This window comes from Neltuma alba, unplaced genomic scaffold, assembly GCF_004799145.2.
Source record: "Neltuma alba isolate B1F8T4 unplaced genomic scaffold, ASM479914v2 tig00013571_pilon, whole genome shotgun sequence".
NCBI lineage: Eukaryota > Viridiplantae > Streptophyta > Magnoliopsida > Fabales > Fabaceae > Neltuma > Neltuma alba.
The window spans coordinates 162,844-234,932 of record NW_021637771.1 but is presented as its reverse complement, the minus strand read 5'-3'; the positions used below and the strand labels follow the sequence as shown (position 1 = coordinate 234,932).

Below are 72,089 nucleotides of genomic sequence, written 5' to 3'. Positions count from 1 at the left end.
TGATAACAAGAAGTCCAGGAATATAGAATGGGAAAAACATGCATAGAAACAAGCACTCATAAAATGATAACCAACTGAGGAGATGGTTATTCCACCTAAAAATCATCCAACCAAACTATAACTTTTTGGGTTCTTCACACAGAAAATCTACATATTTATTCTCATTGGATCTTAAGAACTGAACTAAAATATTTTACCTGCAATATCTGCAATTTTCAACTTCTCATGCAAAAAGAGCCTAGCCATAATTGATGCCATAATAGGAGTTGTTAAATTTAATACACTAGCCTGAGAGAAAGGCAACCTCTGAACACTGAAAAGAACAGAATTCTTGTTATTACAGTAGTTTGCGACTAATTAAATTCTAAAGGAGCATTAAGACAGAATTACATCCTAGACTCTGACCTTTACCATTTCATACTTGTGAGTTACAAGATACATACAAATGCAATGCAACATTCACAAATATTTTTACTGGATAACACGTTGGGTGGCTAGTAATGCAATTACAGTATTTGTATAAACCAAAGAGCTTTTTATGGTATGCCATCCCCTGTCCGTGGAACACTCAAAATATTCAATAAAAGAATCCATGATCCTAAATCCTAAAACTATGATAACTTCTGCTAAGGAAAAAAGTAGGGAAAAGATCTTCAATGAAGAAATGAGGCAAAAGTATCGAGAATAATCTATGAAATGCTCACAAAAATACTTTAAAAAATCATAAAACAAGAAAACTCACCAATATACAAAACTTGACAAAGACAAACAGCCTACAAGGGCTCTTGAAATCAAAATATTCCTAACATGGGATGTTGCAAAAAGCGGCTGTTCACCCCTTCTCAACCATATATATGATAGCACCAACATAACTGTACATCTTGTGAAAGCAGCCTCAAATAAAGGAATTGCCTGGACTGCCAAATCAAAAATTTATTTCAAAAAATAAAATAATGAACAAACAAGAAAAGTGATTATATCAAGATAATGGTGAATCTTGAAGTTTGAAAATAATGTCCCAAAAAAAAAAAAATGATCTGCTACAAAGCATGAAAAGTTCTCCTGGAATGTAAATCTAGCATGAATAGATCACACCGACTTTCCTTAAGGCTTGCTAAAACTACATGCACCTACCCTCTTGGTTTAAAATTTGCACCCGTCCCTATTAAAATTTTATACTGGACAATTTAGAAACATGACCTTGTGTAAATTTAATGCAGACACATATACTCCCTACTACTTCCTTCCTTACATGTGCCAAACTAAGCAAATGTCTGTAATTTACTCGGTCAACAAAGCAATTTGATGAGTTCTCTTCAACGATAACTAAATTTCTGATGACAACGATAAGATATTCCTTCTGTTCTCTTCACAAACACATCTAAAGGAGGTACTCCCTCCGGTCCATAATATAAAACAATGTTAACTACTTTGCAGTTCTAAAAAATTGTTAGTTAAAAACTTAGTCTTCTCACAAATTTTATATCTTTCCAATTTTACTCTCGTGTGAAATAAATCTTTACATTTAAGTAGTTGACTCCTTTAAAACAGCTCTCCTTGATTACATGAAGTAATAATAAATGAAAGTTATAATTGGGAAAACTTATAAACACTACGCATTGCCCCATATTTCATGGCAAGTAAAGCTTCTAGAAATTGCCCTATATTTAAGGATTGATGCGGTATGATTGAGAAATATGGCAAAACAATATTCAGAAATTTCAAATATATGTGTACTTAAGATTGATTGAATAACTTCAGGCCAAAAAGAAGACTAACTGAATAACTATAGTGCTAAGCAACAGCAAATGTAATTATCATAAAAGGTCTGTGTATCCCTTTTTTCTTTAAAAGAAATGCATTAATGTTTCATTAGCAAAGTTATGATAGTGCAACCAAAATAGCTACATTCATCTGCACTTTTTTTGTTAATTATACAGATGCTAATATCTGGCAAAATAAAATACAGAGCAGAACTGAAGAGCTTACCGGAAAAAGTATTGGAAAGAACTTCCATAAGAAAGTAGGTGGTAGATGAAAGGACCATACAAAGTAAACCAGAGTATCTAGATCCATTCCATACCCACAATATGAAATGGGTCAAAGAAGAAGGCTCTGACTCAAGTAATCTTGTTACTTCATCCTGCAACCATATTGATTCCAGAAATCCACTTCATTTTCTTCTCTCAAATTTGTTTGACAATATTAAAAACAAATCTTTTCTTCCAATTGTAGGACAAAACTAATTCATCTAAAGCAAATACAACATTTCAAATGAAAAATTCCCGTTTAATATTTGTTGTTTTATTTCGTAGCTTATAAGTTGTAACTGTATTTGAAGAGGTAAATCGCCATGAGGCCAAGAAAAGGAAAAAAGGATGGAAAAAAAGACGTCATTTACTAAGCAAGTTTAGTTTTTATCCTTATCCTACGCAATTGATAGGATAGACCCACGCAAGGTAGAAAGAAACTAGTTTTTGTAATCCTTTTGTCACTTGCCAGACGTTAATTACTCATCCGACTCATTTGTGAAAACCCATATTGTGAAAGCCCCTTTCCCCTCAATCTTCTCAATGTCAGTCATCCTATAAAGAATTCTTCCTGCTGTTGAAGACAGAGCCATACTTCACAAATAAAGGATGCACTGTCATTTTTTCCCTTTCCTGTTAAATTTCAATTTAACGCCCTTGAATTTTCAGCTGTGCGCTGATAAAGTCCCCTCTCCTTAGAAACTTCAAAATGAACCTCTCTAAAATTTAAAATTCGTGCAGATAACTCTCCACTAGCAAATAAACATATTTTTCTATCATTCTATCAATAGAGCGTGAGAAGAGATCGTCCACGCCAGACTCTTGAGCTAAAGGAGATCATCTACGCACAAAATTATCTGCACAAAAACTGATGTATCATGCTTCATAATACACTAACAAACTAATTAACCACAACGAATTATTTGGGGAGAATGAAAACTCAATAAATTCCCTTCCTTCCCCCCCCCCCCAAGTTGACAGTCACATTCTCAAAGTCCCGTATAATTCAACTTTCTAAACTAAAATCTGGAAGGAAGACTTGATGCCAAACAGAAAAAGATACAAAAAAAACTAAAAATTACTCTGGATTTTCTTCGGGGATAAGGGAGGGTGAAGATGTTGATGCTGGGTCTTTCAGGCTGCGCAAGCAAAGGGGCAAAGTCCTCCGAAACCGCAACAGCATCAGCATCGCCGGCCGAATCAGGGGCATCACGCACAACTAGCTCTACAATACGATCTTCATCGTTGGGCTCTGGAGAAGCCATACTCGTTAACTTGGCACACTCGCACCTGAGGCTTCTCTTCCTCGTACAGTTGACTCCTCGTTTCCGGGCCACAGTGGCCCCCCCATGCAATGGGGACCCGAGTAATTTGTACGGGAAAACGGATACCAAATTCTGCAGGCGGTTTTTTTTTTTTTTGGGGGGGGTTCATTAAAAGAAATTAGGGTTGGAAAAATATTAGGAAAAATGCCAAAAAAATAATATTTGAATTTCAAAACCAAAAAAAAGAAATGAATTTCTAAAATTTCAAAATTTTAAATGTTAATAAATTTATAATATTTTTCTTATTTTGAAAAAAAAAATTTGACAATTCTAGTAGCTGGTCATGTAATGTGACTAATGACGTGAAGTTGCAAATATTACCATAAATTGTCACATACATTATGAATATTAAAAAAAATTAATTTAAAAATATGAAAAATACAAGATAAATAATATAAATGAAGTTGTAAATATTGTTAAAAGAGTTTTAATCACATTAGGAATGTTTAAAAAGGTGACAAATAATATGATAAATGAATTTAATAGAGTTGTGAAGAATCGTTATAAAAATTATAATTAACATTAATAAAGTAGGGTCCCATTGGGGACGATCGGTAAAATTGGAATGAAACATTAATAAAGTAGGAAGTAATTTTTATTTTGTAATATTATAGACCATTGAACTACGAAAGCCATTTTGTAACATTATAGACCATTGTAATATTATTAATGCATAAGACCGGCAGGATTTTTTTTTTTTTTAAAAACCCGGTTTTACAAACTTGCAAACAACATCTTCATGTATACACAAAATAAAATCAATCATCCACTCATTCACCCGGGGAAAAAAAAATTAATCATCCTCGTATAATTACTCCCTTGGTTCTTTTTTTTATAAGTAACAATCATTATCTTCCCTTATCTCTAAATATAAGTAATATTTATAAGTTGTCGTAAATTTTTATAACAAATTTTCTATTTTGCCACTATTAAAGACTTATTTTAATAGTTAATGTATTTATTTTTTTCTAAAATATCATTTCCTAAATAATAAATATTTTGAAAATTATGTTTTATTATAATCTCTCTCCACCGTAGATTCTCTCTCATAGCTCTTTTTATTATAATAATTTTTTATTATCTTTCTTATATTTTTCTCATAAATAAGGGTATTTTAAAAAAATAATTCCAATTTTTTTAATATTTATTAACTTTAATTAATTTTAACTAACTCTTTGATTTGCATAATTTAGTCTAAAATTGCTCTAAAATTGCTTACGAAAAGGGCCAGGGTGTACCATGTTAAGGTCTTTTTTCTCTCCAAAAGATACAAGAATTTGACTCTGCCAAAAAAACAAAGAAGAGAAATTGACATTTTTCTTTTGCTTTCTCTTTCGAGAAAATTAAAATTAAATCTACAATACCCTCTTGGTTTAAACAGGATTCAGGAAACAATGTATGAACAACACAAAAATTGAGGCAAAGGATAACAACCCTGTTTCAGAAATGCGTGTGTGTGTATGAAATGGGCCAAGTTTTTAATACAGTATTTTGATACTTATGTTTTAGTATTTTTTCATGATAATAACTTTGATTGCAATTTCTATGTACTATTTTGTTATAATGGGTATGATGCAAGTTTAAGATGTAACGACTTTGTAATTTTACGTGAGTATAAATGTGTTTTTTCAGAGAAATTGCCAATTAATTTAAGAAATTATTGTGCTCGATCTTGCAGTTTCTTTAAGAAAAAACAGATTAAAAACAAGTAAACTTTGAGCTACTAAAACTTAAAAGTATGAAAATAAGGTTTAATCATATATCTCCCGAAACGAACATGTCATGTAGTTTGCTCGGCAAATTTTTGGGCACGACTTTAGAAACTTACGACTAATTTTACACAGCTAAAAAAATATCAATTATGACTTATGGAAAACTTGAGAATTCACAACTTTTATATTATTTAACAAGCTTGTCAAATTCACAAGAGCAAATTCATGATAGAAATATAAATTTGGATTATAAATTTGAATTTTAAACTTGTAAGAGTTTTAATAAATTGGTATTAAAAATATATAATTAAATAATCAAAATATAAAAAAATAACAATGATTTTATTTAAATATATTTTGAATTCAAATAATTAAAATTGAATATATTAACGTTCATTATTTACTATATTCAACAAAGAAATTTCTATAAACTTTATATATGAAGTCACTAAATATAATTAAATTAAAAGATTTAATATAAGTTTAAAAGCGAATAGATACGATTTTATAAGCTAAAAGTGTAAAAATGATAAACTCGTTGAGTAAACTCATAAATTCAATCGCATTTATGACATGATTTAATAAATTGAAAATTTAAAAAAAAAAACTTAGAGAGTCAACTCAAGCTTATAACATATTCCACTCCATAAAAATTTCTTTTATAAGGGATACACTTCTTTTCAACCCCCAAACATATATTTATTTTATGCAATAAACATGAGAACCCCCAACAAAAGAGTCAATAAGGGATTATTTGTTGTTTTGAGACACTGGTGGGCTCTGAATCATGCGTTGTTCAAGTTGAGGGGAAGCTCCACAAACACACTTTTTATTGATGCAAGGACAGCCTGGGCAATCAAAGCCATCTCTGCATCGTATATTGAGCTTGCTTTCTGCATCTTCGGTTTCATAGTCCAAAGCTGCAAATATGATATTTTTGTTAATCAATTTTATATATTTGTATAAAACATAAAACAAGGGATAATGAAACTTACATTATAAATAATGCATAAAAAAATAGCTCCTGTTTAGCTTTGAATATTACCTTTTAATTTCATACCGCTGGTTAAATTTATATATATTTTATTTTGATTATACTATTTGTACAAATAGAAAATTATCATATTGGTATATTTTATCATTCACAAATAATTAATTATTCTAATTTGAATAAATGAACACACGTCTACAATCATAATCTAACATTAAAAGTCATGAATAATCAGTTAAAAATTAAATCCATTAAGTTCTAGTATACTAAATATTCACATGAGTGTGTGCATGCGATATCATCGTGTAATAAAGCTTTTCTCTTGTCCCTTTTCTTAATAAAACGAGAAAATCAACATGGGTATCCTCACAATCACTGCATATTCATTCTATGTTATTTTAGTGGAAAGAAACATGTGGGCCACAAATAAATAACAAAAAGAATAGTTAAACAAACTACTAAATAGTTTATTGTATTTGAAGGTAAAAAAATAATTTATCGTATAAAATACTGATATTGATTAAAAAAATCCTAATCAATGTAAAAATTATACAAACCACAACAAAAGTGAAAGGTTCTCTCACCTGAAGCTGAAAACATCAAAAGAACAAGAAAAGCTCCCACAATCAAAGACTTGGCCATGTTTTATCTTCTTGTGATGCGTCTGCACAATGAGTTTGCATTTATAGTTGAAGAAGGTAGTGCAATTTTTGGAGTATTAATTAATTTTCAATAAAGCATTTGTGTTATTTATTTTTTTGTGATTTTGTATTTCACATTGGAATAATTCTCAAGGATTTACTTCCAATAATATGCGTACAGAATTTACTTCTTACTTTTTATAATTTGGCTTAAATTAGTATAATATCACATGGAATAGATTCCGCAAAAATTTACCAATTATAATGATATTATTTTATAAATATTTTATATGATGATGAGTAGCTCTCAGCGGGTCTCTCAAGCGAACACAGACAATTATGATTTTTTTGACCTGCACGCAGACAATTATGTTGCAGGACCGGGCCGATACATCATATGATAACAAATATTATTTACAAAATTAATTTATAGTTAAGAATTAATATAATTTTTTGTTTCTGAAATTTTGGTTCATTTTGATTTTAGTTTCTCAAATTTCAAATCCCATAAAATTAGGTCCATCTTAAAACGTTACTTTCTAACGGTATTAAAATATGCTAAAATATAATAAATGACATTAAAAATAGTAATGTGAGCTCACCAAATAACACTTAATTGAATTTTGTGTAAATAACAAAAAACAATTAAATCCTCAAAATGTAACATAAAAAACAATTATATAAGAGAAAACGAGTTCTCAAAAATGCAGCGTAATGAACATTTAACATATCCTGAAACTCTACTACTGAGTAGCAAAAATATTTAATTAAATAATAAAGGTTAATGTGAGTATCAATTTTTTTTAATTATAAAATGGGGGGAAAAGAGAGTATCCAATAGTGAGCTTAGAATACAAGTATATTTGGGGGTGTCCGAGTCTGTCCGTGTCCCTGTCTAAATATATTCATATATGCGGACATGTTTATCTTTAAAATTGAGGTAATTGGGAATGGGTTTAAATTAATTAAAAATATGGGCTTGATAGAGCAAATCCCTCCCACTAACCCAGTCCATGAATTTTAGGGGGTATTTGGGTAAGATTAAAACCATAATTTCAGAAGTGTTTTTACAGTATACAAAATAAATATGTGAAGGAGTTTGCTTTGATTTAAGGAAAAATACTTTTGAAAAGTGATTATTGGGCTATCCAAACACCTTTTTAATAACCTAAACTCAATTCACCCTCTCATTTTTTCTGGCGGTGGAGGAGTCGAACCAGGGGGAAAAAAGAACTTCACGGTAGTTACATGGTTTTCACTCTGATATTGCTCTTGCATGGTGAGGCAAACAAGATTATAAATAGTGGGAAAAGGAGGAATAGCAAAGCAACATTAAGGCTCACAAGTGACTTTTGAAGCTGGGAAAAGGACCAACTCTAGAAGAGCAAGAAAAGGAAACCAAGAGAAGAAAAAAGAAAAAATATATATATATATGTATAAACAGATGTTGGGAGTCTTTGTATGTTTTAATATCTTGAAGGATTGTAAATATTTGTTAAAAAAAAAAAAAGAGCTAATGACCTTAATATTATAAATAGTGGGGAATAAAAGGTGATGCGCGTAAGAACTTGTAGTTTTTATTCTTTATTCTATAAAATAATAATATTTTATAAACAATAAATTATTATAATAATAATCTTATGTTAATATTATTTTAAATTTTTAGTTAAGTAAATATATTATTACAGATGTTGGGAGTCTTTGTATGTTTTAATATCTTGAAGGATTGTAAATATTTGTAAAAAAAAAAAAAAAGAGTTAATGACCTTAATATTATAAATAGTGGGGAATAAAAGGTGATGCATGTAAGAACTTGTAGTTTTTATTCTTTATATTCCATAAAATAATAATATTTTATAAACAATAAATTATTATGATAATCTTATGTTAATATTCTTTTAAATTTTTAGTTAAACAAATATATTATTTATTTTTCAATTTTAATTTTTATAATTATAAAATTGAAATTATAACAATAAAATTTTCTAAAATTAGAATATAATTATAAAAAATTTATAGTTAAGTATAATTGATTATTTTGATTAACTATTAATTACTAAATGATTATATCAATTACTTTATCCAATTATATCATTATTAATTTAAAAATAAAATTAATTTTAAAGAATAAAGTTAATAAATAATTTTTGAAAACTACAAAGTATCTAATTAAAAAATAAGTGAAACTATAAGGATCTGATAAAAAAAAAGTGGAGAGCCTAATTAAAAACACATGAAAATAAAAGAATCTGATAAAAAAATTTTGTAAGGACCTGATTAAAAATCAAATAAAACTATAAGGACCTAAAGATTAATTATCTCTTAAATTTTGACATGCACTTAATTTAACCAAGACACAAGTTAGAGTATTATCTCATTTTTATAAGAAACAACCGTCATTTTTATCTTTTTCTTTATTTATAAGAAACTTTTATAAGATGTTTCAAATTTTTTTGGTTATTTTTCTATTTTTCCCCCATTATTTATTTTAACACCTAATATAATTATTATCTCATTTTTTCAAGCATCATTCTTTTTATTTTAATAATTTTCTGATTTTCTCATATTCTCTCCCCTCATAAAAAAGAGTATTTTTGAGGAAAAAAACTTATAATCTTTACATATTTATTATCTTTAACCATTTTTATCATCTGTGCATGGATAACGCTTCTCACAAGCTTACGGCATCAACTTGGAGAAGAACCGGAGGACTCTGACTGTGTCTCCTGATCCTGTCACGGAAGGTGGCATTGTTATAGAAGTGGATGGTGCTTTCTCCCACCTGAGCAACGCAGCAGCGTGTGGGGGAGTCCTGATGGATAATAATAGAAACTTTATTGAAGGCTTCGTCTCTCGCTTGCAAGCAGGTGATGCCCCCTCAGCGGAACTATGGGGCTGCCTTTTTGGAATGAAACGGGCATGGGATTGTGGTTTCAGAGATGCAATACTAAAGACATATTCGTAGGATGTTTTCAACTGCTGAAGAATGCTACCCCGGAGATGCACGACAACTGGTCTCTTATTGAGGAGATAAAAGGGATGATCTCACGGAAGTGGAAGTTCGACTGCCAGCTTATTGCTAGAGATGATAACCTCGTGGCAGATGAACTAGCAAAGAGAGCCCTGAATGATAACCCGGGTTTCCTTATCCTGGGCCCTGCTAGTGTACATAAATTTCTAGATCTCGAAGGAATAGGATAGCTGTTTTGCTGTTTTCTTAATGCTCTCTTGCTTTCCCTTGTATTTAAAAAAAAAAAAAAAAGAGGGTGCGAATGATGTAGCAAATAGCTGTTAAGTTGAGCATGCTTTTCTTTGGCTAGCTTCACCATTCCTTATTACTTATTTGGTTAACTTGATCACTCCTTATTAATTATTCTCTTCGATTTGTGTATAAGATTTTAATAAAATTTTTATATAAATTACTAAATTTAATTAGTTAGTTATTTTTGTACCCTCAATAAAAGTTAGTAGTTAGAGGAGCTCAACTAAGTAGTTAGGAAGTTTATAATTAGTTAGAGATAATATGTACATAAAAAAATTAATATTTAAAACATTTTGTAATATACTAGTGGTTCTCTTAATAAAAATAAAAAAGTATCACTTCGCCTCATGTATGATATGTAGCATTTCCAACCATTTATGATCCGCTAATAATAATAGTTTGAACATTGGTAGCTGAAAAATATTGAAATCTCTATACTAATTTCTCATGGCTAAAGGCAGGGCTAGAAATTATGTTAAAGCTATTTTTCCCCCAAAAAAAGAGTTATTATAAAAAATTAGTGAAAATAATGAGATCGTTGAATTCCCATATGTCATTATTAAGAGTTATCAAAGGTGCATGTCTAATTATAACCATACTATAGAAAACTAATTAATTTATAAGATATTGCATTCCATAAATATTTGCATTAAATAAAAGGATAACACTTTGCTTTCTTATTCCATTTGTTGTTTCAAATCCAAAACATATTTATTTCATGTAATTATAATCCCAACAAGAAGAGTCAAGGGATCATTTCCTGTTTTGGGACATTGTTTGGTTTTGATGAAACATGTTCGTGATGAGATTGAGGAGGATTGCCACACTGGCATTCATGATTAAGGCACCAACAATCAGGGCAATCCTCAGGACCTCTGCATCGTAAATGGAACTTGCTTTCTCCATCTTCAGTTCCGTTCCCCGAAGCTGCAAATATGAGATTTCCTTTTATCAACTTTATATATTTGTATAAAACATAAATTAAAGACGGTAATGAGACTTGCATAGAATTGTTACAATTTAATCTCGAGAGAGCAACCTAACTGAGTTAGATATTGGGGGGGGGGGGAATTAGCTCATAAGAATAGAAGACCAGATGGGATTAGACTATTGGGCTAGACTAGATTCCAAGCAGACCCTTCAAGCCCTAAATTTGAAAATTAATGGTTGGTTAGAATATTCAGTCATTTTAAAAATCATCACTCCTCTCTGATTCTATTTATAAACATCTTCTAACACGTTTCATCAAAATTTTTTTAAAAAAAACTTTAAATCTTATTAACTATATGTTAAAAGTTAACAATTTTACAACTTTATCCATATTATATATATATACACACACACTTTAATAAGAAGTCCAAGAAAATAATAATCTACCCAACTTGGGCATTTAACACCATAAGAATTTCTTGGGTGCAAAGATACATATAAATTTAAAATGTTGCATAAATGCCATGACCATTAAGTTAAATAATGTTAACCATTTAGTAAACATGTAGGTCAAGAAAATGGTGTAAAAATATACATAGTTCCTCCATGTGTATTTTTGGATCAGTTTGAAAATTTTATGTGGATTTTTACATTATTTTTTTGGTTAACATGTTTGTCAAACACTCAACATCAGTACTTAATGGTTGTGACATTTTTGCACCGTTTTGAAAATGTGTACTTTTGTACCTATAAAAGGAGATTTTATGATGTCTAGTGCTCTAATCTGGTGGAATACTTCATGGGTAAGTTTGCCCCTTACTAAATTTAATGATGTAATTTATATTAAGGACCAAAAAGTACTCTCTCTATATTATAAATAGAGGGGGAAAAATATAACAGTAGACTAGCAATTTTATATGGAAGCTGAAAGAATAATAGTAAAATGAAGTGATATGTAGATTATTCATATCTAATACTTACCTACTATCCTTAATATAAGATTTAGTACACTATAACCTGAATCTTATATTAAGAATCAAATTTAGCACATTGATATTGGAAGAAAAATTCTAACGAATGTAATTTTACACAAACATAACAAACAAGAGAAATTGAATGGTTCTCTTACTGCGTACCTGAAGCAGAAAACAAGAGGACGAGAAGAAAAACTCCCTTAACCAAAGTTTGGTCCATGTTTTTCATCAACTTCTGATGCGTTTAGCTCACTGAGTTTTCTATTTATAGGCGACTACATGGTTCAATCAAAATTCTATGATACTTTAAAAGATCTTTCTAAGGATATCTTATTTAATGAGTTTTCCACATTCTTTAATATACGATGTTTTAAAAAAAAAATACCACTATTTAATTAGAGACATTTGGAAAGAAACGATTTTTTTAAATAAAGATAAGCTCCTTGAAAGTCAAATTTTCTCAGCATTTATTTTCACTTTACTTTGTTGATTGTGTATTTCACATCGATATAGTTCTAAACGTTTTTCAATATTGATTTTCTAGAATCAAATCCCATGGATCCATATCGAATTTTATGAGATTCTTTGCATTATGCAGAGCATTTATTGTTTTTTATTTTTCATGATTTTGTATTTAAGATTTACCTTCAAGTTCCCACATGATTTTCTAGAACCGGTAGTTTCTTTATAATATATTATATATATAGTATATTTGAAGAAAATATTGTGGATCGATCAGTATATTGGATTTCACAAGATTGTTTCCGATATTTAGAGCTTTTATTGTTTCCAAGTTTAACCATCGCCCTGATATTATTTGGTGTGTTCGTGGTGCACACAACATGCTGATCTTATGTTATTTTTTTGGTTGACCAGCAACATGCTGATCTTATTAATGATTTCGGGTGCTAAAAGTATTATAAATAAAATTAAAGTATTGAATGTTACTTTAATCAATACTTTATGGTGACAGGTATAGAAAAATTACTTTATGTGAAACATAAAATTTTTTAATAATCACAAATTAAACAAGAAGAAAGAGGAGAGGGAGGGTGCTCACATGAAAGAAAAACCAAAAGGATGACAACAAAAGCCCCCGTAACCAAGGTCTTGGTCTTACCCATGTCTGCCAGCATTTGCGATGCGTTTGAGCAATGAGTTAGCACTTATATAATGTGAAGCAAGTATACTTTTAGAAGTTTCATTAATTTTCGGACCTTTTATTGTTATTTATTTATTTTTGTGATTTGTGTATTTCCGTCTGAAATTATGATATACGAAGATTTACTTCCAAGATATTGCATGTATAAAAATATACAAGTTTTGATGATAATATCTTTGAAATATTCTCTGATAAGTCTGCCAACTATGAATAAGGAATGCAATTAGAATTTACATCTTATCATCTTATAATTCTTATTGATAAAATGGACATCGATCCTTATCCAAAAACTCTTCCTCATGGAATTAATATAAGATCACTTATCTAAAAAAATAAACTGATTAAGTAATACTCCTTCCTGTCTTATTTATAAACTTCAAATTTGAGAAGGAGTATAGTCTATTTTATAAACTTCAATTTAGGTTTGTCTTAATATTTAATGCTTTCTTTTGTTTTTTTTTTAAATTTTGTCCTTAATTATTTATTCTTTTTTTTTTTTACCATAGTCTCTTCTATTCCATTTTTCCATACATTATCTTTTATTCTTTTTCTCATGTGACTTGTAGGGAGTGCCCCTCTGGCCTTTATTATTTGTCAAGACATTACTTATCAAGACAAAATTTACAAATAAATACTAATGATGACTCTTCAACTGACTTATGTTAAGGATTAAAAATCATTTTAAAAGGTGTCTTACAATAAGGACAAGAAGGAGTGCCCCTCTGGCCTTTATTATTTGTCACTTGTAGGGAGGAATTTTGGTCGTATTTTGTTTGTCTCTTATATCCTTTTTAATGCTTCATTTTCAATTCTGCCCTTATTGATTATAGTAAAATTGAAGAGAGAGGGAATGTGTGAGAGAAAATATATTACTATTTGATGCTCTTCTGACTAAGGGCAAAAGTAAAAGGTTTTTTTTGGTGAACAAAAGTAAAAGGTTTTATTTATTTAATTCTCTCCTTGATTGTGAGAAACTCCTAAAAGTAACAAATAATAAAAACCAGAGTGGTAGTTGCATGAAACATAAAAGATCGATACTGAGCTACGCACAATATTCATAATCACAAGTTTTATTAGCAAATAGTACATATATATAACTATCAATAATATTTTTTTTGCTTTATTATTCTTTCTTCAAATATCTCATTAGGCTCTGAAATTTTGTTTTTATTCATTAGGAATTCTTCACAAAAAAATATTATAAAATTATTATTCTTATTGATGAACCACCCTGTTTTTAGCATCAATTTGTCGGCATCCATATATGAACCTTGGACACAGTGGCCCAGTTACCATGTCTGACCATGGCGACCAACTTCTCCAATTATAAACCACGCTATATTTGTAATTCACTTTGAACTTTGTGCAAAGTATAAGAAACATACTTAATTTTAATGAAATTAAATATTAAAAATAAGTGCACTTTTTGAAGAAATTTTAAATTTTGATATCATGCATAGCATAAAAAAAATTACCTAGCTATGATGCATACAGTCTTTACTATATGTACTTCTCTCATCTTATTTATGGGGCACTTTTAACATATTTTATAAGAATCAATAAAAATATTAAAATTTAATAAATTTTTAATTTTATCTCTATTTAATAAATATACTTTCTACAAAAATAACATTCCACAAAATAATAAATTAGGAATAAAATTATACATTCATATAATAAACTCAATAAGGTAATAACTTATATTAAAGATAAATAATACTACTCTTTCTCTTTTGTAAATAAAATTAAATAAGAGGAGTATAATTGAAAAATAAAATGGCATAGATAAAGGAAAATAAGAGCTGATGATAAAGTGATAATAACAAAGAACACAAGATAAAAGAGTTTCTGCGAAATTGATCCCTTTTTTGGAAAATACTACTTCCGATCCTAATTATAAGACCTTATTTATAGTCTATAAATGAGGCTTTATAATTAATATCGGAGGTAATATGATACAACCAATATGCATGCATACACAAACATGTCAACACCAGTTTCAACTCAGGACTTCATCCAAACATAGTAGGTAGTGTTGGCACTCGGACAATGAGCTGTTGACAGTGCTTTTCATATTAAACTAGCTGTTTTGAGGTGAGAAATTAAACACAAGTAATTGAAAATGAACCATGCCTGTCTCTCTCTACCTTGAAATTAGCTGCTAATTAGACTTCAAACTTGGCATCAAGAAACTCATTCTATACACACACACACACACACACTATTAAAAAAAAAAAACAAATGGGATAACCAATAATGGGGAAGAAGAAAAGCGAACCTGATGATGATGAAGTGATGATCATGAAAATCATGAAAATCACAAGATAACGTGTTTTTGAAGAACCCATTAATAACTGTTTAAGCCCTTCTTTAGAATTTTTACATGGGCTTGGTAATTGGTGAGCTATTTATATTTGTTTGTAACACGTAAAAAAAGTTGTAACGACACTTTCTGGGAAAGAGATACAATTTATTGCAGTCAAAGAGTTATGAACCCTTTTTCTTTTTTGAATGGGGATGCATATATATTAACAGTGAGCTATGAACCTTATTAGAGTCGAAGTTGCAGTTAATGGTCAAGCATCATTTTCCGACACTACACAACAATTTAAGTTATTACTTTTTCTCGATCCAATCCAAAACCATGGTTATTATTTTAAACATTTTTGTTTTAGTAGTACTCCTCCGGTCCAGATTATGGTTAAGGGGATATTCATGGGGATAATTTAAAGAAAATTGATAAATATGAGAAATAGGTCTTATATTTATGATCAAAACTAACTCAACAATTGGATCCTATATTAAGAATCGGAGTATTTGACAACCTATGTTCGTTCTAGAAATCCAAAGCCTAATATTTTCTTCGATACCCTTATTCAATGATTATGTGAATCTTATATTCAAAGTTACAATTTACCAAAATTTTAGGCATTCCTAAGGTAAAAATATTTCAATCTTAAGGGAAATTTGGAAAATTTGCAAGACGCAGTTTAGTTTCGTTGAACACAAGGAACCCAGATGTGAAAAGTTGTTCAGGCCTTTGCACAAGGTCAGGTCAGCGACAAAAATATAAATATGGGAAGTCTAGAGTTAAGGACTAAAGTGAATAGTAAAAGTTCTTTAGAGACTAAAGTGAAAAACTTTATAGGCCACACTAGTATGAATAATATTAATATCACTTTATCCACTATAAAAAAATCGACTTTCAGTGGCGACTTATAAAAGTTGCCACTAAAAAGTTGTTACTGTAACAACCATGGATGAAAACTTTCAGCAGCAAGTTTTATAAGTGTCAGCAGCGACATTTGTCATCACTAAAATATACTTTTGGTAGCGACCTTTTTGTTGTCGCTAACAGTACTTTCAGCGGCAAAAGATGTCACCGTCAAAAGTGACTTTCAGCGACTACTTTTTTGTCGCCCTTGAAAGTGATGTCAAAGAAAAATTGGCTTTATTGGCACCACGTTATTGATGTCAGCCGTCACGTTATTGCCACATCACTACTCTCATGCCATGTCACTCCTCGCCGTTACATCATAGCCCAGATATTTTCACCTTAAATGTGTCTTCTTCAAGGTTCGAACTCGTGACCACTTCTTTTCATGTTCAATCTTCTTACCATTAAACTGGATTGAATTTTTTTATTACTTTTGTAAAATAAAATATATAGTATCATATTGTACTTTTAGCGGCAACATTAGAAAGTCGCTGCCAAAATTCTAAGGTTGAATGGAGGATCGAAAGGAAAATGGAGAACCAAAAGTCAGCGGTGACTTTCTGGGTAACAAAAAATGTCATCACTGAAGGTCTTACATTTAGTAGTGACTTTTTGTGTTACCACTAAAAGATGCTTTTAATGACGACTTTCAGCGGCAACAAAAAACTCACCCTAGAAAGTTGACTTTTAGCGACAACATTTTTGTCGTCGCTGAAAATCATACTTTGAGCAGTGATTTTCTAGTGTCGCCATTAAAAGTGGACTTTCAATGGCGATTTTTTTGTTGTCACTGAAAGTCATCGTTTAAAATCTTTTTTGTTCAATCAACAAACATAATAAAGCAATATTATATGATATTTTCGAAGAAATTGGAATGAAAAGTAGAATAGAATTAGCTGTTAAACTTATGTATGGTATGCAGACGAAATTGTGATGTAATTTTATTTAATACGAATTTTGAAAAGACCAAAATATCCTTTTTATAAAATTTCTGTATCTCCATCCAACAATTTGGAAAGAAACTGGGGGAAAAAAAATCTCAATACCCAGTCTCCTTCCTCCACCTATTCATCATTATCGTCTCCACCGCCACCAGCTCTTGTTATACCAATCCATGGCCCTATTTACTATTACGATTGAAATCACTTATAAACACGTTTTACATAAACTAAAATAAAACTTTTGTTCCACCACTCTATTTCAAGCATCGCCCTCCTTTTTCATTTCTTTCTCTAGATTGAAGTGAAAAATGACAAATTGAGATGTTGACGCCCTTAACCACATTCAATGAGAAGCATCTTCGTCCGAACATCTCCATTGGAAGCTTGTCATTAATGCTGCTGTATATGACTGCATCTTATTTCATTATCATCAATCATTGTAATTTTTAGTAATCATAAAATTATAATTTTTTGTTAAATGTTATATAGTTAGAATAACAATAATCTCCATTTGGTTTCTTTCGATTTTTAGATTTTGTTCAGTATTGTTTCCTCTTACTTTCAAATTAGTACAAAACTGACAAATCACCCAGGGGATATTTTTGTAATTGTTTATTGTATATAACCAAATTTAAAGTATGAGCATTAGTTTAATTAGCCTCACATTTAGAAATTGTGAAACCCATATAAGCAAAATGATGTATCTTGCACTCACATAAATACAAGTCCACTCACCAAATTAAGCACAATAATGACAACAAAACACCATAGTCAAATTTGTTATCTGAGTCTATGAGTTATATGATTCGAATTTTGAAATTAAAAAATATAAAAAACGTTATTTGGATTTTTTTTGGGGTCTAACCTAACAAACCTGTTAAAATGGGCCAACTCGATTTTACCAAAACTCTTAACTGTACATGCATAATATTTTTTTTGAGTGAACCTACATGCATAATACTTGCAATGTTTGGTATCCACTTGATCTAAACAGAAGATGCTAGTCTCTTATAATACGATAAATTAATATTCAAATTCTTATTAAGAAAAATGTTCACATTTAGTACTTAATAATATCTCAAATAAATTTGTCTTTAATGAGAGAATACCTATATGTAACCAAAAAAACAAAAAAAAAAAATGCTTCGCATCCTATAACCCATGGAAGGCAAACATTTTTCAGGAGAATATATATATATATATATATATTTATATATATTCTAATTTGACAAAAACGAAATACGCATTAGCCAAGAATTAAGTAATATTTCCTTTACATAAAGAAAATGAATATTATCCATAAAATTAGTTGAATGCTGCCGATTTGGACCTAGGGAAGTTGGACATGGTGAAATTGAGTAAATTTTCTTCTTTTTTTCCCCTCGTTTTTCTGAACAAAAGTAGGTTTTTGTTTTGTTCTTTTTTCCTCTTTGAAAATATAGTAAAATTCACTCATGATTACGATCCTCAATTTAGCGGATCCCAAATCCAAAACAACAAATGACAGCAACTAATTAGGAGTAAATCCCAGCAAATAACCGATTTAAATATATCATCCCAACTCTTTATCTGGTCCCAAATACAAAGTCCAACATACAGAAGCAATCACCAGTGAGAACCCAATAATCTATTTGTCCTCCACGGTTACTGAAATAACTTTTCTTCATCCATTTAAGCTTTAGAATTCTTCCTGCTGTTGAAGACAGAGCCATACATCACAAATAAAGGATGCACTGTCATTTTTTCCCTTTCCTGTTAAATTTCAATTTAACGCCCTTGAATTTTCAGCTGTGCGCTGATAAAGTCCCCTCTCCTTAGAAACTTCAAAATGAACCTCTCTAAAATTTAAAATTCGCGCAGATAACTCTCCACTAGCAAATAAACATATTTTTCTATCATTCTATCAATAGAGCGTGAGAAGAGATCGTCCACGCCAGACTCTTGAGCTAAAGGAGATCATCTACGCACAAAATTATCCGCACAAAAACTGATGTATCATGCTTCATAATACACTAACAAACTAATTAACCACAACGAATTATTTGGGGAGAATGAAAACTCAATAAATTCCCTTCCTTCCCCCCCCCCCAAGTTGACAGCCACATTCTCAAAGTCCGGTATAATTCAACTTTCTAAACTAAAATCTGGAAGGAAGACTTGATGCCAAACAGAAAAAGATACAAAAAAAAACTAAAAATTACTCTGGATTTTCTTCGGGGATAAGGGAGGGTGAAGATGTTGATGCTGGGTCTTTCAGGCTGCGCGAGCAAAGGGGCAAAGTCCTCCGAAACCGCAACAGCATCAGCATCGCCGGCCGAATCAGGGGCATCACGCACGACTAGCTCTACAATACGATCTTCATCGTTGGGCTCTGGAGAAGCCATACTCGTTAACTTAGCACACTCGCACCTGAGCCTTCTCTTCCTCGTACAGTTGACTCCTCGTTTTCGGGCCACAGTGGCCCCCTCATGCAATGGGGACCTGAGTAACTTGTACGGAAAACGGATACCAAATTCTCCAGGCGGTTTTTTTTTTTTTGGGGGGGTTCATTAAAAGAAATAAGGGTTGGAAAAATATTAGGAAAAATGCCAAAAAAAATAATATTTGAATTTCATGTAATGTGACTGATGACGGGAAGTTGCAAATATTACCATAAATTGTCAAATACATTATGAATATTAAAAAAATTAATTTAAAAATATGAAAAATACAAGATAAATAATATAAATAAAGTTGTAAATATTTTTAAAAGAGTTTTAATCACATTAGGAATGTTTAAAAAGGTGTCAAATAATATGATAAATGAATTTAATAGAGTTGTGAAGAATCGTTATAAAAATTATAATTAATATTAATAAAGTAGGGTCCCATTGGGGACGATCGGTAAAATTGGAATGAAACATTAATAAAGTAGGAAGTAATTTTTATTTTGTAATATTATAGACCATTGAACTACGAAAGCCATTTTGTAATATTATAAACCACTGTAATATTATTTATGCATAAGACCGGCAGGATTTTTTTTATATAAAAAAGAAAATACCCGGCTTCAGAAACTTGCAAACAACATCTTCATGTATACACAAAATAAAATCAATCATCCATTCATTCACCCCGGGGGAAAAAAAAATCATCCTCGCATAATTACTCCCTTGGTTCTATTTTTTATAAGTAACAATCATTATCTTCCCTTATCTCTAAATATAAATAATATTTATAAGTTGTCGTAAATTTTTATAACAAATTTTCTATTTTGCCACTATTAAAGACTTATTTTAATAGTTAATGTATTTATTTTTTTTTAAAATATCATTTCCTCAATAATAAATATTTTGAAAATTATGTTTACTATAATCTCTCTCCACCGTAGATTCTCTCTCATAGCTCTTTTTATTATAATAATTTTTTATTATCTTTCTTATATTTTTCTCATAAATAAGGGTATTTTAAAAAAATAATTCCAATTTTTTTAATATTTATTAACTTTAATTAATTTTAACTAACTCTTTGATTTGCATAGTTTAGTCTAAAATTGCTTACGAAAAGGGCCAGGGTGTACCATGTTAAGGTCTTTTTCTCTCCAAAAGATACAAGAATTTGACTCTGCCAAAAAAAAAAGAAGAAGAGAAATTGACATTTTTCTTTTGCTTTCTCTTTCGAGAAAATTAAAATTAAATCTACAATACCCTCTTGGTTTAAACAGGATTCAGGAAACAATGTATGAACAACACAAAAATTGAGGCAAAGGATAACAACCCTGTTTCAGAAATGTGTGTGTATTTTGATACTTATGTTTTAGTATTTTGTCATGATAATAACTTTGATTGCAATTTCTATGTACTATTTTGTTATAATGCGTATGATGCAAGTTTAAGATGTAACGACTTTGTAATTTTACGTGAGTATAAATGTGTTTTTTCAGAGAAATTGCCAATTAATTTAAGAAATTATTGTGCTCGATCTTGCAGTTTCTTTAAGAAAAAACAGATTAAAAACAAGTAAACTTTGAGCTAATAAAACTTAAAAGTATGAAAATAAGGTTTAATCATATATCTCCCGAAACGAACATGCCATGTAGTTTGCTCGGCAAATTTTTGGGCACGACTTTAGAAACTTACTACTAATTTTACACAGCTCAAAAAACATAAATTATGACTTATTGAAAACTTGAGAATTCACAACTTTTATATTATTTAACAAGCTTGTCAAATTCACAAGTTTGAGCAAATTCATGATAGAAATATAAATTTGGATTATAAATTTGAATTTTAAACTTGTAAGAGTTTTAATAAATTGATATTAAAAATATATAATTAAATAATCAAAATATAAAAAATAACAATGATTTTATTTAAATATATTTTGAATTCAAATAATTAAAATTGAATATATTAACGTTCATTATTTACTATACTCAACAAAGAAATTTCTATAAAATTTATATATGAAGTCACTAAACATAATTAAATTAAAAGACTTAATATAAGTTTAAGAGCGAATAGATACGATTTTATAAACTAAAAGTATAAAAATGGTAAACTCGTTAAGTAAACTCATAAATTCAATCGCATTTATGACACGATTTAATAAATTGAAAATTAAAAAAAAAACTTAGAGAATCAACTCAAGCTTATAACATATTCCACTCCATAAATATTTCCTTTATAAGGGATACACTTCTTTTCAACCCCCAAACATATATTTATTTTATGCAATAAACATGAGAACCCCCAACAAAAGAGCCAATAAGGGATTATTTGTTGTTTTGAGACACTGGTGGGCTCTGAATCATGCGTTGTTCAAGTTGAGGGGAAGCTCCACAAACACACTTTTTATTGATGCAAGGACAGCCTGGGCAATCAAAGCCATCTCTGCATCGTATATTGAGCTTGCTTTCTGCATCTTCGGTTTCATAGTCCAAAGCTGCAAATATGATATTCTTGTTAATCAATTTTATATATTTGTATAAAACATAAAACAAGGGATAATGAAACTTACATTATAAATAATGCATAAAAAAATAGCTCCTGTTTAGCTTTGAATATTACCTTTTAATTTCATACCGCTGGTTAAATTTATATATATATTATTTTGATTATACTATTTGTACAAATAGAAAATTATCATATTGGTATATTTTATCATTCACAAATAATTAATTATTCTAATTTGAATAAATGAACACACGTCTACAATCATAATCTAACATTAAAAGTCATGAATAATCAGTTAAAAATTAAATCCATTAAGTTCTAGTATACTAAATATTCACATGAGTGTGTGCATGCGATATCATCGTGTAATAAAGCTTTTCTCTGTCCCTTTTCTTAATAAAACGAGAAAATCAACATGGGTATCCTCACAATCACTGCATATTCATTCTATGTTATTTTAGTGGAAAGAAACATGTGGGCCACAAATAAATAACAAAAAGAATAGTTAAACAAACTGCTAAATAGTTTATTGTATTTGAAGGTAAAAAAATAATTTATCGTATAAAATACTGATATTGATTAAAAAAATCCTAATCAATGTAAAAATTATACAAACCACAACAAAAGTGAAAGGTTCTCTCACCTGAAGCTGAAAACATCAAAAGAACAAGAAAAGCTCCCAAAATCAAATACTTGGCCATGTTTTATCTTCTTGTGATGCGTCTGCACAATGAGTTTGCATTTATAGTTGAAGAAGGTAGTGCAATTTTTGGAGTATTAATTAATTTTCAATAAAGCATTTGTGTTATTTATTTTTTTGTGATTTTGTATTTCACATTGGAATAATTCTCAAGGATTTACTTCCAATAATATGCGTACAGAATTTACTTCTTACTTTTTATAATTTGGCTTAAATTAGTATAATATCACATGGAATAGATTCCGCAAAAATTTACCAATTATAATGATATTATTTTATAAATATTTTATATGATGATGAGTAGCTCTCAGCGGGTCTCCCAGGCGAACACAGACAATTATGATTTTTTGACCTGCACGCAGACAATTATATGTTGCAGGACCGGGCCGATACATCATATGATAACAAATATTATTTATAAAATTAATTTATAGTTAAGAATTAATATAATTTTTTGTTTCTGAAATTTTGGTTCATTTTTATTTTAGTTTCTCAAATCTCAAATCCCATAAAATTAGATCCATCTTAAAATGTTACTTTCTAACGGTATCAAAATATGCTAAAATATCATAAATAACATTAAAAATAGTAATGTGAGCTCACCATATAACACTTAATTGAATTTTACGTAAATAACAAAAAACGATTAAATCCTCAAAATGCAACATAAAAAACAATTATATATGGGAAAATGAGTTCTCAAAAATGCGGCGTAATGAACATTTAACATATCCTGAGACTCTACTACTGAGTAACAAAAATATTTAATTAAATAATCAAGGTTAATGTGAGTATCAATTTTTGTTAATCATAAAAGGGGGGAAAAAGAGAGTATCCAATAGTGAGCTGAGAATACAAGTATATTTGGGGGTGTACGTGTCCCTCTCTAAATATAATCATGTATGTGGACATGTTTATCTTTAAAATTGAGGTAATTGGGAACGGGTTTAAATTCATTAAAAATATTGGGCCTGATGGAGTAATTCCCTCCCACTAACCCAGTCCATGAATCTTAATAACCTAAACTCAATTCACCCTCTCATTTTTTTTCCGGCGGTGGAGGAGTCGAACCAGAGGGAAAAAAGAACTTCACGGTAGTTACATGGTTTTCACTCTGATATTGCTCTTGCATGGTGAGGCAAACAAGATTAATTGCTTAGGAAACAAGAAGGAATAGCAAAGCAACATTAAGGCTCACAATGACTTTTGAAACTGGGAAAAGGACCAACTCTAGAAGAGCAAGAAGAGGAAACCAAGAAAAGAAAAAAGAAATATATATAAATATATATATTTATATATATAGACGTATAAACAGATGTTGGGAGTCTTTGTATGTTTTAATATCTTGAAGGATTGTAATATTTGTTTTAAAAAAAAAGAGTTAATGACCTTAATATTATAAATGGTGGGGAATATAAAGTGATGTGTACGTGTAAGAACTTGTAGTTTTTATTCTTTATTCTATAAATAATGATATTTTATAAATAATAAATTATTATAATAATCTTATGTTAATATTCTTTTAAATTTTTAGTTAAACAAATAGATTATTTATTTTTCAATTTTAATTTTTATAATTATAAAATTCAAATTATAACAATAAAATTTTCTTAAATTAAAATATAATTATAAACAATTTATAATTAAGTATAATTGATTATTTTGATTAATTATTAATTACTAAATGATTATATTAATTACTTTATCCAATTTTATAATTATTTATTTAAAAATAAAATTAATTTTAAAAAATAAAGTTAATAAATAATTTTTGAAAACTACAAAGGACCTAATTAAAAAATAAGTGAAATTATAAGAATCTAATAAAAAGGAAAAAAAGTAGAAGGCCTAATTAAAAACACGTGAAAGTAAAAGGATCTGATAAAAAATTTTTTATAAAGACCTGATTAATAATCGGATAAAACTATAAGGACCCAAAGATTAATTATCTCTTAAATTTTGACATACACTTAATTTAACCAAGACACAAGTTGGAGCAGGGCAAGGTATGCTAATAACTACTCCCACCGTCCCGTTTAGAAGAAACAACCGTCATTTACCTTTTCTTCATTTATAAGAAACTTTTATAAGATGTTTCAAATTTTTTAGGTTATTTTTCTATTTTGCCCCCTTTATTTATTTTAATACCTAGTATAATTATTATCTCATTTTCTCAAGCATCATTCTTTTTATTTTAATAATTTTCTTATTTTCTCATATTCTCTCCTGTAGGAAAGTGGGCCAGTCCACCCTTGGTGGATTGGACCCAAGCCCAATTACAATTTGGGGTTCTGAAGTAAATAACAAAACATTTGGGTCGAAGATTGCAATTTGCTCCTTTTTAGTTCAAAACGGTTAAATAACCGTGGAGGCAAAATTCAAAAAGGGAGACAGTTTTTTCTCTTCGGTTTCAACCGTCCGAGTACCCTTTTTTTAGATTGAGTCATGGGTCTGGCATTCGGTTGGCTTTTTCGTTTTGGTCTCCACACTTTGCTCTCCATTCTTCCCTTCCCTCTACTCCAGTGTATTTGCTGTGTCTCCCAAATCCGACTCCGTCACCGTGATCGGACCTCCGCGTGGCAACCTGACTTTATTGCAGACTCCAGGTATGCCCGAAATACTTCATTGGTATCAGAGCATATGATATTTCCTGTAGATTCTGTGGCCTGCGTTTTCATATCAGTATTTTTTTTCTGATTGTTCCGTCTGAGTAACTTGTGATTTGCTTCAATAAATTAGCAAATCCTCCATTTTACCTTCAGTATGATAGTTTTTGTGTCTTATATTTATATTTAGACATATTGGGTTGCTTCTCTGCCTCTGTGAAAATCGTTTTATACAGTATCTATTTTCGGCCGTACGTTTTCGTTTTTGGGTGTCTCGAAATGAAGTTTTTTGGATTCAAAATTTATCCCATTGCGTAGAGCTCGAAAAAATGAAGAAAATGATATAAAGTACACTAAAAACGGACACCGGACGGCGAAGATACGGAGGAGAGAAGAAACCGGGTCCGACGGGTCCGTCGGACCCGACCCGGTTGCAGAAGCCGGGTCAAGACGACCCGGCTGGAGGTTGAAGGAGACCCTCCAGGGGCCAAAACGGCGTCGTTTTGGCCCCTCCTGTAAAAAAAAAAAAAAGGGTATTTACTGGGCTGGACGTAGGATCCAGCCCAGACAAAAAAAAAAAAAAGGAAAGGGTGTACTGGGCTGGAGGCAGGATCCGGCCCAGACCAAAAAAAAAAAAAAAAAATTTTTTTTGAAGAGAACGGTTGGGCCGAAATGGACCCAAACCCAACCGGCCCAAAATACTTTTAATTAAAAAAAAACCAAGAATTAAAAAAAAAAATTTTTTGACCAAGCAGCGCCACGTGGCGCGTTCTGCCACGTGGCACCCCACCTTGGCACGTGGGGACCACCACCTGACAGGTGGTGGCGCGTGGAAGCCGCGGTACGGCGCGTGTCGCCGGCGGCAGGCTGCATGGTGGCGCGTGAAGTACACGCGCCGACAGGGCGAGTGGGAAAATTTTTTTCCATTTTTCGCTAATTTTCCTTCTAGGGGCGCGTGTAGGCGCGTGAAAGGTCCGTTTGAGGTGCGGTTTGTCTCTAAAAATCCCTAAAATCAAGATCTTCATTTTGATATATAATTTGATAATTTTGGAGACAATTAAGGATCTATTTGTGAGTATTTTCAGTGTATTTTCTGGTATTTTCATGCGGAAATAAATTCCAGAATATTCAAATAATTTAAATTATTTTGTTCTAGGTGAAAATGAAGCAAGAGGCTTCTAGTAGCACTGAAAATATCCAAGATGGTTCATTGGAATACTCATACATGGATAATGCAGTTCCAGAATATGAACCAGAGGATGAGGATCCTGAAGAGGACCCTGAAGAGGTTCCTCAAGAAATCCCGGAGGAGTTAATGGATTCTGGACCTGAGTCAGAATCTTTATTTCCCACTGAACCCCTCCGTACCGAACCTCATTTGGTCTGTAATGATTCGCTAGATCTTCCCAATAAAACCGAAGTAGAGGAAGGCGAAGAGGTGGATCAACCCTGTACCCCTGCTTTAGCTATGAGAATAGCTGAAAGTGATGCAGCTAAATTGACAAACATAAAAGGCATCAATGGTGTGCTCGCTAGCTACGTCCATTACATGACCGATAAGAAGAATACAGAATTCTACCTTAGAGTCATAATGGAGTACATAAGAGCAATAAGAGTTAGAGGCGGACCTAAAGGCAAACCCATAAGAAAGTCTTACTGGATTTGGGCCATAGAGCTAGTGTCCTCCTTTATGAACAAAACGCGCAAACTTAGAAGCCTAAGAAAAGCAATGCTTGATTACCTTTATGTTCATATCAAATGATGTAATATTTGTATTCGCCATGAATTTGTGGTTTCATGCATTGTAAACAGACTAAGTATGTTATTTCATTTAATGAAATTACTTGAATTATTGTTGTATGATTATTTGTGAATATCATGTGTATGCCTTTTATAAGTGGGAGCTTTTAGAAGATAAGACTTCTAAAGGTTACAATTTTTGAAGTGCTTATATAAAATCCTTGATAGGACATGATGATTATTGCTAGTATCTGTGTGATGGGAGGTACAAACGTATTCTCTTGATCATAGATCTTGTAATTTCATTATTTACTGATCGAGGATAATATAGGCACATTACATTGTATACTTCATTGTGCTATATAACTGAAATGTTCTTTGGTTCGGTTCTCTTTAAAGAGAACATAGATTAATGTGGGATAGATTTGTCACAGAACTAAGAATGGCAACCAAGAACATAATTGCTGAATTGAACAAGGGAGAAAAGCTTAACGGGGACAACTGGGACATCTGGCACCGAAAGGTCCAGTATATCCTAGAGGAACAGGATGCGATAGAGCCTCTCACCACTGCTATGGTTGAACCTGAGGCTGGCAACACAAACCAGCACAGGAGAGACCAAGAGGCATATCTAACCTGGAAAAAGAAGAATAGCATAGCAAGAATCACGCTTTTGAGCTCCATGGCTGATGACCTGATGTGTGAGTTTGAGTCGCACAAAACTGCACAGGCCATGTGGATAGCATTGAAGGATAAGTTTGGCGGAGTCTCTACGACCAAGCTTAGAAGGTTGACGATTAAGTTGATACCTATAAGCTCAAGCCAAACAATCCTATGAAGCAACATCTGAGAGAGATGGCCAATATGATCCGGGAACTGAAGGAAGCTGGACATAATCTGTCTGATGAGCAGCAAGTGCAGGCTGTCATCAGGTCACTCCCTGCAAGTTGGGAGCACATGAAAGTCAACCTAACCCACAATGAAAACATCATCACTTTTAATGATGTAGCTAAGCATCTGGAGCTGGAAGATGAACGTCTAGAGGCTTACAAGAGCTCTGGACAGACTTATTTAACTGAGGATGCTGGTACTTCCCAATCTAAGCCCAATTTCAAAAAGGGCAAGAAGCCCCAAAAGAAAGGGAAGAAGGGCGGTCCTCAATTTAAAAAGGGCAAGAAACAATTTAAGAAGAAGGGAAAGAAAGGCGGGAAGAAGAAGCTAGACCTGAAGAAGGTCAAATGCTTCGCCTGCCAACAAATGGGCCATTTCGCACGTGACTGTTCCAAACAGGCTGAAAGCGAAAAGGTATTAGTGAATTATGTGAATTCACATGTTTCATATGTTTCTAGTACTGTTTTTCTAACAGAACCTGTTTCTTCTTCTTGGATTATAGACTCAGGCTCCACAGACCACGTAAGCAGGGATCGGGGATCCTTCGTGGAATACCGTCGGTTGCCGTATCAAAGCAAGTGGCTTTATGTTGGGAACAATGCGAGAATCGAGGTTCGAGGGATTGGCACCTGCAAGCTTGCTTTGCGTGGTGGAAAGACCTTGATACTCCATGATGTGCTTCATGCTCCCGACATCCGACGGAATTTAATTTCTGTTATTTGCTTAGTAGACTTTGGGTTTAATGTTTATTTTCATGATAAAGTTGCAGACATTTCCTTCAACTCTGAATTTTATGGTTCAGCATTCAGATTCCAGAAATTTTTTGTTATGGATCTTGCTTTTGGTTTTAACGCTCATGATTGTTTTGCTATTTCTTCAAGCAATCCTGATATGAATATCTGGCATGCTAGACTAGGACATATTAATCAAAATAGAATGATTAAACTAGCAAAAGAAGGAATGTTGGGCGCAATCCCTAACATGGAAATGTCCTTATGTGAAAATTGTCTAGCTGGTAAGGCAACTAGAAAACCTTTCGGTAAGGGAACAAGAGCTGAAAATCCATTGCAATTAATCCATTCTGATATCTGTGGTCCGATGAGTGTGAGGGCGAGACACGGAGCTTGGTATTTTATTACCTTTATTGACGATTTTTCACGATATGGTCATGTCTATTTGATCTCGCATAAGTCTGAAGCACTTGAGTGCTTTAGACGATACATAAATGAGGTAGAGAATCAAATGGACAGTAAAATTAAAGCATTACGTACTGATCGAGGTCGTGAATATTTATCTGATCAATTTAAACAGCTCTGTGAGGAAAAAGGGATAATTAGACAACTGACTATCCCTGGCACTCCACAACAGAATGGAGTGGCTGAGAGGAGGAATAGAACTCTTCTAGACATGGTTAGGTCTATGATGGCTCAAGCAAACCTACCAATTTCATATTGGGGTGATGCTTTGTTAACGGCAACCTTCATACTTAACCGTGTGCCCTCAAAATCAGTCGCTTCCACACCCTATGAATTATGGACAAAACGCAAACCGGATCTAAGTGTCCTAAGACCCTGGGGGTCAGCAGCATATGTTCATGATGATTCCCACAAGCATGGGAAATTGGGTCCTAGAGGAAAGAATGTATCTTTATAAGGTACTCTGAACAATCTAAAGGATACGTTTTCATAGGTGAAAACGAAGATGGAACAGTGACTGAAATGGAATCAAGAGATGCCACATTCATTGAGACTGAATTTCCTAAAGAGGAGATGTTGACCGCACTGTATCTCTTTATGAGACACAGGAACAAGTCAGTGCAGAACAAATTGACAGACCAGAATCGTCTAGGTGTGTCAATCTGAGTGGGAGCCAAGAAAGGTCAACACCAAGACCTGAACAAAGAAAGAAAGATAAGCAAATAGCTCCCGTCAGAAGGAGTAACAGGGAAAGTGTTCCCAAAAGACGCTTTCAAATAGAAAGCGAATCTCTCTTAGTTACTCCAGAAGGGGATGATGAGCCCCGTTCTGTACGAGAAGCCTTGTCAGGTCCTGCAAAAGATGAATGGATGAAAGCTATGGAAGAAGAAATGGACTCAATGAAAAAGAACCAAGTTTGGGTGTTAGTTGATCTTCCAAAAGGGCGTAAAGCCATTGGGAACAAGTGGGTTCTCAAAATTAAAAGAAAAGTGGATGGATCAATTGACAAATACAAGGCTCGATTAGTGGCAAAGGGGTACACACAACAGGAAGGAATAGATTATGAAGATACATTCTCACCTGTTGTGCGTTTCAATTCTATTAGACTTATTCTGGCAATAGTAAACAGTTTAGATTTAGAATTACATCAATGGATGTAAAAACCGCATTTCTGAATGGTGATCTGGATGAAGAAATCTATATGGAACAACCATTAGGTTTCATTGAAAAAGGAAAAGAAAATAAAGTTTGTAAACTCAAAAGGTCCATTTATGGATTGAAACAATCATCCAGACAGTGGTATTTGAGGTTTCACAAAGCAATAACCTCATATGACTTCCAAATGATAGAGGAAGACCACTGCGTCTACATTAAGCGGTTTGAGGGTAATTTTGTCATATTATCCTTATATGTAGACGATATACTATTAGCCGGAAATAGTCTAGATTCGGTGGTGGCTATTAAAGAATGGCTTTCGTCGAATTTTGAAATGAAAGATATGGGTGAAGCAGAATACATACTTGGAGTTAAAATCCAAAGAAATCGTTCAAAACGAATCCTCTCTCTTTCACAAGAGAATTATATCAACAAGATTCTTGAGCGATTTAACATGAAAGACTGCAATCCCATGAGTACACCTGTTGCCACTGGAGTGGCTTTGAGTTCTGACATGTGTCCCAAAACCGAATCTGATAAAAAGAAGATGGAAAGAGTTCCATATGCCAGTGCTGTTGGTAGTCTGATGTACGCAATGATGTGTACAAGACCAGACATCTGTTATGCAGTGGGACTGGTGAGCAGATTCCAGTCTAACCCCGGTGAAAAGCATTGGAAAGCAGTGAAGAGGATCTTGAGATACTTAAAGGGCACTTCCAATTATGCACTGTGCTACGAAGGAGGTGACCTGCGTCTTGTTGGGTACTCCGATGCTGATGTAGGCGGAGATGAAGAAGAACGAAGGTCAACTTCAGGTTATACCTTCTTACTCAACAATGGCGCCATATGTTGGAGTAGCAAGAAGCAAACGTGCATTGCCTTACATTCAATGGAAGCTGAGTTTGTGGCATGCACTGCAGCAGTGCAAGAGGCTTTATGGCTGAAGAGATTTATAGAACACCTTGGATTTGGAAACAAGAGTACCAATCCGGTGATGGTATACTGTGACAATACTGCAGCCATAGCCTATACTAAAGATCCTAAGTATCACAGCAAAACCAAGCACATTGACATCAAGTATAATTTGTTAGAGATTACATAGCACAAAAGATTGTTACTGTACAATACATTTCAACCAAATGTATGGTAGCAGATCCTCTGACAAAGCCAATAGGCGAAAAAGTTTTTAAAGAACATGTACAAGCCCTTGGCATACATAAAGTGTAATATGAATGCTTCATTAATGAAATTATATTTCGTTATCACTTTATGTGTCTGTCCGAAAGTATACAATGTCTAGTATGTCGTACAGGTTAAAAAGGTTGCTCTCTCACACGGGCAACCGCCTTTGACACTCAGGTGGAGTGAACAAAGATGAGACATTTGTGTTCACCAGTAAAGCAGCAATGAATGCTGATATGGTAGAGAAGAAACACAAACTTTATGTCGCCTTGACTAAAGTGTAGCAAGTCAAGATGAGATCCACGTTGATAAAGCTGGATCGAAGTTTGGAATCCCACTTCCATAATACCTGTAGCCAGACAACAAACTCTTCAACGTCGACGTCATAACAATGAGCAGAGTTGAAGAATTTGGGTTTAGATACTGAGTGTGTCTGGACCTAAGTCTGTACGGTGTTGATAATAAATCTAAATCGACATACGCTCTTATAGTAAAAGAGTAACACCGTAGCATGTGTTTCATACCACATGTGCTGAGAGAACCGCAAAAGGGAAGCAAGTGAAAGATCCCTGCTTCATTGCTGTGTGAGTCCCAGGGAGGAATTATCCTCCTATTGGTGTCCTTTGACTTTGACAATATCATGAAGATATGTTTCAGTGACTGCTACTTTGGCATATGTCCTATGGTCATGATTGATGCGATCTAAGGTAGTATGCTGAGAAAGCGACTGATTCATTTCAAAGTGATACTTGGGCGAAAGGAAGATTAACTATGATATACACACCTATGCTAGTGTCTGTGACATGTCCCTTATGACATTTTGTGGTCGTAAGTGTGGATACTAGACATACGAGAAAGGTAATCTGAGTCAACCATTGACTCGAGAGGGATTAGATTTACCGTGAAAAAGTGTATATAAGTAAATCTGGGACATCTGAGGCATAATTGTAAAATTCAAGCTACACGAAGGAAAGGGTGACTTGTGCTGATCTTATAAAAGGATTTCTAGTACAAGGACCCGAGCGAAGACGTCATGCCCACGCGGTCACGGCAAAGCACTAAGTATGAAATTGAGGGAAGGTGAAGAGACAAGACCCGCGACATCTAATCCACCAAGTGTGAGTGGGAGATGTAGGAAAGTGGGCCAGTCCACCCTTGGTGGATTGGACCCAAGCCCAATTACAATTTAGGGTTCTGAAGCAAATAACAAAACATTTGGGTCGAAGATTGCAATTTGCTTCTTTTTAGTTCAAAACGGTTAAATAACCGTGGAGGCAAAATTCAAAAAGGGAGACAGTTTTTTCTCTTCGGTTTCAACCGTCCGAGTACCCTTTTTTTAGATTGAGTCATGGGTCTGGCATTCGGTTGGCTTTTTTCGTTTTGGTCTCCACACTTTGCTCTCCATTCTTCCCTTCCCTCTACTCCAGTGTATTTGCTGTGTCTCCCAAATCCGACTCCGTCACCGTGATCGGACCTCCGCGTGGCAACCTGACTTTATTGCAGATTCCAGGTATGCCCGAAATACTTCATCTCCCCTCATAGATAAGAGTACTTTTGAGGAGAAAAAACTTATAATCTTTACATATTTATTATCTCTAACCATTTTTATAATCTTTGCATGGATAACGCTTCTCACAAGCTTAACGACATCAACTTGGGGAAGAACCGGAGGACTCTGACTGTGTCTCCTGATCCTGTCAGAAGGCAGTATTGTTATAGAAGTGGATGGTGCTTTTTCCTACCTGAGCAACGCAGCAGCGTGTGGGGGAGTCCTGATGGATAATAATAGAAACATTATTGAAGGCTTCATCTCTCGCTTGCAAGCAGGTGATGCCCTCTCTGCGGAACTATGGGGCTGCCTTTTTGGAATGAAACGGGCACGGGATTGTGGTTTCAGAGATGCAATACCAAAGACAGATTCGTATGATGTTTTTCAACTGAAGAATGCTACCCGGAGATGCACGAGGACCGGTCTCTTATTGAGGAGATAAAAGCGATGATCTCACAGAACTGGAAGTTCGACTACCAGCCTATTGCTAGAGATGATAACCTCGTGGCAGATGCACTAGCAAAGAGAGCCCTGAATGATAACCCGCGTTTCCTTATCCTAGGCCCTGATAGTGTTCATAAATTTCTAGATCTCGAAGGAATAGGATAACTGTTTTGCTGTTTTCTTAATGCTTTCTTGCTTTCCCTTGTATCAAAAAAAAAAAAAGAAAAGAAAGAGGGAACGAATGAAGTAGCGAATAGCTGGTAAGCGGAGCATACTTTTCTTTGGCTAGCTTCACCATTCCTTATTAGTTATTTGGTTAACTTCATCACTCCTTATTAATTATTCTCTTCGATTTGTGTATAAGATTTTAATAAAAATTTTATATAAATTACTAAATTTAATTAGTTAAAATTAGTTATCTTGTACCCTCAATAAAAGTTAGTAGTTAGACGAGCTCAACTAAGTAGTTAGGAAGTTTATAATTAGTTAGAGATAATATGTATGTTAAAAAAATTAATATTTAAGACATGTTGTAATATACTAGTGGTTCTCTTAATAAAAATAAAAAAGTATCACTTCGCCTCATGTATGATACGTAGCATTTCCAACCATTTATGATCCACTAATAATAGTAGTTTGAACATTGGTAGCTGAAAAATATTGAAATCTGTATATTAATTTCTCATGGTTAAAGGCAGGCCTAGAAATTATGTTAAAGCTATTTTTCCCAAAAAAAGAGTTATTATAAAAAATTAGTGAAAAATAATGAGATCGTTGAATCCCCATATGTCATTATTAAGAGTTATCAAAGGTGCATGTCTAATTATAACCATACTATAGAAAACTAATTAATTTATAAGATATTGCATTCCATAAATATTTGCATTAAATAAAAGGATAACACTTTGCTCTCTTATTCCATTTGTTGTTTCAAATCCAAAACATATTTATTTTATGTAATAAAGATCATGTAATTAGAATCCAAACAAGAAGAGTCAAGGGATCATTTCCTGTTTTGGGACATTGTTTGGCTTTGATGAAACATGTTCTTGATGAGATTGAGGAGGATTGCCACATTGGCACTCATGATTAAGGCACCAACAATCAGGGCAATCCTCAGGACCTCTGCATCGTAAATGGAACTTGCTTTCTCCATCTTCAGTTCCATTCCCCAAAGCTGCAAATATGAGATTTCCATTTATCAACTTTATGTATTTGTATAAAACATAAATTAAAGAAGGTAATGAGACTTGCATAGAATTGCTACAATTTAATCTCGAGAGAGCAACCTAACTGAGTTAGATATAGGGGAAAAAAAAATTAGCTCATAAGAATAGAAGACCAGATTGCATTAGACTCTTGGGCTAGACTAGATTCCAAGCAGACCCTTCAAGCCCTAAATTTGAAAATTAATAGTTGGTTAGAATATTCAGTCATTTTAAAAATCATTACTCCTCTGATTCTATTTATAAACATCTTCTAACACGTTTCATCCAGATTAAAAAAAAAGACTTTAAATCTTATTAACTATATGTTAAAAGTTAACAATTTTACAACTTTATCCATATTTAATATATATACACTTTAATAAGAAGTCCAAGAAAATAATAATCTACCCAACTTGGGCATCGAACACCATAAGAATTTCTTGGGTGCAAAGATATATATAAATTTAAAATGTTGCATAAATGCCATGATCATTAAGTTAAATAATGTTAACCATTTAGTAAACATGTAGGTCAAGAAAATGGTGAAAAAATATACATAGTTCGATAAAAAATACCATGGAGGCTCCATGTGTATTTTTGGATCAGATTGAAAATTTTATGTGGATTTTCACATTATTTTTTTTGGTTAACATGCTTGTCAAACACTCAACATCAGTACTAAATGGTTGTGACATTTTTGCGCGATGTTGAAAATGTTTACTTTTGTACCTACAGAAGGAAATTTTATGATGTCTAGTGCTCTAATCTGGTGGAATACTTCATGAGTAAGTTTGCCCCTTACTAAATTTAATGATGTAATTTATATTAAGACCAAAAAGTACTCTCTCTAAATTATAAATAGAAGAAAGAATAATAGTAAAATGAAGTGATATGTAGATTATTCATATGTGATACCTACCTACGATCCTTAATATAAGATTTAGTACACTATAAACTGAATCTTATATTAAGAATCAAATTTAGCATATTGATATTGGAAGAAAAATTATAATGAATGTAATTTTACACAAACATAACAAACAAGAGAAATTGAATGGTTCTCTTACTGCGTACCTGAAGCAGAAAACAAGAGGACGAGAAGAAAAACTCCCTTAACCAAAGGTTGGTCCATGTTTTTCATCAACTTGTGATGCGTCTAGCTCACTGAGTTTTCTATTTATAGGCGAATACATGGTTCAATCAAAATTCTATGATGCTTTAAAAGATCTTTCTAAGGATATCTTATTTAATGAGTTTTCCACATTCTTTAATATACGATGTTTTAAAAAAATACCACTATTTAATTAGAGACATTTGGAAAGGAACGATTTTTTTTAAAAAAATAAAGATAAGCTCCTTGAAAGTCAAATTTTCTCAGCATTTATTGTCACTTTACTTTTTGATTGTGTATTTCACATCGATATAGTTCTAAACGTTTTTCAATATTGATTTTCTAGAATCAAATGTCATGGATCCATATCGAATTTTATGAGATTCTTTGCAATATGTAGGGCATTTATTGTTTTTTATTTTTCATGATTTTGTATTTAAGATTTACTTTCAAGTTCCCACATGATTTTCTAGAACCGGTAGTTACTTTATAATATATTATATATAATATATTTGAAGAAAATCTTGTGGATCGATCATTATATTGGACTTCACAAGATTGTTTACAATATGTAGAGCTTTTATTGTTTCCACGTGTAACCACCGCCGTGATATTATTTGGTGTGTTCGTGGTGCACAAGACATGCTGATCTTATTAATGATTTTGGGTGCTAAAAATATTATAAATAAAATTAAAGTATTGAATGTTACTTTACTCAATACTTTATGGTGACAGATATAACTAGAAGAAAAACCAAGAGGATGACAACAAAAGCTCCCGTAACCAATGTCTTGGTCATACCCATGTCTGCCAGCATTTTCGATGCGTTTGAGCAATGAGTTAGCACTTATATAATGTGAAGCAAGTATACTTTTAGAAGTTTCATTAATTTTCAGAGCTTTTATTGCTATTTATTTATTTTTGTGATTTTTGTATTTCCGTCTGAAATTATCATATACGAAGATTTACTTCCAAGATATTGCAAGTATAAAAAAAAAAAAATACAAGTTTTGATGATAATATCTTTGAAATATTCTGTGATAAGTCTGCCAACTTTGAATGAGGAATGCAATTAGAATTTGCGTCTTATCATCTTATTGATAAAATGCACATCGATCCTTATCCAAAAACTCTTCCTCATGGGATTAATATAAGATCATTTATCTAAAAAATAAACTGATTAAGTAATACTCCCTCCTGTCCTATTTATAAGCTTCAAATTTGAGAAGGAGCATAGTCTATTTTACAAGCTTCAATTTAGGTTTGTCTTAATATTTAATGCTTTCTTTTGTTTGCTTTTCAATTTTGTCCTTAATTATTTATTCTCTTTCTTTTACCATAGTCTCTTCTATTCCATTTTTCAATACATTCTCTTTTATCTTTTTTCTTATTTATTATAGGGGCATACTTAAAAACAAAAGCATATTTGTAATCTATTTATTGTTTTTAACTAATTATTCGTCATCTGTGAATTAGTTATTTGAACCCTATAATAAGAATTGGAGAGAGCACTTTATAAGTTATGCTCACAAACTAAACAATATCCTTCTACGTAATCAATGTCATGGAATGTAATTTTGTAATTTTAGACGTGTTCACTAATTTTAATTATAGTTATTAATATATATAATTGTTAATATATTCTTACAATAATTAACGAAGGAGGCACTCTACATGCTTATAGGTGATTCTGTTGGAAAAAACTAAAGTTTATCATTTGTCCAATGACAAAGATAATTTCGGTAATTTTAAATTCTCTCTTTTTTAATATCGTTTATTTTACTGATGTAAACTTTAAACAAACTACGACGCTTTTCCATACTTTTTCACTCCAATAGCCGATGTGAAGACAAATGTATTATAATCTAAATCTACTAACAAATATTAGTAAGAAAGAACATGAGATGTTTTTGATGTCAAATAACTTTAGCGTGTTGGATGCACAAAAAAATATTTTACGGTAATGGATACATTTTAAAAAATACTTCAAGATACTGGATGTATTAATACTTCGAGGTGTTAGATGCAACTTAACTAATATATATTCTATTTGATGAATACTTTTTTTTTTCCTTATTAAACCTCCAAAAGGAAGTACACTTTGCCTTTTCAACTCCAAGACATTTATTTTATGTAATAAACGGGAGATCATCCAAACAAGAGTAGTCAAGGGATTATTTGTTGTTTAGAGACATTAATAGTGTGCGCGATAAAGAAGGCAACATTAGGCTCTGAATCATGTCGTTCAAGTTGAGGGGAAGCTTCACAAACACACTTTCTATTGACGCAAGGGCAGTCGGGGCAATCCCAGTCGCTTCGACATGGCACAATAATACTTCAGTTTCATTCTCCACAGCTGCAAATATGATATTTTTCTTTTAACATCAGTATTTATATACTCCCTCTAGTTTTTATTGTAGGGCACTACTAATTTGCACGAATCCATAAATGATAGTTAACTTATTAAACCGGTCTAAATTAACAAATTTTTTCAACTTTGTCTCATCCCTGTGATGAGCAGTATAATACTCATCATTTGAAACCTACACTATTCAGATGTAGTTTTAATGGTTTAGATTTAAAATTTTTAAGGAATAATTTTTAAATAAAAAATTATTTTTAAAAAAACTTACAGTCAAAATATCATATTTATTTTGAATTATCTATCTATGAAAGAAAAAAAATTGAAAAAAAAATATAAAAAATTTACTCTCTGCCTTTCATATTAAATTAAATTTTAACTTTCGAGATTTGATAAGCATCACTGATGTCCGTATTAGTGAGGTTTCGAAGGAGAGCGAAAAACACTACTTATCAAGACAAAATTTACAAATAAATGCTAATGATGACTCTTCAACTGACTTATGTTAAGGATTAAAAATCATTTTAAAAGGTGTCTTACAATAAGGACAAGAAGGAGTGCCCCTCTGGTCTTTATTATTTGTCACTTGTAGGGAGGAATTTTGGTCCTATTTTGTTTGTCTCTTATATCCTTTTTAATGCTTCATTTTCAATTCTGCCCTTATTGATTATAGTAAAATTGAAGAGAGAGGGAATGTGTGAGAGAAAATATATTACTATTTGATGCTCTTCTTACCAAGGGCAAAAGTAAAAGGTTTTTTTTGGTGAACAAAAGTAAAAGGTTTTATTTATTTAATTCTCTCCTTGATTGTGAGAAACTCCTAAAAGTAACAAATAATAAAAACCAGAGTGGTAGTTGCATGAAACATAAAAGATCGATACTGAGCTACGCACAATATTCAGTCATAAGTTTTATTAGCAAATAGTACATATATATAACTATCAATAATATTTTTTTTGCTTTATTATTCTTTCTTCAAATATCTCATTAGGCTCTGAAATTTTGTTTTTATTCATTAGGAATTCTTCACAAAATAATATCAATAAAAAAAATATTATAAAATTATTATTCTTATTGATGAACCACCCTGTTTTTAGCATCAATTTGTCGGCATCCATATATGAACCGTGGACACAGTGGCCCAGTTACCATGTCTCACCATGGCGACCAACTTCTCCAATTATAAACCACGCTATATTCATGATTAATCAAAAGTGTAATTCACTTTGAACTTTGTGCAAAATATAAGAAACATACTTAATTTTAATGAAATTAAATATTAAAAATAAGTGCACTTTTTGAAGAAATTTTAAATTTTGATATCATGCATAGCATAAAAAAATTACCTAGCTATGATGCATACAGTCTTTACTATATGTACTTCTCTCATCTTATTTATGGGGCACTTTTAACATATTTTATAAGAATCAATAAAAATATTAAAATTTAATAAATTTTTAATTTTATCTCCATTTAATAAATATACTTTCTACAAAAATAACATTCCACAAAATAATAAATTAGGAATAAAATTATACATTCATATAATAAACTCAATAAGGTAATAACTTATATTAAAGATAAATAATACTACTCTTTCTCTTTTGTAAATAAAATTAAATAAGAGGAGTATAATTGAAAAATAAAATGGCATAGATAAAGGAAAATAAGAGCTGATGATAAAGTGATAATAACAAAGAACACAAGATAAAAGAGTTTCTGCAAAATTGATCCCTTTTTTGGAAAATACTACTTCCGGTCCTAATTATAAGACCTTATTTATAGTTTATAAATGAGGCTTTATAATTAAGATCAGAGGTAGTATGATACAACCAATATGCATGCATACACAAACATGTCAACACCAGTTTCAACTCAAGACCTCATCCAAACATAGTAGGTAGTGTTGGCACTCAGACAATGAGCTGTTGACAGTGCTTTTCATATTAAACTAGCTGTTTTGAGGTGAGAAATTAAACACAAGTAATTGAAAATGAACCATGCCTGTCTCTCTCTACCTTGAAATTAGCTGCTAATTAGACTTCAAACTTGGCATCAAGAAACTCATTCTATACACACACACACTATTAAAAAAATAAACAAATGGGATAACCAATAATGGGGAAGAAGAAAAGCGAACCTGATGATGATGAAGTGATGATCATGAAAATCATGAAAATCACAAGATAACGTGTTTTTTAAGAACCCATTAATAACTGTTTAAGCCCTTCTTTAGAATTTTTACATGGGCTTGGTAATTGGTGAGCTATTTATATTTGTTTGTAACACGTAAAAAAAGTTGTAACGACACTTTCTGGGAAAGAGATACAATTTATTGCAGTCAAAGAGTTATGAACCCTTTTTCTTTTTTGAATGGGGATGCATATATATTAACAGTGAGCTATGAACCTTATTAGAGTCGAAGTTGCAGTTAATGGTCAAGCATCATTTTCCGACACTACACAACAATTTAAGTTATTACTTTTTCTCGATCCAATCCAAAACCATGGTTATTAGTTTAAACATTTTTGTTTTAGTAGTACTCCTCCGGTCCTGATTATGGTTGAGGGGATATTCATAGGGATAATTTAGAGAAAATTGATAAATATGAGAAATAGGTCTTATATTTAGATCAAAACCAACTCAACAATTGGATCTTATATTTAGAACCGGAGGAGTATTTGACAACCTATGCTCGTTCTAGAAATCCAAAGCCTAATATTTTCTTCCCGCAATACCCTTATTCAATGATTATGTGAATCTTATATTCAAAGTTACAATTTACCAAAATTTTAGGCATTCCTAGGGTAAAAATATTTCAATCTTAAGGGAAATTTGGAAAACTTGCAAGACACGGTTTAGTTTCGTTGAACACAAGGAACCCAGATGTGAAAAGTTGTTCAGGCCTTTGCACAAGGTCAGGTCAGCGACATAAATATAAATATGGGAAGTCTAGGGTTAAGGACTAAAGTGAATAGTAAAAGTTTCTTAGAGACTAAAGTGAAAAACTTTATAGGCCACACTAGTATGAATAATATTAATATCACTTTATCCACTATAAAAAAATCGACTTTCAGTGGCGACTTATAAAAGTGGCCACTAAAAAGTTGTTACCGTAACAACCATGGATGAAAACTTTCAGCAGCAAGTTTTATAAGTGTCAGCAATGACATTTGTCATCACTAAAATATACTTTTGGTAGCGACCTTTTTGTTGCCGCTAACAGTACTTTTAGCAGCAAAAGATGTCACCGTCAAAAGTGACTTTCAGCGACTACTTTTTTGTCACCCTTGAAAGTGATGTCAAAGAAAATTGGCTTTACTGGCCGCCATGTTATTGCCAACTACCTCCACAGTGTTGCCACATCACTACTCTCATGCCATGTCACTCCTTGCCGTCACATCACAGCCCAAATATTTTCACCTTAAATGCGTCTTCTTCAAGGTTCAAACTCGTGACCACTTCTTTTCATGTTCAATCTTCTTACCATTAAGCTGGATTGAATTTGTTTATTACTTTTGTAAAATAAAATATATATTATCATATTGTACTTTTAGCGGCAACATTAGAAAGTCGCTGCCAAAATTCTAAGGTTGAATGGAGAATCGAAATGAAAATGGAGAACCAAAAGTCAGTGGTGACTTTCTGGGTAACGAAAATGTCATCACTGAAGGTCTAGTGACTTTTTGTGTTACCACTAAAAGATACTTTTAATGACGACTTTCAGCGGCAACAAAAAACTCACCCTAGAAAGTTGACTTTTAGCGACAACATTTTTGTCGCCGCTGAAAATCATACTTTGAGCAGTGATTTTCTAGTGTCGCCGCTAAAAGTGGACTTTCAGTGGCGATTTTTTTGTTGTCACTGAAAGTCATCATTTAAAATCTTTTTTGTTCAATCAACAAACATAATAAAGCAATATTATATGATATTTTCGAAGAAATTGGAATGAAAAGTAGAATAGAATTAGCTGTTAAACTTATGTATGGTATGCAGACGAAATTGTGATGTAATTTTATTTAATACGAATTTTGAAAAGACCAAAATGTCCTTTTTATAAAATTTCTCTATCTCCATCCAACAATTTGGAAAGAAACTGGGGGAAAAAAAATCTCAATACCCAGTCTCCTTCCTTCACCTTTTCTTCTTCAAATTTGAGAGTGCGTGAACAATGGATTTCAACCCAAGAGAACAAGAAACTAAGGATATTGAATGAACAGATACACCAAAGATCGAATGCCAAGAACAACCTACAGAGATTGAACAAATAATGACTAGAGAAGGTAATAGTTAAATGGACCAGAGAAGACCAAAGAGTTGTTGTTTAGGTGAAGAAGTAGTTTTTGATTGAGGGTTGAGAGGTGAAGTGGAACACCCCTTACAACTAACAATAACTACACAAATTTAAACAAGCACTCTTCTAGTGCTATTTATTAATGGGAAAATTTATTTTGACCCACACATATGTAAATCATATTATTAAATTTTTAATATATACAATTTTCTCATTCATTTATTATTAGGCGGACTATTATTTTCTTGGAAAAGCGTAACACAATGAAAGTGATTTGCACATTTTTCCTTGGTTAAAAAATTTTAGGCAGAAGTTCAGATTCAACCCAAATCAAAGGCGGAGTGTTTGATCCAACTCCTCCTAAGTGATATCATGTTGGGTAGGGAAAATCTACAGCATACCCTCAAACGTTTACTTAGACACCCCTAATTTAGGATGCTTTCTCAAATGTTGTGATGGGAAGTCGAATCCATGGGCAATGAGATGAAGTGATTTATAAATATAATTAAGAGAGTAATAGCTGTCAATTAAACATTCCATCTCGATGCCCAGGAAATATAAGAAGAAGAAACAAAGAATGAAGAGGCCCAAAAGTAAGAGTCCACCCCGGGGATCCTACCCATCCAGACACTAGAGAGGATTTCGTCAGTAGAGAGAGGATTCCACTATGACAAATCACCAGAAAAAAAAAAAAAAAGCCCAATCCCCAATCAATCAAATATCCAAGTATAACGTATAACGTAAAAACACATCATCATTTAACATGACGACGAAAAAGAAAAAGAGGTGTTACAAAGTATCCCAAAATAGTGAGATGAGTACACTTGGCCTATTACAAGTAATGCTTAGACTAAGTAATAGAATATTTCGTTACGACTTTGCCAGATTTAGTTTTGTATATTTTAGCTGTACCGAAAACTAAAAACAATTATATGAATAGTAATATGAGAATAAAAATTTCCAAGAATGTGAAGTTGATCCTTTTTAGGAGTTTATGGCTCAAAATAATTCTTATTTAATCTCTAACGCATACTGAAACAACGCATTAGTGCCTTAACACAATAATTTTGCCCTCGTGAGGGCAATCTTTAAGGCATATACGAGGGTATAATTGAAGAGATGGGTCAGTCTCTATCTAATGTACTTAGCCCCCAGTTGATCCTAACATGTACAGAGAGATTCTTGCACAGTGGGATTGCCACATCATCCCAACTCTGTCCAATCAAAACACCACAAGTCAGCTTATTTTTATCCTTGCTGGCACCCTGACTTGGCAGATCACCAATTTATGAAAAACAAAATAAAAATAAAAAAATTAAACTTTTTAAAATGAAAAAGGACGCCAAAATGAAATTGAAACGGGGGATGGATTTCATCAGGGAAGCTCGTCTCTAACCCCTTTGCCCTCTCTTCTACAGCTTCTCCGCGGCAGCATCGACTCCGCTGTGGCTAGCGACCAGATACGCGAACTGTCTGATGAGAAGGAAATGCCTTTTATCCTTCCTCATAACTAAAGGCGCGCGACAGTGGCAGCGGTGATTCCCCTGTAGACAGCGACCAGATGCTCGACTGAAACCATGAGAACTGCAACCACTCTCATCCTTTCTCATAACCACAAGTTGTAAGTTTCATTTTCTCCTCCTCCTTCAGCATCGCTTCCTCATTGACAACGCTGCAAAAATTTTAGTTTGAAGTTCAATTGATAGAAGAGGCAACGATGTTAGGGCTAATCTGAAACTAGGCTTCTGAGTTTTATGTTTATTCATAATGTCTCCAATTCATGGGCCTATGCTTTGGGGCAATTTTTTTGTGATAAGTTCATTATTTCCAACTTTATATTTCTGAGAAACACAACTGATATGTGCTTTGATGCAATTATTTTGTGATACGTTCATTATTTCCAACTTTATATTTCAGTTGATAAACTAGAGCTTCAACATTTATTACTAGGTATTTTGGCTGCATTATCATGACTATGCTGATGAAACATAAGTGCATTTCCTTGAAAGAGAAAAGGAATATTTCGTTTGCTGTTTGTTACTTAGCACTATGGTTGTTTGATTATTCTTTTTTGGCCAGAATTTATTCAATCAATCTTAAGTACATATATATTTGAAATTTTCTAATATTATTTTGCCATATTTCTCAATCATACCGCATCAATCCTTAAAAATTTAAATTGGCTTCTTTTATATGGCTCTGTCTCAAAAATGTAGCTATCCTTGCAAGGTTGAGAGATGTGGCATTTCATTCAGATTTGTTTCTGATTATAGCAAGCACAGGCGGAAAAGTGGGCACTTTGTTAAGTCACTTGATTGAGATAAAACATTCATTTGCCATCAACTTGTTTTTGTGACAATATGCACATACGTAGCTAGTCTCTGGATATCATATCTGACCTGATATCTTCTGGTTAGGTGTAAAGTTAGGGATAAAATGGTTGTTTTGTAGGTTATTGTAATCCAATGTATTTGAAGGCGGTGAAAGTGGAGTAGTTTAGAGAATTTTTCGTCTTTTTGGATTATTTAACAACAGATTTGGTAGCAGGGGCAGCTCCAAGTTCTCTGAGAGAGGAGAAATATCATATTGTTGGTTGGTCACAGGCTCTGCACTTTGGAGTAGGAAATTTGATTTGGCATATGAGAAGACACTGTTGTATTTTTATAATTGAAAATATTATGGCTTGTATCATATTTCCATGTAATTGCAATGAGAATAGATGTTGTCATACATTCCTATTTTCCTCAATGCTACCACTCACCTTTTTTCCTCTCCTTAATTAACTTATTGCAATTCTCATATGAGTTGTGGGCAGGAAAACCTAGTAGCCATCTTGGTACTAGAGAATGTTGCAGATTTTGTTTATGGCAACTCATGGATGTGTTAGAATGAATGGGTTGAACTGGATTTGGATATTGAGAAAAACTTAGGCAAGGAATTAACTTTGCACATGGTAATTTTTTATATAGGCTTGAAAATTTCATCTCTTTGATTATTCCAGATCTAAGCAACTTACAAATATGTACCTGTGGAATACTTGCAAATAAAACATAATAGATAAATCATCTAAAGGGAGAAGCTAATTAAATTAAGTATTTTTACCATTGGACAAGTGTTTTTAGCATAAAGTCTTTGCAATAATTAAACACAAGATGACCTCTTTTTCACCATCTAAAAGACTTACATTGATCTTAAAAAAAAAAAAAAAAGGGAATGCTTGTATTAAAATAGCTGGGAATCAAAAACCAACCAGCTTACATAACCTCGTTATACATCAAAATAGCTGAACAAAAAGTTGGCCAGCTTACACAAAATATAAAAAAAAAAAAAGTCTTCTTCCATCTGCTTTGCTTGAAGAGGATTGAAGGCAAACTATTGGTTTCGTGTAAAATGAATTAAAATATATTTAAAAATAACTATAATTAATTAACATAGTTTAAGAAGATGTTGATATGAAAATAATATAACTAGTTGATTTATACTTGATTTAAATTGTTGCTTGTGTCAATCATATGAAATGGACTTCTAACGTTCCAAGTACCATAAAAAGCATGTGGGATCATAGAATAACTACTCTAAACAACTTGAGTAGTATTGACCTGTAATATAACAAACATATTCAATTAGAATAATTAAAAAATAATTACAGTGTTTATTAATCTTGTAGGCATAGGTACTAACCATTGAATATGTGTAACCAAAGCTTTGGAAAAGTGAAGTTTGCTCTGGTGCAGTTGAAGCAGCATGTTCCACTCCTTTTTGTTTTTCTACAAAAAATTGAAATTTAGAAACACATCACTGATATATAGGCATATACAAGTATTTATAAAATTAATATCTTACTTGATTTTCCTTGTTTTTCAAAATGGCCCTTTCTTCTACCACTTTCACCCCCTTTTGGCTTTGCTTTTGGGGATCAAGAATTTGGCCTACTTGAGATGCATCTTGAATGGTGGCATGGATTTCTTTATTTTTTTCCACATTGTTGCTTTTATTCAAATCACATAGATGTTCTTGAACTTGTTGAGATCCATTGTTGACAATATCCCACATGATATCTTGAGTTTCCTTGTGATCTTGTGAGGCCACCACAAGGTTATAGAAAGAACGCATAATAGAATTGCGATACACAATTTTTGGATCCTCACTAGTTGCATATTTTTCTTTATGCTCACAATCAGTAAACTTTGCATTTTTTGACCATCGCTTTAAGAAGTACTTATCTGATACCCTTGTTACACACTTAATGTTATAAACTCTCAATGCATGCGAACAAAGAACGCCCATAGATTCAAATTTTTTGCAACTACAAGTAACATTCTGATTAGAGGAATTAAATTGCACAACTCGCCTCTTTGACTCTTTTCCATCCACCCACAGCTCATAATAAAATATGTCTCCATATCTTTTAATCTCTTTAAACAAAGTCCCTACTCCATCCAAATATTCCCTCTCAAATAATTTGAAAAATTTTCTAGTATAAATCTTTGATGCATGGCATAAAGTCTTGTTCCTATTGATAGCACATGAAGGAATGGATTGACTATTGTGAAAATCCTCTTCACCCTCAGAGCTTCTCCATTTTTCTACTATCTTTTTAAAAGCTAAGAAGAACTCTGTGAGAGAACTTTTTTTTGTAGATATTTCTCCCAAAACACTATTAGTGCTCTCACTCCTTTGAGAAGATTTTATATTTGCATAAAACATGTCTTTACCAAATGCAGTTGATCATTTATGCCGAATTGTATATATTCTATTCAACCAATTATGGTCATTGAGCTCAAATTTCCTAATCATTTCATTCCACATGATTTCAAATTCTTCTTCTGAGTCACACATTCTCATACACTTTTGAAAATATGATTGAAAATCACTATCACAATTCAGAGAACCCAAATGTGATGGGGCATTTTTAGATATATGCCACAAGCATAAGTGATGCCTTGTATTAGGAAATATCTTTTCAATCACTTTAACCATAGCAGCATCTTGATAAGTCACAATAGTCTATGGGGGTTGATTTCCCATAGATTTTAAAAATTGATCAAACAACCATTCAAAGGACTCTGCTGATTCATTCATAAAAAAAGCACAACCAAACATTACATTTTGTCAATGATGATTTATTCCAACAAAAGGTCCACAAATTAAGTCATACTTATTTGTATGATAAGTTGTGTCAAAAACCATTACATCCCCAAAACAATCATAATCAATTGTTGATCTCCCATCCCTCCAGAAAACATTTGTCAAATGTAATTCTTCATCAAATTGAACACGGTAATAAAACATTGAATCTTCAACTTGATAACTTTGTAAGAGATTAACTAAACTTTTTCCATCCCCAACTTCTATTAGTTTCAACTTTTGCTTGTTGACATAATTATAACAATCTCTTTTGAAAAATTCAGTATTATCAAATCCATGTGTTTCTTCACCAAAATAACTCCACACATCTTTCGTTCTGATTCCAGTAGTCACCATGGAATTAATGAGGTCACCTTTAGCGTTAGGAATATCCTTAGCAGAACGCATAAGGTGCCTATACTCTTGTTTTACAAGTTCATGATTATGTTTAGTAATCAACTTAGTTATTTTCCATAACCCATCCACTTCAATAGTAAACCAAACCATAGCTTCGCAATTTGTCCTTGCATTCATTTTAGTAAATAAAGTACTGCTACCTTCATCCAAATATTTTGTCCCTTGTTTTGCACACACATATTCTTTTGTATGAATCTTCTTAGTTCCGGTAACATATCTTTGTTTCTATTTTCTAACAAAAAAACCCAACTAATATGCATATTTTGTGTACAAAGCATATGCCTCATCTTCATTATTTACAATTTGCCCTAAGTAAATGTCTGACTCTGGTTGATTAGCTATTTCCATTCTGTGCAATATCAAAGTTAATTGAACACCCTTTATAAAAATAATATATATAATAATAGTAATTGATAAACTAAAAATAATATATATAAAACTAAACTTATAAATGAAAATCACACAATATGCCAATTTCCAAATGTTGGTCGATAGTTTACAAGCCACAATGCTCAAAATCAACCAATGAATATCTACGTTGACCAACAAATTCATATTTGAGAGTTTACAAATGTTAGTTTCAGTTCCTCACGGCTTCATATAATACCAAAAACACAAGAAGCTTTCATTTACATTAAGAATAAACTATTTCATTATTAGCTAATTTGGGACAAACTACAAACAGAGTAAACGTGGGATCAAATATAAAAAGACTGATAGCTTCCTTAATCTGCAGAAACTAAATCAAACTCGATCTAAATCACTGAATCTAGAATGCAGAAACTTTTCAATGTTTAGAAAAATGATACAGAGAAGGATTATACCAAGGCTGAGCGGCAATGATAGATCAAATACAAGGGGTGAAACAGGGGAGAAAAAACTTATCACAGATAACACATTTCTTTCATGAACTAAGAAAATCTTTACGAATAAAACCTTCCTTGCCCAATACAAAGTCTGCAGAAGACAGAGCAAAATGGGGAGCGATGGAAGGCTTTCTGGTAGTGACGCGATTCACCGCTGATGATACTATCTTCCGCTAGCGGCATAACTCTCTGCTCACAAAGAAGACGCAGCAAGGTCCAAAGCTAGGGTAGGGACACTCTGTGATGAGCATAAGCCCAAAGGGAGAGCCCAATCCCAAAAGACTAGCCTATTGGGAGGGAGAGCCCTTTGAACTTATAAACCCCACAATACCTGTGAGATTCCCCAATGTGGGACTCATAACAGAGCACCCCTCTCGAGAGCCGACGTCCCCGGCGGCTCCACTCTACGGCACTTCACTCGGTCTTCTTACCGGTCAGAACCCTCCGCAGGTAGCCCTTTCCGGTTGGCCGACTCTCAATGAAAGCACCAATGTGATGAGCATAAGTCCAAAGGGAGAGCCCAATCCCAAAAGACTAGCCTACTGGGAGGGAGAGCCCTTTGAACTTATAAACCCCACAATACCTGTGAGATTCCCCAATGTGGGACTCATAACACACTCCTTGAGCGTTTTCGATTTCTTCCGCCTGGGTTAGGGCACGATTGTTCAAGTCTTTCAATTCGTCTTTCAATCTCTCTCTCTAGTCGAAGCATGGCGCGCGGGAAAATGAAAACGTTCTGTGCGTCTTGTTTTTTCATTTTTCAATTTGAGGTTTATTTTCCTCAAATTAAATTAGTGAATCTGCCAAGTCAGGATGCTAGCAAGGATTAAAAATAAGCTGTGATTGGACAGAGCTGGGATGATGTGGCACTCCCAGTGTATGTAAGAATCTCTCCATGTACAATATAACTGTAAAGTGATGAGTTAGCTTTGCTTTTAAGAATGTTGTTGATGAAAGAAATTGAAAAATTTTGATAGTTCCAGATTCCTTGGCTCATATGTCGGTCTCATAAATATATTTATATATATAACATTGAGAAATATTAGGATTAATTGAATTGTATATATAAAGCTTAAAATCAGCTGGTATGACTTTATAAAAGGTATTTAGTATTCATCACATTGATGCTTGCACGCACTCATTGCAGTAATACAATATGAACGATTCAAAATCTAATTTGAATGATGTGTATTCAAAATTTTTAATTTGCAATTTTCAATCATACATTTATTTTAAAAAAACTACCTCATGTTCTTAATACAAGACCTAGTTGATTAATTTAAATAGATTAACAAAACTAGTTAAGTTAGTTATTTGTAATAAATAGATGTTATTTTTTTTAAAATATTTTTGCCAATCAAGTGTATTGGCTTGAACTACTATTATTACAATGACTATCTTAAAAAAATAGATAAATAAGAGGGATAAAGTGAATTGAGATCTTATATTTAGGACCAAAATAAAAATTAAATTAGCTTTTATATTAAGAATTAGAGATAGTATTAGTTATGTAATTATTTTTATTTTATTTTTGTATCTATTAAAATAAAAAATTATTTAAAATATTAAAAAAATTTAAAATGAATCTAGACCATTCAAAACCAATCTAAATGGTAAAGATTAAGATGGATGACTGGATGAGCATGGAATGTGCTCTTTTTCTAAAAGCTCAGCCATATATGTGTGTGTGTGTTTCATTCCAATCGGATGTCCCGCTACAGCATTTAAAATCCTCATTTCTATGAAAACCGGACAACTACTCAACAAGAAATTAATTTTAATTGTTTATTAGATCCAAATAAAAAAGGAAATTCATTTAAAAGTCAACTTTCTTAAAAAACAATTAATTTGTAACTCCTTATAGTTTTACCTGATTTTAAATCAGGTCGTTATAATTTTTTTCCCTCTTTGTTGGGTCCTTATTATATTTTTAATTTTGATGGAAGTCCTTCTTTTTCCGTAATCATCTTCTTCTCCCCCCTTCCTTCCCAGCGACAACCCCCACAATCTCCTTCTTCGCTCCTCTTCCATTCTCACCCTCTCTCCTTTCTCTCTCTCTCTACACCTTCATCGTCTTGAGAAGCTCTTTCAAGACGCGTCACATAAGCCTAACGCTGTTATGATGGAAGGACCTCTATCAAAACTAAAAATACAATAAGGACTCAATTAAAAAAAAATGATAGGAACCTGATTCAAAATCAGGTAAAACTATAAGGAATTAATTTTGCCTTTTTTAATTTAGAAAATAATATTTAAAAACTTAAACTGTCTCAGTCAAATGTGGGCAATTTAGATCCCATTTCGTTTCACACTTGACTATATGCTTTCCCTTGAGATGTGCAAAAGCTCAAAAACTATGGGTGTGTGTATATATATCGAAGTAATTGTTCAATCTTATTTATTAGGGGAGACTAGGAAACATGATATACATATGTAAGCATTACTTGATCCATTGATAATATTCTACATATTTCCATCAATCCCCAGCAATTCAACAGTAGTACTTCCAAAACCCTAAATTGTAAGAAAACCAGACAATTAAAAAAGAAGAAAATTAAAATAATCTTCGAAAAAGCCATTTTGCAAAACAGCGGAATTTTGAAGACATGGGCGGCGACGACGATGTTACAAGGACTTTATTGGAGAAATGTGATTCTGTTGCTGCAGAGGTTGACGAAGAAGACTTTGAAGCACAAGAAGATGATGAGAAAAAGCCATCACGATTATCATCTGAATTAGAGGACTCAGAGTGATGAGGAAACACAGGCGATTTCTTTAGGGTTTTCTTGGACCTTCTCAAAAAGCAAGATGAAGGACCTTTCAAAGAAGATCTCTTTTTGATAATCTGGTTCTGATGATGATTGGACTTTAAACTCAAATCCTTCTTGAACCTTAGAGAAGATTCCAATGGCATCGATGATGAAGAATCTTTTTCTTCATTTGGTGGATCTTTGGGAATCCCAGGTTGTACTTCCCATTTGAATGGAACTGTACCAGGTAGTTTGCAGTTGTATGCCTCACTCGGTCGTGGAGGACAATATTGTTCTATCGATAATGAATTTCTCGAGAGAAGTTTATTCAGAAAAACATCATTTCCATGAAGCACTGATGAAGATTCTTCTTCCAATGGCTGCTTCAGAGATAGAGAAACCTCAGTCTCCATTTTCGTTGTAGTCAAAAGAAAGCAATTCGTTCCATTATTTAAGCAAAATGATAGAGATCATAGTTGACCACATAATTGGAAGGTTTAATTCAAGCCGTAATAAGTGGGATATATATATATATATATATGAAAGCATACATGTAATGTGCACATATCTAATTCGATGCCCCTTTTTAAAGTACTCTATATTTTAGGAAATGATATAAATTGTATTTTTTTCTCCTTGAATATTGCGCATATACTATGAAGAATTCGAACCAGAAGAGGAAAAAGTCGTCACGGGAAAAGGAAGATATTTTCAGATATTGTTTTAAAGGTTATGCTTTTTATATTTTTCCTTTGATCGGTGGGGAAATTTCACAATATACTTTTTTACACATCAGCATTTAAATTTCAAAGGGTTCGCAGTAATAATATTTTTTAGGGAGAATTGCAATTATTCCCAACCAAGAGAATTAAATACAAAAAGGTCCCTTGAAATCATGAAATTATTTTGAAGTCCCAAGGGACCTTTTTGCAATAAATTTTATTTGTTTAATTACTAAATTACCCTTCTTCTTCTTTTTTCAAAGTTTGCATTGATAACTGAAAGAGCAGTAGGTGACAACTTAGAATGCAAGGATTGACAACTATTGCGATTGGTTTGACAATACATGTTCTCAGCATATAACAAAATATAATGCATGAGTTGTCAAACAAGCGGCGATTGTTGTCAATCCTTGCATTCTAAGCTGTTAACCACTGCTCTTTCAGTTGTTAATACAAACTTTTTTTAAAAAAAAGAAGAAGGGTGATTTGGTAATTAAACAAATAAAATTTATTGCAAAGGCCCCTTAGGACTTTAGAATAATTTCATGATTTTAAGAGACTTTTTTGTATTTAATTCCCTTAGTTGGGACCTAATTGTAATTCTTCCTATTCTTTAAGACATGGATGGAGATTGTGAGTGTTTTTATGGTAAATGGCGTGAATACGCTTGTATTTATGTATCTTTGACCGAAGCTATGAGCCAGGTTGTAGGACTTATGAATTTGCTAAAGTAAACTCATAACAACCGTACGTATAAGGGATCTCGTTTATATTGATGTGTATACTGGGAACTGGGATCAATTATGTCACATGATCCCTTAATTCTTTTAATAAAAAATTGAAATTTATTACTCATAAACACTATTGAAAATTAACTTTTGGGGGTAGTAAAAAGTCGGCACGCTAACGGCCATCGCTAGTAATACCAGTGACAAGAAAATCATCTGCGGCCAAAAATTAAATCACTGTTGAAGTTTCTCTGAAAACCAAATTTTTGAAGCCTTTTAGCGATAGCATTGAGAGCCAACGATAAAAGTGAATTTTCAATGACGACTTTAGCTACTTTTTAAAATTGTTTTTCTAGTAGTGAAAGAGAATGCAAACTGAATATCAAAACTAATTTTTCTCATCAACTTTGGCCTCTTGCCTAAAACAAGGTTTCTCTCTTAATTTAATTCAGGGTGTTCTCACCCTCTTTCTCAAATAATAAACTCGTGAGAGTTTATTTTTATATTTTTATAACATGTATAATTAAATGTAATGGTTATTAGATCGCTAATTAGTAATTTTTTTAAAATATATAATAATGTATTCGAAGTATAATATGAAGTAAAATAATTAAATGTAATGTATATTGCATCATTATATGGTTAAAAATTATGCCATAACCTACCTTTTAGATCTTGCGCTAAAGGAGCTTATACGGATCTCATTTTAAGTAGAAATCACTTTTCCTCGTAGGATTCTAAGATAATTGTATTGCGCATGGCCCCTTTGTTTCACAAAAAAAGGATTAATATATAATTACCCAAATAAGCAAATATCATAAGGAGAAAGCAGAAGAAGAACCAAGATATGAAGCCAAAATATCTTCTAAACTTCAAACTTCAAACCCCAAACTCAACCTCCCATCAAAATCCATGCCCTAGCACACCAAAAAGCTCCCAAATGCACCCAAGAAGACCAGAATGAGTGAAAATAATGCATCCCTTTGATTTATATAGCATATAGAGCCTTGGGACGTGTGCTGTCTTCAAAACGTAGAATATCAGTAATTATGCATTGGCTACAGCTAAGATTTCTCTTGGCTGCGGCCAATTTCTCTCTACCTCCTTTGTTGGCTAAAGCCAAAGACTTCTGTTGGCTGGAGCCAATAGCTCACTGTTTTGGATCTCTTCTTTATTTGATTTTTTTTATTGTGTCTTGATTTCCTAAGCTTCTTTTCAACTCCATAGGTATTAATATTTGCTTCAAATGCTACAAAGCAAGACAAACTATGAAAGCCAAATTTGATGAACTAGGGGTAAAATATTCATAATTAACCAAATATTTATAACTTTAGCCCAAGTATCAACTGTGCATATTTTTCTTTCATAGGTATTTCTAGATATACATTAATTTACCAAAAAGTATACTAACTAAAGAAAAATGTGATAAAATAACATGAATTTCACAAGGTCAACGCTCTCATGCTAAATCCAATCTTGATTAGTACCGAGCAGCCAATTAAAGCAAGTCCAGAAGTGCATTTAGCATGTACCAAGCTAGGAGACACTGCCAACTACCTACAACATCTCGCAATATGGTGATTTTAAGCCCATAAATTCCCCCAGCCAAGAACTCTTGTGGGGGAAGTTATGGGCTTAAAATCACCATATTAGAAGTTTATTTCGCAATATGGTGCTCTATGTGATTTCAAATGATGAAACAAGCTCCTAATTAAAGTTATAAAGCCATATCAAAGAGGCATCTCAACATATCAATCCCATTATTTTTGCAAATTCAAACTTCCTTGTGGCAATAAACTTGGGTTTTAGCAGGCACATCAAAATTCCACGCCCTTGAGCATGAAAATGCAACATACTCATATATGAAAAAACACATTAAAACATTTGGTTTTGCCATATATATTAATTACAACTAAAGAAAGTCATGTATCGCAAGAACCCTCCGGGAAACCCCTATTGTTCTTCTCTTAATTAGTTCACATTGCTTCAATTAAAACTCAAATTCCAAGTTCCCAAAGCATTAAAAAAAAAAAAATCAAAACATGATTCTAACAGCGAAGAACGAAAAAAAAAAAAAATCCAGCTGTACTTGCAATCCTTCACCAACGCCTTCAAGTCTTCCATCCCAAGCAGAAAATCTCAAGGAAATGAGGAGTAAAAATTAATAGAAAGAGTAACGTAACCTTTAAGATTTAAGTGTCTCCAAGTGATTGAACAAGCTCCCCAAAACCAAATACTACGAAATTATACGCTGAATGCTAACTGCCTTATCGTTCTCTTATAAGTTGGAGATGGTGAGTTCGATTTCCTAATCTCAAGTCATCAATACTTGCCTCTTTAAATTAAGAAACGAATAAAATGCTCAATGAAACTAAAATTATACATAGCAGTAAGCTGCCGGGAGATGTGCAAGATGAATTGAAGGTTGATACAACAGTAATTGCTGCGTACATCGCTATGTGGAAGGTGGTGGTACTTAATTATCATTCAACAATTACCTTGTTTTAGAGAAAAAGCTTATATTTATGCAAGTTCCCAAAACTTACAAAAGAAAAAAGATTACCTTTTTCCTCAAAAGAATTTGATTTTGAATTAGGATATATAAAAATACCATAACACTCTCGCTGGTATGAAGCTTCTTTCGTAATGGCTTCGGATTTTTCCTCCTCTTTTATTAGAGATGCTACAACCAATGTCACTCGTCTCATTCACTCTAACAACACGTACAGTTATCTATGTATCAGACATAAGTATGAAATCTTTGGGGTTCCTTCTTTCTTCTTCTTCTTCATCTCTAATCCTGCTTTGTTGCTTTTATATATAGCATCTCTCTGATCAGACATTTTCTCTTCTCATGTTCTCCCCACTTAATATTTTTCCTATTGGGAAAGACTTGCTGAATACAATTAATTAATTTGAAGCTTCTTTGCGGTATTAATTTTTGAAAATGGAAGCTATAAGGACCATAACCTTATTCTTCCCTAAGTTCTTGGCAAAATGCAAATGGCATTTAAAACAGGGCAAATAAATTGAAAGGTATTTAAATATCACAGGCTTGGTGAAGAGAGGCCTCATATAGGCACTCAGCTTTGTTTAGCAATATGCTCTTCTAGTCCTTAATGTAAGACCTAATTAACTAATTTGAGTGTTGGCACACAAAAAATTAACTAATTTGAGTAAATTAACAATGTTAGTTAAATTAGTTAATATATCTTCTTTAATTTCCCCCCTCTCTCTCCTACATGATTATTGTTAGGAGAATATCAATAGGGTTAATTTGAAAAAAATTGATAAAGTTCCGAAATAAATCTTTTATATAGGATCAACATCAACTCTATGATTAACTTCTATATTAAGGACTGGAGGAACATATGGTAAACTACATATAATTATTGATTGAAAGGTAAATTTTACGCAATCATGTTAATAATGAAATTCTAAATGAAAACAACATATTTATTTAATAGCGATGGAAAAAACATTTGGCTATTTCGCGTGATGTTGGGGGTACGGAATAGTGATAGTGGGTATATTTCTTGCTTTTCATCAGCGAGATTCTTTTTAAAAAATCGAAGGAATCTTTATGCCATGTAAAAAAGAAAGACATGCTTCAAACTCATATATATAACAGAGAGATCAAACGCCGAAAGTAATCTCGTATAGGGAGGGAGGGGTGGGCAAAAAGAGGACATGAGCATCTTGCATGAAAACATGAAATAATCTCACATGATACTCTTTTAGTCATTAATATAAGACTTATTTAACTAATTTGATTAAATTAAAAAAGTTAGGTAAGTCAGTTAATTATAAGAAATATGACATGTTTTTTTTTTCAAAACACCATAATCATTTTCCTTAATATCCTTCCTCTCTCTCCTATTTGATAATAATTGAAGGAGTGTTAATCGGGATAATTTAAAAAAAATTAATAAATATGAAAAATAGGTTTTATATTTAGAACCAAAATCAACTCACTAATTGGATCCTATATTAAGGACTGATGAGTATATTGGTTGCCTTTATCACACAAGGATTCTTGAAGAAGCAGGAAGGGGCGCAATTCTGACATATGTACAATATTCTAACTTCCAAATTTTAGTTATCCTCAGCCAAAAGTCTATGAAACAAATAAACTTGCATGAAACAAATCTAACATATAGATAATGGGAAGTTGGCATGTTGTTCACTTTGTATTGATATTGAAAAATTAGAACTCAGTGCAGAAATATGAACAAGACTTGAAAAAGCTGCCATGCATAACATCTTCGATGGAGTTAAAGTTATTGTCAAAGAAAATCAAAATGTTAACAAGGAATCTACTCACATCATTTAATGTCTGTAACATTCAAATTGGCATTCTTCAACTTTGCACCCAGAGACACAAGGAATCAATTTTGTGTGTGCGTGTGTGAACGAGCGTGTTTCTGGAGAACATAAAGGGTGATGGTGAGTTACCTAGGAAAAGAAATCATTCGATTCTTCTTCGTTTAGCAGAAAATATTTCGGCTTCCTCATTAATCACAATGTTGTCTTCTTCTTCTTCCAATTCTTCAACTTCACAGGTACTCTTTCCATAAGCATAAAGAGAATGCTCGGAAAGGATTTCACTACTACCACTAGTGCTACGCACGTTCACTGATGATCTGCGCCATTCTTCGACATCTTCCTCGCTTATCACACGCCACCCACACTTGCTTATCACAAATTTACTCTGACTTTGCAAACCAACTTTCCCAAACCCTTGTACTTTCTTTGTGCACTTATATTTTTGCGTATAAAAGATGAATTCGATCTGGCCACAGTCAACTACTCTGAAATTACTCCCAGGCAAATGAATCATCAGCATTTGATTGGGATTGTTTCCCATGGCAATTGTCCATGACAATTCCTTTTTGAAGAATTTATCTTGTGAAGCTTTATAAGTCAGCTGAAGAATTCGAGAGAACACATCTCCACCACATAAAGGAAGGTCTAGATCTTGCAGAACAATGCAAAGAGAAATTCCCCACCTTATACTTGAACCACAAAGATGACAGACGTCTACTTTTATTGACACAATGGAATCAGACGGTACAAAACCACCAATCACATTGGGATGATAATGATCAAGATCTTTACATGAGATTTCTCTCTTGGAAATTTGAACAACATGATTATCTTGAAAACCATCAACTTCATGAAGAAATTGCACATTTTGACTATGGAACCAAGATGGGATGTCAGTCTCCAGCGTCCACCAAACCTTGAAATCCATGTTATGCAAAATCGTTGATGGAAAAGATTTTGAAAAATCATTAGTAGTTGTAATCAAAACTGATAGAAATTCTGAAAGAGATAGTGGTTGCATTGAATGACAAGCTATTGTGTCTATCTGCTTTAGATTCGGCGGAAGATCTGGCAAGTATTTGAGCTTTCGGCAATAACTCAAATGAAGATGAGATAGAAGTGAAAGATTAGCAACACAACCAGCAGGAAGATGGGTAAATTCATTGTTATGTAGATTAAGTTGCTTCAATGATGATAAGCAATTAAGATTCTCAGGAATTGACCCATCATGGAGATTGCAAGAAGATAAGCCCAAAGACTTCAATGAGGAAAGACGTGAGAATGAGGGAGGAAGAACACAACTGCCCTCAGGTAGGTTGCTAAAATCATTCCCACTAAAATCAATGACCTCCAATGATGGTAAGCAGCCAAGATCATTTGGAATTGACCCCCCTTCGAGATTGCAACTTCTCATAATCAACTTCTTCAGTGATGCTAGACGTGCGATGAAAGAAGGAAAAACCAATCCAGTGGGAGCTTCACGAATACCATACCCAAATGCCCTTCGAACTGGGGAAAGCAAGCTCCTTATTAATGAATTGGATGTTGAACTTAGACCATTACATCCATTCAAATATAGCATCTTCAAATTTTGAAGGCTAACGATCGATAAAGGTATTTCTCTTATAGCAGTTCTACTCAAATCAAGCTCCTCTAAACACTCATTTTCATCAATATTTTGCGGTAATGAGGAAAATTTTGAGCAACCCAACATATTGAGAACTTTCAGGGATTTCAAATTACAAGTGGAACATGGAAGACAAACAATGTTTTCACAATTTTCCACTTCAAGAGACAACAAGTTGGTCATATTTTTCCCAAATTCTGGAAGCTTTTTAAGTTTTAAGCAGCCAGAAAGTATCAATGTCTTTAGTGAATTCATTTCCATTCTACTCGGAAGAGCTTTAAGATTCTTGCAATCTTTCAAATCCAGTAGAACAAGTTTGGTATGTTGTCCAAGTGATGGGTGGACTCCAGAAAGTTTAACGCAACCTTTAAGAATTAGTTGCTCAAGATTGGGCAGCATCGAGAAATCAGGCGTTCTTGTGAATTCTTCTGAGTAGCTTAAATCAATAAACTTCAACTTTTTTGACATCTGCGCCAAAAAAAAAAAAGGACGAGTAAATGGACTTGCTTTCAAAAAAAGATTAAGCTATTATTCATAAGGCGATAAAAAGGTTCTTACTTGTGTTCTCCCCCAACGAAGTTGTATGATCTTGCTATGATGCGTTTTCAGGAGCACAAGTTCATCAAGATGGGCAACACAGGGCAAAGAATTCAAAGGATAAGCTTTCCACTCAAGAATTTTTAATGAACTGGGAAGAAATTTGAGACCTCGAGGAAGGTACACATCACATAATATGATGAGTATTGTGAGGCTCCGCATCATAGAGAATGCTTCAGGGTCCCAATTCGCTTCATATGGCATAGGTGATTGAAGATGTATAAGTTCAACCAAATCAGTGCCCTACCAAAAAAAAAAACAATTTAAATATTGTAAATTACAGCAAAGTTTAATGCATTTCTCAATGGAAGCTGCTTACTTTGTTTTTTGTCATCACATGATCAATATCTTCCAGCGACCATAGCCTGCTACGTCTGCCAACATCTTTACGCGATTCCTCTATAACAATACTTCTGCCCATTTTTTGAAGGATATCGTGCATACCCAGATAACATGCACCATCATTACTATGATTTTCTGTCAACAAGCATTTCTCAACAAGTTCTCTTATTCCAAGTGTTGGATAAAGATCACCACATATTTCAAATATTTCTGTCACTTGGTCTTTGACCATTCCTTTAAAACAACAAGCAACATCTAAAAATATTTTCTTCTCCGTATCACTTAATGCATTATAACTGATTCTAAGCCTCTTTAGAATATTGCTTGGTGGAGACTTCTTGATTTTCTCCAAACCTTCTTTCCATTCAAGTTCACTTCTTCCACAAAAATATGAACCCAACACTTCAAGAGTTAAAGGAAGGCCTTGAGCATGGTGGATGACGTCTTCACACAACTTCCAATAACCTTCTAGAGGTTGATCCCTTTTAAAAGCATTCTCACAAAAGAGCTGTAGAGACTCATCATTGTTTAACAATTCAGCCTTATAAATTTCAAATTCTCCATGCTCTATCAATACATGCATATTTTTAGTCGTCACAATTGCTCTGCTCCCAGGACCCAGCCAACCCTGCCTTATACAAAGGTCCTCTAGTTGGTTTATTTCATTTATATCATCCAAGACAACTAGAACTTTTTTGTTGCATAGCAGGTTTCTTATTATATTCTTTCCATCATGTGAATCATCAACTTCTATGCCTTTTATCTTGAGTTTGGAGAGAAGTTTCCTTTGCAAAGCAACCAAGCCCTTGGCTTCAGAGCTTTCTTTCACATCAGCAAGAAAACAACTGAGGTCAAATTGGCGAAAAATTCTATCATAGACAACTCTCGCAAGAGTTGTCTTTCCAATACCTGGCATTCCCCATATTCCTATTAAGCGAACATCACAAAATCCAATCTTTAAAAGTGAATTCACTTCTTCCACTCTCGATTCGATGCCGATGAGCTCATTGTTGCAACAATATGGTAATTTAGGGTGTACCTTTGCCCATACTTCTGCTGTAATTTCTTCAATGAGTTTTGCTTCATGCCTGCACGTAGAAAGGAATAATCAAATGGTAATTTAGTATACCCGTGAAAGTTCTGTTCGATATATTTTTAGTTTTTAGAGGATTTGACAGGGAGAGAAGGCGAGCATATGTATGTCGTTTTATTGCTGAGTTGGCAAGGTTAAAGCTCTTAAGAAAATGTAAAATAATAAAGTTGTTGGCGTCCTTAATTATTGAAGTTTGAAAATGTCCAAGCAGGGTGTGTTGTGGCTTTCAAATCTATGTAATAAGGTATTACTCCCCAGAAAAATTCCTGATGACCAGAGGAAAATTACTTTGGTCCCTGTTCACAAGAATAAAGGGAATATGCAGAATTGTGCAAGTTACGGAGAGATTAAGCTTATAAGGCACACAATGAAATTGTGAGAAAATATAATTGAACATAGGTTGACGTTAGATACTTGTATTCTTTCGGATCAATTTGGGTTCATGCCAAGAAAGACTACAATAAAAGCAATTTATTTACTATGAGGGTTAGTGGAAAAGTATTGAACCAAAGGATAGATTGGCATATGGTTTTCACTGATTTGGGAAAAATACAAAAACAAAAAGCTTATGACCACATGCCAAAGACATACTTTTGAGAGCATTTGCAAAGAAAACTATGTGTGGCGCATGTATTTAAAGTCATAAAAGATATGTATAAAAAGGGGTAACAACTACTGTTATAATACTAGAGGTGACATAAAGAATTTTTCTCTAAGGATTGGCCTACATCAGGGAATCATCTTTGATCTCTTATTTGTTTAATCTAGTCCTAAATGTTCTAAATCAGCTTATCAAAGAAGAAGTTTCTAAAAGCATGCTTTTTGCAGATGGTGTAGTTCTTTTAGCTTAGTCTAGAGAAGAGATTAACTCTAAACTTGGGATACGGAAAAGGCCCCTAAAGTCAAAGAGTTTTCGTTTGAGTAGAAGCAAGACAAAATGTATGCATTGTAAGATTCGTAGTGAACATATATGTGGTAGAGTTGGAGTTTCACCTATTGAATAGAAAATGGTAGATAATCTTTAGAGGTGGTTCGGGCACATGCAAAGAAGGCTATTGAATGCCTTAGTGAGGAGCATTGATCAAATATTATGGAGTCTTTTAAAACATGATAGAAGAATATAAAAAAGAACACGCAATGCAATTATTTGGGGAAGATTTTTCGGTTAACAATCTATTCAAATATTTGGTTATTGATAGAGCACAATGATACCTTGTGTGTGATCCATATATGTGGCCAACCAGCTTAATAGGATAATATTCTGTTGTTGTTTATACTTTTTGTTCAAATAGCTTATCAAAATAAACTTTTTACCCCACATGGCTCATATATTTAGTTTAAACTAGATTGTGTTTCCCGTGCGTTGCACGGGATGCATGCAATTCGCGAACTCCAACCAATTCAATTGTATTCCACAATAGAATACTGCAATAAATAAAACCTCCTAATCTAATATTTTTTATGCGTTCCCTGCATGATTAGTAGAGAAATTATCAAAATCCATCTTCTATAAGAGCAGATGATGGACAACAACGATGGAAAGAGGAGGGTTTAGAAATGCCTAAATATACAAGAAACACCTTTTGAAATCATAGCGGATCAAACCCATGAAAAACATAGCATAGCTTTTCCGGGCAATCTGAATATATCAGCAACATAAATCTCCGAAAAAATGGAATGTGGATAAGTGGACAAACATAATTACAAAGGTATTAAATGAGAACAGTTATACATACTTGTAACTCCAAACTTAGCAGCTGCCTTTTTAGTGTTAACCCAAGAAGACATCTCTTTCGTGAAATACTATAAACTTAGTAATACGGCACTCAATGAAGGAAAGGGGGTGGAAGAAGAAATTTTTAGAGGGAAGGCTGAGAGACGAGATGAAGGAGAGGGTTTGAGTAGAACGTTGAAACCCAGATGAGATGGGATTCAAATTCAAATTTGAACTCAATGAAGTAACAGCGTGTAAGGCTGGAACTTGAATAGTATTTGAATTTTAAACTGTACTACCTGATCCGCTTACATGAGCATGTACTCTCTTGAGCCAAATACATTAATGACAAGAAGCCAGCTTCAACTTAGCCCAAGATGACAATCAAGTGGCTTGTGAACAGTGTTTTGTGAGAAGATCCATCAATAAGCCGTAAGCTTGGTGGAAGAGTTTGTTATTTGTTATTGATTGTTATTGATTCTTCCAACAACCCATTATATTTCTAACAACTTTCTCATGTTTATCGGAACTAAAATCAAATCTTTTTAATCTTAAACGAACTAACCCCTAACTGGTGGGGCCAAAACTTCTTCTAACATATTTTATACTTTATTTAAAAATTATTTTTACAATGCATGGGTTAACTAGGACACCCGTCTCTTAGAGTGTGTTTGGTTGGAGGGGAGGGGAGGGGAGGGGAGACGAGGGGAGGGAAAATGAGCCCCTCCCCTCATTTGGTTAAAAATTTTAAAGGGGAGGGGAGCTAAAATGTCCCCTCCCCTCCCCTCCCTCCCCCCATTTTGGCTCCCTTCTAAATTGGGGGTTTTTGGAGGGGAGCCAAAATTTTGGACCATTATGCCCTTATGGTTTTTTTAATATTTCACTTCTACCCATAAAATATATTATTATAATATTTATTTCAAATAAAAAATATATTATCCTAAGTATAAAAAATAAAAAATATATACATTATTATAATTAAAAATATATTATAAAATTATTTAAAAATAAAAAATTATTTAAATAAAAAATTATAATATTATAAACTTAATTGTTTTTTATAAATATATTATTTATTAAATATATTTTAAAGCTAGAAAAAAAGATAGCCTAAAGAAAATAAAATTTCATTTTTCTTAGAGCATATAAAATTTGTTAATTTGATTATTTTAAATATATTATTATCTTAATTAGAATAAAAAATTACTATACCAATTTTTTAATACACATATTAACATGATAAGACTGAATTTTTATTAAATTATATAATTTAAATTAAGATGTAAATTAATTTATATAATATATCAATAAAAAACATAAACTAATATGTAAGGGTAAAATGGTAAATTGATTATTACTATCCCTCCCCTCCTCCTTGAACCAAACAAGGGATCATTAAATACCCTCCCCTCCCCTCCTTTTTAATCAAACCAAACAAGGTGAGGATAAAACCTCCCCTCCCCTCCCCTACCCCTCCCTCCCCTCAAACCAAACAGACCCTTATCAAATTTAAGGTACAAGTACAGCGATGCACGCATCAATAAACACTATGACCTTTTATCTTTAATATAAAAATTAGTTGGTTAATTTGAGTAAATTAAGAAAGTTTATTAAGTTAATTATTTGTAATAAATGAGTGTTATTTTTCCTAAAATACCCTTACTAATCATTTGTATTAGCTAGACTTGTAACATGTACAATTACTACAATGACTACTTTGAAAAAAATAAATAACTATGAGAGACAAAGTACATTGAAATCTTATATTTAGGACATAATTAAATGTCAAAAAGCTGTTATATTAAGAACCAGAGGTAGTATTAAAAGAGTTAGGGTTTGAAAATTTTTCCTATTTTTCTCGCCATTACTCCACAATCCACATACATGGGAAAATGGGGAGTCGAAATTGATTCACTAGTTTTAAGTATCTTTTTAGGGGATTTTTGGAATGATATCATTAAATATTTTTAGAACTCTATTTTATACCTCTCATTTGATAACACAAAGTCGTTCCGAATTATTCCTTTTATACATATGCATTGATAATGGAGGGGGTATATGCCTTCAGACGAATTCATATGTGTACTCGAAATATTTTGTTTGCGCCCCAAAATCAAAATATTTTCATATTATTATGAACACACGGAATAATGATGGCATAATTTTGTATATGCTCAATATTTATGTAATTAATACTTGGTAAGGATATATTAAAGGAAAAAAATTGTCGCAATAAAACATCATAATAATTAATAAAATGATAGTTCAAAATATTCTGATGGGAAAAACATTATCCTTGAAAATATTTAAATTTATGATGGTGAATTCGTAAAAAACATTTGAAAAGTGCTCCGTATAAAAAATATTTTATCCAACAAGACATCGAAAATGCTTCGTAATTTTTTTTTTCAAAGTTATATTTTGAAAGTACAATTTGGCCCGGCAAGAAGGGGAAAATAATCAGAAATAAGTTCAAAAATAAAAGAAATATTGGATAAGATAGAGGATGGATGTAGGTTGCACATGGGTAGGGCCAGACCCTTACCTGAGACCTTGCCCGAAAGATGAATGGACTACATTTTGCAATCCAATGCTCAACCCCACCCAATGAGAGCCTGAGTATTTGCAGGCAAGGCTGTGCTAGGCTGGGTGAGATGGTCTTCCTCGCCCAAATAGTGATACCTTTTTCATATTATGTGAAGATCTTCATGGGTAGACTTACTAAATAATATTTTGGATTATAAATATATTTACAATTCCACAACTTAAAATATTTCAAGAGAATAAATATGAACACTATACTACAAATCCACATATCTATCTATCATTTTAGATCTCTTTATAATTACATAATCAAACACAATTTGATAGATCTTCACACAAAAGCCATGATCAAATATGTCCATGGAAGAAAAAACCAGACTGAACTGGCTAGTTCAACTAGAAAAACAATGAACCAGCTTGGTATCCGATCTGGCTTAGTAGGTGAACTGGTCAAAGTTCGAATCGGTGTTGACCCAGTTAAATCGGTCAAAACCGATGTTAAACTGGGTAATCACTGGTCGAAGTGGGTTACCTGGTTTAATTATTTTGCCCTCAAATTGGACCAAAACGATGTGGCTCTATGTTTTATAGAAAAAAACCCAAGTTTGATTGACCATCTGGAGAAAAAAAAAATGAAAAGAAGAAAGAAGAAAAGAAACTCCATATTTATTTTCCTGTCTGTCGGTTTTAAGCTCAATCTTCCAATCAAATTTCGCTAGTACTTGCAGTCGTTGTTTTCACTCTTCATTTCTTGCTACATAGCCGTCACTCACACTCTGACTGTTGCTGTTATATCTTCATCTCAATATTGAAGGAAAGACCCATGTTGCTCTTGGAAGGAAAGGAGAAAGAGAGGGGAGAAGAAAGAGACCCTAGTACTGATTGAAGGGAAGGAGGAAGAGAGAAAAGAGGGGAGCGTTGGGGAGGGAGGTAGAGAGAGAGGAGATAAGAGAGTCAGCACGCACGGGGAGATGAGAAAAACAAAGCCAAATGACATGATTTGATGGATGAGCGTGGAAGGAGAACAGAGTGGAGAAAAAGTAAAACATGTCAAGTGTTTACGTAGGAGATAAAGAGATAGAATAAGAAGTAAAAATAAAAATGTAAATATGGCAAGAAAAAAATTAAAAAAATAAAGCTAAAGGGTAAAATTTAATGCATTGTGAAAAGGGGAGAGAATAAAAAGGAAAAGTAAAAATAAAAAGATAAACTTGTATTTTTTTCATAACTAGAATATGAATATTTTTTGCATATTTTAATTAAATTACATTTTTTTTACATATTTTCATAATTATTACCGGTTTAATTCTGATCTAACCCCGATCTGACCTATTAATCCTTGAATCAGTGCACAATTAGTTTATTGACCGATCTAGTTTTTTATTCCTTGAATATTCCAACAACTTAAATCTTGAAATATTTAATTCTACCAACTATGTATACTACATATATATTAAATACAATTATATATAATGAATATATATTAAATATTAAATAGAATTGTATATGTAAACTCTAGTAGGACTAAATGGGTAGGTGGCATACCATGTTTAATACCCTGTCTAGCCTAAAAATGTCTAATTATTTTCCAGGCTACTTTTTTAGGATCAGGCTTAACATAATTTTAATGGGTTTGAGTGGGCATTGCGGGCTTTTGGGTCTCATGAGCATCTTTAAATGGATGGAGGAGCATGTGCAAAAATTAAGTAAAGTGATCAAAAGTAACTTGGGGAACAAAATAAAACTTGCCGGTGGTTGCAGTCGTAGCCAGATATATTTGCAGCTTCACGCAAAGCATCTCTCCATCCTTGGACCTTGTCAGCAAATCTCTCCCTGTGGCTTTTAAAGGCATCTCCAATGGCACCTCTTAGACGTCTCACATGAGATGGATCTATGTTAAAGAACACCGGAACCACTTCTCTTCCCAAAGATCGCTTGGATTCAAGAATCTTTTGGAGTTCAGCCAAACACCAACGAGAAGATGCATAGTTTGGGGAAAGAATAACAATGGAGACAAGAGATTCTTCAATGGCTTGGAGGAGTTCTTGGGAGATATCTTCTCCTTTCCTGAGTTCATCATCTATGAAAGTTATGATACCTCTTCGTTCAAGAGCAGCATGTAAGTGACCTGTGAAGCTATTGCGGGTGTCTTCTCCCCTGAAGCTCAAGAACACATGGTACTTCCATCGGGGCACTGTTGAGTTCATTGCAAATCGTGGGTTTGCTCAGAAGAATGAATTGAAGACGCGGAACAATGATTATAAGAGGTAGATTCAGAAGGGATCATCGGTTTTTGGTGCTTGATATATGCAAAAGGATGGGCCTGTGTGAACATTGTTGGTTCATGAATCCTTCTTAATCCAGCCATGACTTATGACTGGAAGGACAAGTCTTCGTCAAAGTCGTCTACCAATTATTTTGTCAAACTCGTGGTTGATTTTCTGAATTTACCATTTTCATGTTTCTATCTTACAAAATTATAATCAGCTAGTTCTTAAACAACCAGAGTATATAATTGACTTTAATTTCTCGACCAATGGCAATAAACACTTTCTACACCAGCTAAATTAACAACCAGAGTATATAATTAATTTAAATTATTTAATTTGTTTAAAAAATTTATTTCTAAATTGGTTCTGCTTGCGGCCGGTATGAAAAGGTAATATCAAATTCATTTTCTTTAAAAAAAAATTACTTTCTATTCATTAGCTAATATCACAATCGGTGTAGAAAGTAGACATTCCGGGGGATCGTTACACAAACCTCATTCATTTTGTCTCAAATATAAGAGTTAGTTGGAGATTTCATTTGGTCTTAAATATAAAATCTTAATATATTTGTCTCAAATATTTATCCATTTTGTTCTCAAGTAGTAATCTCCTATATATTACAAATGTTAAGGAATTTTCGCATGGTGGTAGCTTCAATACACATAACTAACAAGAATATTTTAAGTTATGTAAAACAATATCCATTTATTATAAATAACTATCTTAATTAATTTTTTTAATATTTGTAAATTAGCTATCTATTTTTTATATTAAAGATTGGATATCACACTTATTTTACTTTCTGTTCAATTTCTGGTGCTTGATATCACTCCGTACTTAATATAAATCACTTATAGTAAAAAATGTTTTGTCCTAGATATGAGTTACTTATTTAAGGTATTTAATGATCATTTTACAATCCTATCATTTATTTAATTCTTGTTGTAAAGAGAGGAAAATGAAATGCAGAAAGAGAAAAAAATTTAAAGATAAATTTTAAAAACTTTGCCAACTTAATGCTTTCTTTGATGTATAAAGATAGGCTAAAATATACTTTTGTTTTTTTAACATTATACAAGGTTTCATTTTAGTCTCGTAACTTTAAAAAGTATGTTTTTGGTCCCTTATCCCTGCAATTGTTAACAATGTTGATAAAACATACTTTTAGATGCTAACATGTCGAGTTTAATTTAATTTTATAAATAATCATGACTGTTACAAAAAAATTATCGTTGAAGACTAATGAATTCAAGGTTAAAAAACTTAGAATATGCTTTTCAAAATTAAGATACTAGACTAAAATTTTGTCTAAAATTAAATGACTAAAAGTATACTTTAGCTATAAAAATAAATTACAAGTGATATATTTGTGGAAAAGGATGGGCCTGTGTGAACATTGTTGGTTCACGACTCTTAATTTTTCTCGCTTTTTGACTCCATCATGACTTTATGTCCTCATATTTCCCCACATTCTTACAGAATTTCCTCATTTCATAGGGAAAAAATGGCACAAGGTAACGCAAAAAGAAGACCAAATTTGATTACTTAATTAATCCCATGCGTAAATTGCCTGTGGTCGGTTATGTGATAGGGTATAAGTTAGGTGGGAAAAGAATAACAATGAAGACGAGAGATTCTTCAATTGCCTGGAGGAGTTCTTGGGTGATATCTTCTCCTTTCCTAAGTTCATCATCTATGAAAGTTATGATACCTCTTCGTTCAAGAGCAGCATGTAAGTGACCTGTGAAGCTATTTCGAGTGGCTTCTCCCCTGAAGCTCAAGAAGACATGGTGCTTCCATGGTAATTCCAATGTGGGACTGTTGAGTTAGTGCAAGCTGCGGGTTTGCTCAGAAGAATGAATTGATGAAGACTCGAAATAATGACTCAGAAGGGATAACTGGTTTTAGTGCTTGATATAATATAAAAAAGGATTGAGCTTGTGGGAACGCTGTCGGTTCACGAGTCCTTTTTCTCACTTCTTGATCCCACCACGACTTCTTGTCCCCCTTCTTTCCTCATTTTAAATCATGTGAGCAAGTCATTATTACTTGCTCTATGTAAATATAACTTTTGTATCTTTCATGGGGAGGGGAGCTCTGCCAAGTCCAGGTAAGAGCCATCAACTGGGATGGTTGTTACAATATAACATAATATTATAGAATTACTCCTTCGGTCCTTATTATAAGACCCAATTTGACTTTTTATTTGATCCTAATTATAAGACCCAATCCATTTTGTCTCTTATATTTATGCATTGTTTTCCAAGATAATCCTTCTAATAATAATAGTTTTAGCCAATATACTTAATTAGCAAGGATATTTTAGGAATGACAACACTTATTTATTATAAATAACCAACTTAACTTACTTCATTAATCTCCTCAAATAAGTCAATTGGGTCTTATAATTAGGACCGGAGGAGTATATGGTTTGAAATCTTTATAGATGAAACAAATATAGGTTAAGATAGAGTCTATTGTGAATCACTTGTCAGTTATTCTAGAAGTTTAAATTATTTAGACAATGAATTTCAATATTACTTTCAGGCTCAAATTCTGTATTGGAATTCCATCTTCAAATGGTTCATGCTTTAAATTGGAAAAAAATTTTTTACCTGTTTTACCCAAGTAAGAAACCTGACATTAGCGATTCACAAACATTAAAATGACTTCATCAGTATATAGAAGGTTAGGTGTTGTGCATGATTTCTCAAAACAATGGTGCAAATAGGAATTTAAAATAAGCAGTATAATTTTATTAAAAATTTTAAAGCATTTTGGCCCATCAACTATTTATGTGACACTTTTTTTCCTAAATAAATAAATAATTGTTTTTTAACACTGGTTGTTTCTTTGACAGTTTTATTTGACATCATTAAAATTGTAATGACCCAGAAATTTAAAAATTCTTAAAATCTTCGGTACTCATTAATTGATCAAGTAAATTTAAAAAAAAAAAGGGTATGATTTAAATTTTATAACAATGGGTATAGTTGAAAGTAAGCTCTTCTTCAAACAAAAAAAAAATTCATTAAAAAAAACAGAGATAAGAAAAATAATAATTGTAATAATCTTGATAATGTAATTATAAGTTAATTAATTCTTTTATTATTTATTGTGGTCTAGTGATCAAGAAAAGTCAGGGGCTGGGTAGCAGTGGAGGTTGTTGAGCATGCATTTGCTTCAAATCTTGGGTTCGCTAAAAAGGGGAATTTTATTATTGTTTTTCAAATTAAATTACAACATTTCCTTTAAAAAAAATTGGAAGATTTAAGTTTAAATGATATTTTATTTTATTTTTTCCTGCTACTGCCTATCAGTGCATCGCTTGGGGTGAAAAAGAAAAAGGGAGAGAAAGCTCCTGGAGTGTGAACCTCAAATCCCTAACCCCATCTTGTGATTCCATCGTTCCTTCCACCGTCCTCCCCTATTCGTGCGTTCGTCGGCGGCGTGCGTGCTGTGGGTGTGCCGGTAATGCTGAGCTCTACGTTGCTTCCTTCAAAGCTTTGTCATTCTATTTTCTTCTTTGCTCTGATCGGTGCCTTGGTAGCTTAGAAAGGATTGAGCTTCATTCTCATTTTTCTCTTCCATCTTAGTCGCTACTACTAGGGATTTAGGTAAGCTCAAATCCCTTTTTGTTTTTATCTTGAGTAGCAGTGTATTTGAGAGAAGTTTTCCCTGTTCTTCTCTCCCCTGTTTTTGCTGCTGCTGTTGTGGGGAGTGGATTGGAGATAATTTACTTCTGTTGTATTTAATCTTTTACTCTGATGAATGGGAGTATGTGGAATTGTATTGAGATTGTATATACACACACACATTTTCAGTTTGGCGTTGATGTATGGTTTGGCCCGGGGGGTATTACATTGAACTTTGATGAATTTTGGTTTAATGGATTTGATGAGTTTATTTGAATGTGGATGCTGAAACATATGTGTGTGTTAATTAGCAATTAGCAATGCTTCACTGTTGCCAGCTTGTGGATTAAGAGGTTTGGTTGTTGAGTTATTTTGAATGCCTATAAGGTGTTTGACGAACTGTGTGAATGAAGAATGAGACTTGGAGATTTTGTTTGGTTTAGACATGATGGAATGAAGTATTTGGATATGTTTATATTAATATTGTGATGATTGCAAAAGTAGAACTATGGAATCTAATTACTTGTTATGTTAATAATGTTGAGAAATTAACTTATGTAGCTTCGTGTTGTATTTAGAGTGTTTGTAGTTGCTTGGCTATTAGTAAAACATGATAATGAAGATGTTGTAACTAGTTATTTGGATGCTCAAGAGCTATATGGTTGTTGATTTTTATAGCCTGATATTTATTATGTGAGTTGAGCTAAGATGTGCTTGGAATAGCTGTGCAATCTTGCAAAAGAATTTAATTAAACTAAGATTAACGGATATTTA

At 32.7% G+C, this 72,089-nt stretch overlaps 2 protein-coding genes across 2 annotated transcripts in view; both read right to left on the bottom strand.

Moving 5' to 3' along the window:
• Positions 1-3,380, bottom strand: part of LOC114738291 (uncharacterized) — a 10,503-nt gene extending 7,123 nt beyond the window's left edge. Inside the window, exons 1-4 of the mRNA XM_028926332.1 lie at positions 3,113-3,380; positions 1,990-2,143; positions 743-917; positions 198-313 (exon numbers count right to left, since the gene is read on the bottom strand). Coding sequence (XP_028782165.1) covers positions 198-313; positions 743-917; positions 1,990-2,143; positions 3,113-3,295 — 628 coding nt within the window. The 5' untranslated portion in view covers positions 3,296-3,380. The remainder of the gene's footprint in view (positions 1-197; positions 314-742; positions 918-1,989; positions 2,144-3,112) is intronic.
• Positions 3,381-57,635: 54,255 nt separating this feature from the next.
• Positions 57,636-67,617, bottom strand: LOC114738299 (TMV resistance protein N-like). Its single transcript, XM_028926339.1, has 4 exons — positions 67,160-67,617; positions 60,037-61,147; positions 59,679-59,960; positions 57,636-59,588 (listed from the first exon to the last, which is right to left on the bottom strand). Exons 1-4 carry the CDS (start codon positions 67,615-67,617, stop codon positions 57,636-57,638), a joined length of 3,804 nt encoding a protein of 1,267 aa, XP_028782172.1.
• Positions 67,618-72,089: the final 4,472 nt, after the last annotated feature.

Excerpts from the sequence above, each read along its gene's own strand:
- LOC114738299 (XM_028926339.1), bottom strand. The coding sequence starts at position 67,617 with ATGAACTCAACAGTGCCCCGATGGAAGTACCATGTGTTCTTGAGCTTC. Across the intron at positions 61,148-67,159 it reads GGCTACGACTGCAACCACCG|GCATGAAGCAAAACTCATTG; the intron begins GCAAGTTTTATT and ends TTCTACGTGCAG. Across the intron at positions 59,589-59,678 it reads TTCGTTGGGGGAGAACACAA|ATGTCAAAAAAGTTGAAGTT; the intron begins GTAAGAACCTTT and ends TTTTTGGCGCAG.